General features: G+C 37.5%; 1 non-coding gene across 1 annotated transcript; it reads left to right on the top strand.

The window, feature by feature from the left end:
• Positions 1–43,657: 43,657 nt before the first annotated feature.
• Positions 43,658–43,764, top strand: LOC141636728 (small nucleolar RNA R71). The gene has a single exon (XR_012541318.1). It is a non-coding gene; the product is annotated as a small nucleolar RNA R71 (small nucleolar RNA).
• The last annotated feature ends 28,325 nt before the right edge of the window (positions 43,765–72,089 follow it).

Consider the following 72,089-nt stretch of genomic DNA (forward strand, 5'->3'; position numbering starts at 1 on the left):
TAAGTCTGCTGAGAAGAGAAAGGCAGATTCTGGTTCTGCATCTGGATCCAGCGCCAGAAAGAGGGCCTACTACTGATTCGGCCACGAAGTCTATTCCCATTGAGATTACTCCATTCGCAACCATGCCCCCAATCCCTCGGTCTGCTCCACCATCTGGCTCTATTTTTGCTTCTGGGACTGTTCCTGTTTCTGGGTCTAACCCTGTTCCTGGATCCCCCGCTGCTGGTGAATGATGGATCCAACGGGTGGATGCTAGGTCCAGCCTCCTCCTGACTCTACTGTTCTGTGTATGGTCGGCATAGGTGCTTCTGGTGCTGAGAACCTCTGTTAAAACTTGCTTACGCAGTTTATATGGAACTGGTACCTGAGAAATGTTAGTAATGCAACCTAGGTGCATGCGATGACCTTTTAATGCATGATATAGCGATCTAGCCTATGTAGACAGGTTATGAACTTATATTTCGTGAACACAATGTCTATCAATTTGTCGTGGGAATAATCATGTTTGAGCGTGTGTGTGTTGCAAGTGTTCTATCATTTGCTTTGTATCTTGCCGTTTCTGGCGTACTTTTGATTTGTGCATGCACATTTTACGCTGTATGTTTGGTCATCGTTGTTTGATTGTTGGCTATGGGATCTAGTTCGCACACTCGTTTAGAGAAGCCATGCTTGCGTGGGTGCTAATGCAGTGCGGGAGACTGGTTGTCCCGGTTGTACGTGCTTAGCCATGGACACACGCCTTCTGTAGTAAATACAAGTTCCACTTGTATAGTTTGCACTTTATTCAGTTAGCCATTTATTTAAAAGAGCATTTTAAATAAACATAATTTTAATACTAATTTTGTGAAAGAGAATTCATATACTTGAAGGATTAACCTGATGAATGTTTGCAAATAAAGTTTCTAAAATGAAAGAGCCTTTGCGTTCCATAATATATGTAGGCAAAAATTTTCAGAGCCACAGAATGTTGAAGTCAGAATATATGCAGGAAAAATTTTCAGAGCCAGAGAATGTTGAAATCAAAATATATGCAGGAAAATTTTCAGAACCAGAGAACATTGAAGGTAGAAATATGCAAGAAAACATATGTAAGTGAATTTTGGAGGTCAATCAAATTTTCAGAGCCAGAGAATATTTAAGGCAAAATCTAGAGCCTGGCGGAGTTGCATCTGGTAGGCTGAGTACCCGGTTGTTGACCGTGCTGGACACTTAGATGAAATACTTTTTCAAGCGGATGATGTTCCAAGATTTAGGAACCATTTGTCCCTCCATAGTCATGAGTCGGTAGGCTCTATTTCCCACTTTATAAAGGGCCAAGGCGAAATGACTGGATGTAGAGGTTCTGTTGGATGGTGGCTGACATGTGCGTGCCTCTGATAGGTGTCGCACCTTTTTGCGAATTCTACAGCATCTTTGCGCATTGTGGGCCAAAAGTTTCCCTACCTCAGTACTTTATTTTATTGGACAGGCTCCTGCCCCCTGCATGATTTCCATATTCTCCAATGTGGAGAGCATGCGAAACAGCTTGAGATTCCTCCCGATTTAGGCATCTCCCTTTTATCTGTTGGTAGGATATTATTCTGCAGCCAGTCATAGTATGGCTTCCTCTAGTCCGGAGTTTCTTCCTGACTGCTAGTGCTGCAGAACACTTTTGCTTCCTGTTCAGGTATCAGTGTTGCTGGTTCCAGCACGTGGACAATTGGTATTGTGGAGATGGTTCCTGCTTTGAATGTTGCCCCTAGTGTGGCTAGGGCGTCTGATTATGCATTCTGGTCTCTTGGAATTTGCTTGATGTTGAATGTAACAAATCTGAGGGTCAACTCTTTTGCTACGTCTAGATACGCCAATATCCTGGAGTTCCTGGCTTCATAGGAGACATTTACATGGTTAATCATAACTTTGGAATCACTGCTAACCTTGAGATGTTTTATTTTCAGATCCAGAGTCAGCCTCAGACGCAGGACCATTTAGCAATCTTTCCTAAAAATTATGTTTTCCTCATGATAGTCTTGAGAGGGTAATTAGTTATCACCGAAATGGTATGAGACTCAAAATAAGGACGTAATTTATAGGATGCCATAACGAGTGCAAGGACGAGTTTTTAAAGCAACGTATACCTGGTCTCTGCAGGAAGCATAGACTTATTGACGTAGTATACTGGATGCTGTGACCCCTCCTGCTCTCGTACTAGCACTGCACTTACTGCTACTTCTGTGACCGAAGGACAGATACTGGAATTGTGGCTCTCCTTGCTCTGGCTTCAAAGGAGTGGTGGAGTGCTGAGACAATGTGTCAATTCTTTAAATGCTTTCTCGTGCTCCTCCATCCACTCAAATCTTTGAGTCTTCCTTTGGGGGTAGGTCTGAGTCGTCTTTCCCTTCTATGGTTCCAGACACTTTATTCTCGCTTCTGCTGTAGGGTCCTGATCTTTCGCTCCTCTTTTATACCGGGGCTTTTCTAGATACTGAGTCTTAATCATAAGTGTATCTTCTGGGTCCAGAGTCCTCCTCCAGTCTCATAATAGCAATTGCCTTCATTTGTACTTCCTCAAAGGTAGTGCACGGATGTTTGGTGGAAGGCTTGTATAGCGGTTACTATATTGCACCTTGGAATTGCCACCTTCTCCTTATTAAACCTGTTCAAATAATCACGAGTGGATTCCTCAAATCCTTGCACTATCCGATAGAGGTCACTCGTCTACTTCTATGGCTTTCTGCTGCTGGCGAACTGTTGGTTGAATAAATTGACCAAGTCGGCAAAGCTAGTTATGCTTTTAATGGGCATGCTGACGAACCATTGCAGGGCTGCTCCATACAAGGTTGATCTGAATCCTTTGCACATACAAGCTTCTTTTAAGGGTCCGATCGCTGTTATCACCATCATTTTCTACTTGTAGTGGTTGATGTGATCAAGTGGATCCGTGGTTCCGTCATAAACCGTCATGGCTGGTGGTACACATCCTTTAGGAACACCGACGAGGGCTATGTCGTCCACGAATGGTAAGTCTGCATAGCTATCTCATGTCGCTTTCTCTGATAGACGGGCTACACCTGGTATCTTGTACATCAAGTCCCTCAGCTCCAGGTATTGCTGCTTCAGCGAATTACCTGCTCTTGCAATGGGGTTTGAAACAGGCGGGAAAGAACCAACATGAGTACCTCCTAACCAGGGTACTCCAAAAAAATGGCCAGACGTTGGATGACTTGTCATTGGTGTTGCACTGACTATAGATCCAGGCTGCCATCCTGGTGTCTGTTGCAGGCCTCCAACCCATGCTTTACTGGCGAATTGGTTATATGATGGAACTGCTGCACTAATGATAGCTCCAGATTGCCATCCTGATGTCTGGTGCATGGGGGTACCTGGAAAGGGTGGAAAGTCAGATCCTGACGGAATGTTAAACAAGGCATTACATGGTGTCTGCTGCAGGGTGGGTGGATTGTCAAATGACAAGGATCCCAATCCTCTGGGCTCAATGGGTTCACTGGGTGCTACTCCTGCAAGGTCTAGCCTGGTGACTAGTTCTGACGGAATTGATCGACTTGATCCTCCACCACTGATCAGGTTCATGGCCTCGGAAGTTGATGCTAGTTTGGGTTGGACTGCTGTTACGATCTGAGCGATCAGGTTCTGATTGTCCTTCCTCAGATCCTCAATGGCCTGGCGCAGAGTATCCAACCTCTGAATCATCACCTGCATCGGGTCAAGCACTAAAGGTCCTCTACTTCTGAGAACTTCTACACCTGATCCCTCCTGGATTGGGGCCCTGGACGCAGCTTCACCTCTGCTAAGTCTGCTTTCCCTGCTGGATCTGGGCTGGCTGGGCGCGCCTGCAACCTTGGGTATTTGCGGCGGTTTAAGAGGCAGAGGCAGAGGCATGGTTCTGGGTGACATGCTGACGGGGACCATCTGGCTGGATGCTGGAGGCGTACTTACTGATCCTGCAGATGCAGGAGAAGGTCCTGCTCCAGAGGACAGGGCTGACATACTCTGGCTGCTGGACGGATTCGGGCTGGTTCCGGCCATGATTGCGGTCTGGTTAGATCTTACGAGATTTGGCAATAGAAAATGATCAATATGCCCCACGGTGGGCGCCAACTTATTTTGGTAAAAATTTACCGACTAATTGATTTGAATTGTGGGTTAAAGCAATCGATCTAGGGCCAACGAACTAAATAAATGCAACGATATGAATGAATAAAAAAGCAACGAAATAAGAGATTGACACGTAAGGTTTTGGTGACGCGGAAAACCCAATGTGGGAACAACCGCGGGGGGAGTCGGAATTCCACCAATTTGGCACTATAATAGAATGAATGTTACGCAAGTAAGGAAATACAATGAATAATTGGCTGTTGAAGTAATGCTAATGAGAGGTGTGACGTTGAGTGAGAGAGTGCTTGAATAATCATAATCCCTTTCCTTTGCTTCACATTATATAGTTGTTGAGGCTAGGTCTAGAGTCCAAAAACTCCTTCCCTGTTTCTGCTCTTGTATTTTTGGTCAACCCCACAAGAATAGGAAATGGTTGTTGATTTCTTCACGTGGGCTTTGACAAAGTAACCCCACTTGCGTTTATTTGACATCTTGATCCTATGGCTCTCAATATGCCACATCACCGGTCCTCTTTAATTGCTCTCCTCCAATCGATGTCAGCCACGTCATAGGTAATAAAAAATGTAGTTTTTTAATCCCTAACAGATCATACAAACATGTTCTCAATTAGAAGCAAGCACTTATTGTTGTGATGGGATCGAGTTAGTGTATATCTTACAATCCCTAGGAAGATTTAGGTCCCGGAGCCGACTCGTCTAGACTGTACAATACCTACAACTCGACTTAGTCTCCTCCTATTCAACTCTATGCATGGTCTAATGAGGCTCGAGTTGGTTTATGTCTTACAAGTCTCATTTAAAAGATAAGAGATTGGTAAAAAATGCAAGGATTCATAGGCTCGCATTTCATCAAACATAAAATGTGCATAGGTTGAAATCACAACAAGCAAGCAATTTAATTATGAAAACATATTAGATTAAGCATATATCAATCCCCATGTTTGTTTCCCCTAATTCCCATTAATCCTAGCTAAAGGACTACTCACTCATGATCAAGTTTAACATGCTAATAAGGTTGTCAATCATACTAACAAAGCAAAACATTATGAATAAATGATGCGATTAACAATAATTAAACAAGGGTAAAAAGGGATTATACCTATGGAGATTATCCCAATAATAAATCAAAGAATAATAGAAGTACTTGATGATTGATGGAAGGTTGTCGATCCTCCAATAAACCAAAATAATCTTCTAATTACCCAAATAAAGCTAAGAACAAATGAGAGATTAATGAAACATTAAGATGTGATTAATATTGAAATGTGTATTATAACTAAATTAAGACTAAATTAGGAGAGGATTTAAGATGATATTAAGAGTTGATGATAATCTAGGTAGTACAATGGGGTATTTATACTAAAATTAAGTACAAGGACTAGTGTTACTAAGGGCTTAAATGACTATTAAGACCCTAGGAAAAACATAACAATCTTGCTAATCCCGAGGGACATGCGCGGATCGTTCTTGCAACTCCCACCAGGATCCACTCATCCTCACCTGATGCACGGCTGGTCCTGTAAGAAGATTCGCTCGGATCGTCTAGGAGACGCTCGAATCCTGCCTCTGGGACGCTCGTCCTGAGCTCAGGCCGCTTGGATCGTGGCATAAGGTTCTCCTCTTGTTTGGCTCCTTAATAATCCGTGGGGATCGTGTGGGGAATGCTATGATCTTTTCATTATTGCCCATTTCACTTCATTTATTTGCTTAGGCCTCTAGTGTCGGTCTCCTCTTTGATGCTTGGTCATTAGATGCGATCCATTTAGCTCCATTTCGCTCCATAAATGCAAGGTTAGCGATCCTCACCTACCAAGGACACAAAACCTCAAAGAATATGTAAAACATGAGACTAAAGATAAGAACTGACCCTAATAGGTGCTAGTTTAAAGCTGCATCATGGGAACCGTTCCGGATTTCGTAAAACGCGAAAGCAAGGAAACGTGAGTGTGAGAAAACACAAAAATTCCCGGATAGTCCTTAAGAGGCGCGAGCCTTATGGAGAGATAATCTAGGTGTCAGGAAGAAACACAACTTGATAGGGACAAATCAAGGTGCGGATCCTGACGACTAGCCGAAAGAGGCGCGAGGCCAAGGGCGATGGAAGTGAGCTTCCCTTTTTTTCGGAAAAAATGCGCTGATTGTTTTTTATAAATAGGGATGTTTGTGTTTCATTGTTTCATCCTCCAAAACACGAAAAACATCTCTACAAAAACCTTTCTTCTTCTTCCACCAAGTTATTCATGGATGCTTTCGAAAATAGGTCGCGACATTGGTGTTGGGATTTGTCACCTCCCGAGAAATATCAACTCGTTGTAATAGGAGTTGTTCAATTGTTGGTGCTTCGTCAAGTCAAGGTGCAATCCTTGTTTCTTGAAGCATGCTCTCGGTTTTTGGATTTGAAACATCATGTTTTCGTTTTTCCAAAAGGCGAAATTTGTCCTCTCACCGAAGAAGTGGGCGCCATTGATGGATGATTGGGTCGTACTCCGGTGCTTCCTCCGACTCGGTTGTGTTACAAAGAGAATTTTCGTTCAATGTTGCTCCCCGTGGTGTGGATATGTTGGCTCTTATCAACATTTTCTCAAACCGGTTGGATGTTAATGTCTCGGAGGTGGCTAGGAGAAGGGCTCTTGCCTTTTGCCTAGTGCATGCATACCTCCTAGTCGATGCCTTGAATAAGGAGAGGTCAAAGTGTTATAGTAGTATGACCCTTGTGCATATAGCTGAGCAAATGGAGCATGGTAGGGATCCATCATGGTTGGTGCTTGGCGAGGTCATCCAAGCATTGGATAAGAAGGGCTCTTGTGGAAAAGCTCCTTCGTTTGGATCTCCGAGGATCCTTCAAGTATGGCTATTGGAGAGGCTAAGGTATGTAGAGCCTCCGGCCGATTCTTCTTCTTACTCCTTGCGTCACCTTACTATGAGGAAGAAGTTGTACTCGGATAGTTTTGCATCCACAGAGGCCTATTGGACCTCGAGATTGGTGGAGGAGGGTGGTCCCCATATCTCTTGGGTGGTGCCATGGTGGCACTTTAGGTCCTTCATGGGGTTGCCCACTTCTGTGGTTAGTTCTTGTTCTTTGATGGTGGTGGGCTTGCAGGTTGCTTCTTTCATCTATCACGAAAGGATCATGTGGCAAATGGGGCGAAAACAAAAGGTGCCCGCTCAAGTACTCTCGTCCAAGAGAGTGTTTTCCGGAACTCCGAGCGCGTGGAGGTTTTTGAAAGATGGTGGGCCACTCAGCCGATTTGGGAGGTACCAAACCCTGTTGCCACGACATGGGTGACTCCCGCTTATGTCAAGTGGTCAAGAGCTCAAATCTTGGAGGAAAGGTCCAAATCTCGTAAGGACGAGGTCGTCGACTTGAAGTATAGAGAGGTTGGCAAGGTCAACCGTGCCTTCTTTGATGATTTTGTCGATGGAGCTAGCCCGGATATAATGAGGCCACCCAAGAGGAGAAGCTCGGGTCCCAAAGAGGTAGTGTGCCATGTATGGGCTCGACTTGGACCGAGTATAGGGTCATGCAAGAGACCAGAGGCCGTTTCCGTTGTAGATCCGTTGAGGATCCGTTCCGAAGAGGAAGTCCATGCTAGGCGAGCCAATAAGAAGAGAAAGGGGAAGATGTACCCCGAGGGACAAGGCAAGGGTAGAATTAAAGAATGAAGACCTCCATTACCCGTTTTATTATTATGTTGTATAATTGTTTTGAGTTTTTATTATGTTATACTAGTTACATATTGTGTATTTTCTGCTAGTTTTTACTATGTGAGATGTCTTAGTCGACATTCTAGCTTTGATAAGTTGTAGACTTGCTTAGCTTTATTTGTTGCCAAATTTGTAACCCTTCTTAGTATTAATTAAATAAGAGGATTGCTTGTGTTAAAAGAAATTGTGAACACTTGTTTCTTCCATCCCTTTTGTAAAGGCAATTCAGTTTGAATTATCCTAAACATTGCACCTGGGAAAGGGATTTCTATGGGAAGGGAGAAAGGATGTTTTTTTTTTTGTATTTTTGTGGGAAAGGGAATGTTTTTCCTTTTTTTTGTTTTTTTTTTGGAGTTGATATGAGTGATATTTTTTTATGGGGATGGTTTTATCCTTCTTGTGTGTAAGAAAGAACTGCCTACGTGTCCACCTGAAAAGGTGAAATCAAACCATGATCGTAGTTTGAAAGGTTTTGTTAATTTTAGTTGGGTTTTGTGGTTGTATCCTTCTTGTGTAAGAAAGGACTGCCTACGTATCCACCTGAAAAGGTGAAATCAAACCATGATCGTAGTTCAAAAGATTTTGTTAATTTTGATTGGGTTTTGTGGTTGTATCCTTCTTGTGTAAGAAAGGACTGCCTACGTATCCACCTGAAAAGGTGAAATCAAACCATGATCATAGTTCGAAATGTTTTGTTAATTTTGATTGGGTTTTGTGGTTGTATCCTTCTTGTGTAATAAAGGACTGCATACGTATCCACCTGAAAAGGTGAAATCAAACCATGCTCGTAGTTCAGGTGTTTTTGTATGAGTGCAAATGGATGTTGCCTTTGACAGATTAAAGGTCGTTTGAAACATGCCAAGGTGTCGTAACTTAGACTCGGTAAAACATGCAATTTAAAATGAGAACGCGTTGAGGAACTTGACTTGAAAGGGATATTGTGGTTGATTGTTGTAAAACTAGGGCAAGGTTTGTTGGTTGCTAGGTATCAAGGGTAGTATTTCTTGAGTTGGTCTAGGTTGGTCGGGTTTGTGAAATCCTCCCCGTCTAGGTCACTGAATCTCACTGCGCCCCCCGAAAGTATTTTCTTGACTAGGTATGATCCGACCCAATTGGGTTTGAATTTCCCCCTCGGATCGGCATGTAATACCCGTACTTTTAGGGACCCGTTGTCCGACTTAGACTGATCTTAGACACCTACTTTGACCTTGAGAAACCTTACGAGTGATGACTTGTGATGATGTGAGCCTTGGAGTGCGTGTTACTCGATCTAGCGGAGGCTACTCGATCGAGTAGCTTGGAAACTCGATCGAGTAGATGCCACTCGATCGTGTAAGTGCGTTACTCGATCGAGTAACGGGATTTCAGTGGGGAATTATAAATCGTACAATCGTGAAACCCAAATCATTTTCTCCTTTCCTCCAAAACCTAAATGTCGTCATTCCACTTCTCCTTCGCCATAATTCATCTCCTTGAGGCCTTTGCGAGTGTTTACATCATAGGGAGCATTGTAGTACTTTTTAGATTAGCTTGCATTTAGTTTACATCTCATTTGCATTTGTAAAGTATTTCATATTGCATTTACATTAGTCAATCATATAGTATAGCTTACATTGTAACACTACAAGAATTTCAGTCTCGGGCGACCAAAATAGGCGACTGATTTTAGTCGCTAAAAGGAAATTGGCGACCGAAAGCAGTCGTCCCGCGTTAGTCGCAAGGCCTAGTCGCCTAAATTACTCGGGCGACCGATTATGGTCGCCAAATTGGCGACTACCACATAAACATCGTCGCCAAATCAGCGACTACCATCCGTCGCCAATTTTGGCATTAAAAAAATAAAAAAAAAAAATTTGAGATCTGCATCTTGCATAGAAAGAAAGAGGCTTCCTAGCCACTTAACAAAACCAAAAAGCGATTCTTTATTTACAAGATTCCTACAATAAATCTACACCAATAAATTTACATCAAATATTTTCTCATTAATCAAAGTTATTTACATCAACAAATTTACAATACAAACTTGTTCATTAATCAAAGCCATTTACATCAATAACATTAAAAATTTACATTACATATCGGCCAAAAAAGCTATTACAAAACAGCCACTGAATTTGCACATTAATCAAAGCCCGATCCGTCTTCTGTGCTTCTCTTTTCCTTTTTGTCTTCAAATTTTTGTGGGTTTGGGTTTGGTAAAGTAAGTAATTATTTTATCAATTACACCACTATATGACTATAATAATAACTTATTTGAATTTGAAAAGAAAAATTAGAATCAATACCTTTAATTAATCAGACAAGGATAAAAATAAGATGAAATTCGAATCAATACCTTTAAAAATAAGATGAAATCCAAAAAAAGAAGTAATAAAATTGAAAATTTGGTGAAGGTTAATCTTGTTTTAGCGAGATGTATGTTTGGAGATCATTGATTTTTTGTGGTTTTATTAGTAAAACACAAGTGAAAGATGAACTGATGAAGTTTGGGGAAGCTAAGATCTATTTAAAAAATGAATTTTTGTAGTTTTTTGTATAGTGAGAACAAAATAAAAGACGGAGTCTGGGATGCGTTTCGGTAAAGTGACTAATGGTGGGTTTTGTTTATGTAAATGAGAAGGTGGATACTGGGGGAGGTGGATCTATGATTTATTTGTGTTCACACAATTGGCGACTGTTTTCGGTCGCCAAATTGGCGACGGGTATTGGTCGCTAAATTTGGCGACTGTTTCCGGTCGCCAAATTGGATAACTTTCGGTCACCCGTGGATTTCATACAGATTTTTGGATAAAAAGCTACAGTCGCCAAATTGGCGACTGTTTTCCGTCGCCCGAGTTTTTTTTTCTGTCGCCAAATTGGCGACTGTAGCTTCTCTGTCGCCTTTGTCTTGTTTTCTTGTAGTGTAATATATCTCATATGATTCATATAGTTAAGTGCATATAGACTTGAGTTCATGCATAGTCACTAATGACTCAACCTCATTTCTCCTACACTATAAATAGTGCTTAAATAGGTTTGGGGAGGTTTGATCATATGTGACCATATCTTAATAGGGAACATGCATCATCTAATGTAGTTTAGATTGCATTCATTTGTTATATATGTCATATAGAATTGCATTTAGTTAGAGCATGCATTCATTCATATCATATCATTGCATTTGTACTTCAATTTCCATAAAACTTTAAAAACCCAAAAACATGTATTTCTCTTTCATTCGTACTCCTACATGTACATTGAGGACAATGTCCAAAGTAAAGTGGGGGATGGGAATTTATATTCCAAAATACATAAAGATTGAAAAATTTCGAAAAAACTCAAAAATATGTTCTTTAATTTCATAAAAACAAAATCCTTAAAAATTTAAAAATTCCAAAAACATGTTCTTTCCTTTGTAGTGTAGAATTGTATATATTGTATTTATTTGTTTGTTTGTCACTCTTATCACATTGGGTCGACTACACCACGTTTGAGGCATGGAGGAAATAGAAGACCGCATGGTATGATCTTTCCAAATCTCCTTCCTTCTTTTTATATGTTAATGACAATGTGGCTACATTTTGATTGATGCGGTATGAACCTATATGTTATTAAGAGTTTGCATTTAGTTTACATGGCATTTTAGTTGATAGAAGCATATGCATTAGAATTGTATATATGTTACTTACATCATGGCATGTAGTTACATGGTTAGAAAATTTTGTGAAAATGCCTATTTGGGAAGCTTGACAAGTTTATATAAGGCCCTTGTAGATAATTTTTCTCCTTGAGACTTTGTTTGCTAGAATACCCTCAAGACACCCTAGGATGTGTCATACTAGTATCTTTTGACCCATGGACTAAGGCCTAGTCAAGAGTACCTTGTGGTGTGATAACTCCTTGGCTACCGTTTATTCAAAGGTGACCTTTGAAGCCATGCAACCGTTCTTTCACTTCTATCATCATATTTTGTCAACAAAAATGGAATGGGCACAAAACCATCAAATTGAGTTCAAGTACCAAATCAAAATCAAATGTTTGTAAATTGCATCAACGAAATGAGGAGCAAAAATAGACTCCTATGCTTTAATAGAAGTACCCTTGCTACAAATGGGGTTACTTTGAAAAATGTTCAAAAAATGCAAAATTGAAATGCCAAGTACCAAAATGCCAAACATCAAAAATGGCATGGAATATTCTTAATCGTCAAATGCTACAAAAATGGGGGGAAAAATAAACCCAAAAGCAAACAACTATCATGAAACTCATATACTTTGAATCCCTTTTATCCATTGATGATCCTACTTTTGTTGCATGGTGGAGAGGGGACGACCCTTCTTCTTGTCTAGGTAAGAGGGGAAATTCCTCGATCCTACAGTGTTTTCTAACACCATAGGGACTTGGTTGTTGATAAAAGCATTTAGCAATTGTGGACAAAGGTAACCTAGTATAACACAACTTGGAGGTGACTTGTTTGTATCCTCTTGGACTTAGTAACTAGGAGAACTAATATCTATGATGGAGTGTGTACCCTTAAATTGCTTCCCTTGTAGATTATTTCTGCCACCTAGATGAGGAAAGTGGCTATTCTTTTGTAGATGCATCCATTACTTGCTTTGTTTGCTTAATGCTTGGATGTATCGCCATTTTGGCAAGCCCCACCTTGCCTTGCAAGAAGGCATCTTACCTTATAGACGTCTTGTTGTGAGTTGAAGGGGCGGAGTGAGACCCGCTAATTGTCTCACATCGGCTACATTATTATTAGGATAGTTTAAATAAAGGTCTAGCTTTAGTCACCTCTTTACTCGGGATGAGCAAAGGTTCGGTTTGGGGATATTTGATGTGACTCCAATTTACGCACATTTAGTCCCCTAACTAGCCTAGTTCCTATGCTTTTTAGTATGTATTAGGGTCGTTTCTTGTCTTTAGCCTCCTTCTATGCATATTCTATGAGGTTTGGTGTCCTTTGTAGGAGAAGAGAACTAACTTGACTAGGTGGAGTGAAGCGGAGCTAAATTGATAACATATAACGACCAAGCACCAAAGAGGAGACTAACACTAAAGGCCTAAGCCTATAAATCAAGTAAAAGGGGCAATGATGAAGACCCCCACGACCCCTCAACGATCCCCACGGATCTTGAGGTAGTCAAAGAAGAGGAAACCATGCTGACCCACGATCCGAGCGTCCCAAGCTTAGACCAGGTGTCTCAATGATCAACTTGAGCGTCCCGAGCACAGGACAAGCGTTTCTCCCTGCAGATTAAGCATCCAAACAAAGGCAAGACGTGGGGTTCCTCCTGGGACTTGCAAGGCTCTAATCTTCTTTAAAAAGGGTCTAATCGTCATTTAAGCCCTTAGTTAACCTAATCCTTGTACTACTATATATACCCCTCTTGTATTTAGAGGAGAATAAGCCCTCTTAGTGGAGGCAATGCTTCTTTAGTTTAGATTAAGCTTTCATTAGGAGTATATTATGATAGATTAGCATTAATCTTTTCACAAATTACACATTAATATTTCCTTAATTATTGTTCAAGATTTATTATTGGGTAATTGAAGGTTATTGGGTTATTATTGGAGAACTGGCAACTTTTCATCAACCAATCAAGTTCTCTTCTATCATTCTTTGCTTTCCATTTGTTCATCTTAATATTGCTATAATCTCTTTACTCTTTACTCTTTATCGCTTATTTCTTCACTCTTTCATCATGTTTATGCTTGTTTAGATAATTGACACCATTGATAACATGTCTTCCATGATAATGAGTGAGTAGTCTCCTAACTAGGGAATAGTGTGGGATTAGGGGAGTTAATAATGGGAAATATTTATGCGTAATAGGATCATATGAATGCTTGCTTATTGTTTTCCAACTTATGCACGTGTCATATTTAATGAAATGCTTGATTAACAACCTAGCATGTTTATCTTATCCTTTCAATAGGACTTGTAAGACATAAACCAACTCAAGGCTTGTTAGACCATGCATATAGTTGATTAGCTAGGAAGAATTAAGTCGATTGTAGGTGTTGTACAGTCTTGACCGACTCGGCTTCGGGACCCAAACCTTCTTAGGACTCATTTATGTTATATCACCATTAATAGGGAAAGCCACGTCGACTTGTAGGTGTTGTACAGTCTTGGCCGACTCGGCTCCGGGACCTAAGTTTTCCCTATAAATCGTAAAATATACATTAAATCGATTCCAACAATAATAATTGCTTGCATCCACATGATTCATTTATTCCATCTCACCATGATTCCCCTATGATCCTATGATTCCCTAGTATTGTTTATCATTTGTTCACATCCTTGTTTTAATTGCTTTCGTTAGTTTAGAATTATCAAATCAAACCAATTGTGACAAACCTAGTGCAACTACAATTAGATTGAACAATTTGAGTACCCCCGTCCTTTGGGTTCGAACCCGACTTGCTTGCTATGCTAGTAGTTGGGTATAAATGTGTTTGAGAGCGGACAATGACTCGCTCATCACTCGAACCCATTTTGAAACCTTCTATAATTTGAGTTACGTTTCGACTAATGAGCACTTCATTTTCGCTATCTTCCAATGCTCCCGCATCATTCCCTCCTTCTTTTTGAGAATTTGACTTCAAATTTTTGTCGTCAAGATACGGAGATAGATCTCCCACATTGAAAGTTATACTCACTCCTCCACTTGGAAAATCCAGTTTGTAAGCATTCGAACCGTAACATTCTAGGACTTTGAACAGACCATCAGCTTTGGGCATTAGTTTATTTTAGCGCTTAGACAGAAATCGTTCCTTTCTTAAGTGCAGCCACACAAGATCTCCTACCTTGAACACGTGCTGTTTTCTATGCTTGTTTGCTTTCTACTTGTATTTTGCATTTACATTCTCTATTTGAGCTCTCACATGTTCACAAGTACGAAGAAAAGCAACTTGTATATCTTTGGCTTCGAAACTCATGAGATCTTTCTTCGGAATCGGGACCAAGTCAATAGGCAGAAATGGATTGACCCCGTACACAATTTCGAATGGAGCTCACCCAGTAGTAGCAGATGGAGTTCGATTGTAAGCAAACTCGGCATGTGCGAGTTTAACATCCCAATCCTTTGTGCTCTTGCTAACTAATCCTCTCAATAAACTTCCAAGAGTGCGATTAGTTACTTCCGTCTGACCATCTGTTTGTGGATGGTGAGAAGTACTAAACAGTAATTTAGTTCCCATCAAACGCCATAACGTTTTCCAGAAATAACTAAGAAACTTTACATCTCGATCCGATACAATGGTAAGTGAGATTCCATGTAAACGAACCACTTCCTTGTAATACAGATCAACAACATTGGTAGCATAATCGATTTTATGACAAAGAATGAAATGAGCCATCTTCGAAAACCGATCAACAAAAACCATTATTATTGAGTCTTTACCATACTGAGTTCTTGGCAGCCCGAGTATAAAATCCATACTAACTTCGCTCCAGGGCTTCTTTGGGACACGTAAGGGCGTATATAACCTCTTATTGAATGAACTCTTTGCCTTCAGACACACAAAGCACTTTGCTACTATGTCTTACACATCTTTGATCATCTTTGGCCAATAGAAGTGTTCACTTACAATGTCGTAAGTTTTATTAGAACTGAAGTGACCAGCTATCGCCCCTCCATGAGCCTCCCGAATAAGCAACTCCTGAATCGAACTCTGTGGACTGGAAAGTCGATTTCCCTTAAATAAAAATACATCTTGCAATGTATAAGCTCTAGTAGGGTCAATAAACTCTTTAGCAAAAGACGGATCAGCCTTGTACAACTCCTTAATATGCTGGAAACCCAACAATCTTGCATCGAGCTCAACCAACAAACAATGCCTCCTAGAAAGTGCATCAGCTACAACATTCAAACTTCTCGTCTTATACATTGATGAGAAAGTAAAAGATTGCAGAAACTCAACCCATTTAGCGTGCCTTGGATTCAACTTTTGCTGCCCATGTATATGCTTAAGAGCCTTATGATCAGAATGTAACATAAATGGCTTTGGTCGCAAATAGTGACTCCAATGGTCTAATGCTCTCACAATGGCATATAATTATTTATCGTAAGTTGAGTAGTTCAGCCTTACACCACCTAGCTTTTCAGTGAAATAATAAATAGGCTGCTTCTCTTGCACCAACACGGCACCAATTTCAACACCACTCGCATCACATTCGACCTCAAACAACTTGTCGAAATTAGGAAGTGCTAAAACAGGTCCGAAACACAACTTACCCTTCACTCCTTCAAGCGTCTTTTGGGCGCTAGTAGTCCACATGAAGACCCATTTCTTGGTCAGCTCTGTAATTAGAGCCATGATCGAACTAAATCCTTGGATGAATTGCCTATAGAATGATGTTAACCCATGAAAACTCCGCACCTCTGTAGTCGATTTAGGAACCGGCCAGGCGTGGATTGCTTTAACCTTAGATGGGTCCATACTCACGCCATCTTTGCCCACAATATAAGCAAGAAACACTACACTCGGCACCATAAACGTGCACTTCTCAAGCTTGCCAAATAGCTTCTATTTTCGCATAACTTAGAACATTGATCGTAAATGTTGTTTGTGCTCTTCTTTATTCTTGCTAAAAATCAAAATATCATTGAGATATACAACCATTAACTTGTTAAGGAAAGGCCTTAACACTTCATTAATAAGCCTCATTAACGAGCTAGGAGCGTTACATAGACCAAATGGCATCACGAGCCATTCATATAACCCCTATTTCGTTTTAAAAGTTGTCTTCCACTCACCCCCCTCTCGAATCCTCATCTGATGATAACCACTCCGTAAATCAAGTTTAGAGAAAACACACAAACCAGAAAGTTCGTCTAACATATCGTCAAGTTTTGGCATAGGAAAACGGTATTTGATTGTAATGTTGTTCACCGCTCTACTGTCAATACACATTCGCCAAGTTCCCTCCTTTTTCGGCACTACTAACGCTGGTACCGCGCACGGACTCAAGCTCTCTTATACATACCCTCGATCATTTAGTTCCTGTACTTGCCTTTGTAATTCTTTAGCTTCCTCAGGATTACACCGATAAGCTGGTTTATTAGACAATGCAGTTCCGGGAATTAAGTCAATGCGATGTTCAATTCCCCATAAGAGAGGTAACCCATATGGTAACTCCTCGGGAAACACATCCATGAACTCATCAGGTAACCCCTGCACTCCTTGGCGGTTACTCTCACCAACGGACTCCAAGTCTCGGACAACCAGCACATAAGCTCGTTTTCCTTAAGCGAGGACCTCCTCTACTTCACTTGCTTCTAAAAACACTCTCTCTTTTGCAACAAGCTTCTTATGTTTACTTGGTGACAATGGTTGAAGATGATATTTAGCTTTTCCTTTAGTCACGATATAAACGTTGCTCCTATCATAATGTTCTACCTTTCGATCATATTGCCACGGCCTACCCAGTTAAATATGACAAGTATTCATCGGGATTACGTCACATAGAACCTCATCTTCATACGGACGTAATTATAATGATACTAGGGCCTGTATCTTAACTAGAATCCCATTACTCCCGTCAAGCCAATGCAATTTGTATGGTTTAGGGTGGTTTTTAGTTGGCAACTTCAGATTATCAACTAAGTCTCTAGATAAGACATTGGTACAGGATCTGCTATTGACAATAAGAGTGCAAATATGATTGTTTACCTTACAACGAGAATGAAATAATCGTTCCCTTTGCTCTTCTTCAACATGAGCAGCCTTGGTTTGGAGGCTTCAAAGCACCAACACCTCCTTCTCCTCGTCATTATAGGGTTCAACAACATGTATCTCTTCATCGCCACTCTCTTCCTCTTTCAAATCAGATTTGGATTCAGGTTCTAGAAGCACAAAGTTCGGAACTAAGTCAACCAATTCTTAAATCGTCAGAGCTTTCTTTTGCGGACATTCATTGGCAATGTGCCCATATCCTTGGCACTTGAAATATCATCGCAATATCGTATCTTTGTTTCAACCATTGTACCCTTGCCCTTATCCTTTGGATCCTATTTTTGTATATACTTGCTACTGGTCATGGTAACTAGCGGTTTCGAGTAAGTGCTTAAATTCCTCGAATACTCACGAGCATAGGATTTCTTGCCCTTATCTTGCTTCTCGAATTTAAGAGCCATCCTGCAAACATCGTTAAATCCATCCTAATTCTGGATTTCCACCTGTTGTGCTAGGCTCGAATTGGGGCCACGAATAAAACGTGCGGTTCTCAATTCTCCCTTTTCTTTCAAATCGCAAGCAATACTCAACTTCTCTAATTATTGTTGTTGATATTGGTAAAAAATGTAAGTTAGAAATGGTTAGGTTTATAAGTTAGAAATTGTTGGAAATTGATTAAAAATATAAGTTAGAAATTAGTAGTATACTAGTAGAATATAAATTTTAAGTTAGAAATTGTTTTAAAATGTAAGTTAGAAATTGTTTTAAAATGTTGTAAATTGGTTAAAAATATAAGTTAGAAATTAGTAGAATATAAATTGTAAGTTAGAAATTTGTTTAAAATGTAAGTTATATATGATTATAAACTAATGTCAAATGTTGAAAATTGGTTTAAAATGTCATTTACAAATTGTTATGCTAGTTAAAAATTAGTAGTATATTAATAGTTTATAAATTGTGACGTTAGTTATAAAAGTTAATATATTAGTAAAATGTTAGAAATTGCTCAAAATTATTGTAAATTGGTTAAAAATATAAGTTAGAAATTAGTAGTATACTAGTAGAATATAAATTGTAAGTTAGAAATTGTTTTAAAATGTAAGTTAGAAATTGTTTTAAAATGTTCAAATTATTGTTTGTTTTGATGTTGACCTATTACCCGTTCAAGAATTTCTCATTAGGAGCAATTCTTGAATAGTCCCCGTTTTGGAACTGTCTTTGTACGTTTCAAGTCACTTAGGTAGTAAACACGTACTTGTGATTTATTAATGACGAAAGAGTTTGGTGACGATTCCTTTAATGTTCTCTAGATACATATGTGGAATAATTATTTATTCTACATTGTGTATTTGGAGAACTAAGGGGAATTGCTGCCGAATTTTTTCCTCATTAATAAATAACAGGTGTGTGTTTACTAGTGACTTGAAACGTACATTGACGGGTTTAGGTTGGAGTGATAAGGACCCAATTCGAAGATGGAGTACTTGTTGACAATAATTATATATTTGTGTGATAATATTTATTGTGTATTCTTGGTTGCTATTATTCTTATTTTACTATTGTTTGTTTATAACATAGATATATTGAAATGTAGATACATAACATTAAAAGATTAGAACGAACGTGGATGTATGAAAGATTAGATGAAAAAAAGAAACCTAAGGTTGAATTTGCAAAGGGTGTGAGGGACTTTATTGAATTCGCGGAACAAAGTACCGTGTATAAGGATGTAGGTGAAATGAAGTGTCCATGTAAGAAATGTAAGAATGTAGCTTATAGAGGGAAGAGGGATGTTCTAAGTCATCTTTACTCGTATGGTTTTGCCGATAATTAATATATATGGACGCACCACGGTGAGAAGTTGCCTATCCAAGAAAGTACGAGTAGCGTAGTTAGTGTAAATCCTTACCGGGAGATGGTAGAAAATTCATTACGCGATAATATTGAACAAATATTGGAAGATCAACTTAATCCCGACGACCTTAGCGATGAAGAAGTGCGTTATAAAACCCCAAACCCCCAAATTTCTTCCTTCTTTAAAATGCTAGAACAAGCCGAACAACCAGTGTATAAGGGAAGTAATATGAGTTTGTTGCAAGCGGCCGCTAGGTTGGCATCACTCAAATGTGAGAACAAAATATCTATTAGATGCGTTGATGGTTTTATGTCGTTCGTTGGTGACATTATTCCAAAGGATAATCAAATGGCGCGCAATTTTAATGAGATTAAGAAGGTGCTTAAGGGATTGCAACTACCCCATAAGAAGATTGATGCATGTCCTACTGGATGCATGCTTTTTTGGGAGGAAAATGCTAATCTTGAGGAATGCACAAAGTGCCATGCAGCTCGGTATAAGAGTGCAAATTTCTCAAGTGGGAGACGAATTCATTGTAAGCCACTAACTTATTTCCCGCTTGCACCAAGGTTACAATGACTATATGCAACCAAGCACATAGCAGGTGAGATGAGTTGGCACTATAAAAACTTTAGATTAAGAGAAAGTGGGACAATGGCACACCCAAGTGACGGAGAAGCATGGAAACATTTCGATAGAGAGCATCCAGAATTTGCAAGTGAGCCTCGTAATGTTCGCTGGGTTTGTGTCTGAGATGGATTTGACCCTTTTGGGCAATTTGGGAAGAATTACTCATGTTGGCCCGTGATTGTCACTCCGTACAACTTACCTCCTTGGTTATGCATGAAGAGGCAATTTATGATCTTATCTTTGCTCATTCCAGGTCCTAAGAACCCTAAGGCAAATTTGGATGTCTACCTCCAACCGTTAATCAAAGAGTTGAAAGAACTTTGGGAAACTGGCGTGTACACCTATGATGTCTCTAGCAAACAAAATTTTCAATTAAAGGCCGCATTAATGTGGACGATCAACGATTTCCCTGCATATGGTATGCTTTCCAGTTGGTCTACAACTGGGTACCATGCTTGTCCTTATTGTCAAGAAAAAGACCATAAGTCTTTTTGGCTAAAACATAGTGGCAAGGTTTCTTGGTTCGATTGTCACCGTGAGTTCTTAAAACATGATCATCCTTTCCGCAATAATTGTAAGCATTTTTTAAAGAAGAGGAAAACTGAAACACGCATAGCCGCAGCGAAACTATCCGGTGACAAGGTGTGGGATACGGTAAAAGATTTACCAAAAGTAGTTGATGCTTCTGATCAAGAATTAAAAAGATTGAAAGACAAGAAGGAAGGTTGGTGGAAACAAAGCATATTTTGGGAACTTCCTTATTGGAAAACGTTGTTGATTCGGCACAACTTAGATGTTATGCACATTGAGAAAAACTTTTTTGAACAGATTATCAACACAGTGATGAATGTACCAAAGAAAACTACATTTGGACCTAAAGGTAAAGCTGACTTTATTGAAAATTGTTATAAACGGCCTATAACATCTAGGTGTGTTTTAACAACTGTTGAAAAAAAGGCTTTGTGTGATTGGGTTTGTTCTTTGAAATTCCCGGATGGTTATACTTCGTATTTGAGTAGGTGTGTCGATCATGTGAAGTTGATCTTGCATTCGATGAAAAGTCATGATTGTCATGTCTTTATGGAGCGTTTATTATCTGTTGCTTTGAAACATTTACTCCCGACGGCTTCTTGGAATGCAATAACGGAGATAAGCCAGTTTTTTAGAGACTTGTGTGCATCTACAATTAAGGTTGAATCTATGGAACGTTTAGAGTCAAACATTGCGGAAATAATATGCAAGTTAGAGAAAATATTTCCCCCATATTTCTTCAATTCCGTGGAGCATTTGCCCATTCACTTACCTTATGAAGCGAAAGTTGGAGGACCTGTTCAATATCGATGGATGTATCCATTTGAGAGGTAATATATCACTTATTTACTCTTTTAATCATTAATTTCGGATTGAAAATAATAACTAACTATTAATTTACAAATTCAATATATTTTTAGGTTCCTTAATCATTTGAAAAATAAAGATTACCAACAAAGCCCGGGTGGAAGGTTCCATATGCAACGCTTTTTTGTTAGAGGAAATTTCCAATTTCTGTTCTTTATATTTTGAAGATCATATTGACACAAAAGCGAAAGACTTGGATTTTGGTTTGAATTTAGAATACCATCTAAATTCAAACCTACCCACGTTATTCAATGATGACATGGGAACTACAACCGGGAAATGTATTGAGAGATTCTTGGATGAGAAAGAGTTCGAAGAAGCTCACTTTTATGTGCTAAGGAATTGTGAAAAATTGTTAGAGCGTTATGAAGAGTAAGTTACGTCTTCTTTACTAAATTCATTCATAATTATTATGTTTGGCTTAAATTATAAATAATATATAACAAAAACATGTTATTGATATAGGGAGTTTGAGACACATATCAAACTAACATTTCCTGACGTTGTTTCGTCGGATGACGTTTGGAGCAAACATGACAAAATTTTTACGAAATGGTTCAGAAATGAAGTAAGTTATACATTTTATTTAAAATAGACAACTAACACATTACTTATTTAAGAATGATAAAATTATAACACGTTAAAACATTTCTTATTGAATAGGCTTATAGATTGAAGGATCCTTTAATTAAGACTCTAGCAATGGGTCCTAGTAACATGGTGAGGACTTGGAGAAGATATTCTATCAATGGTTATAAATTTCGTGCTTTTAAGAAGAAGGTTGATATTCCGAAAGCTACCTTAAGCAATGGGGTTTGTGTATGTTCCACAGAAGGGTTGGACTACTATGGAATTCTAAATGAAATCATTGAGCTTGCTTATTATACCGGTCCAAGGATTTATAGGGTCATATTGTTTAAATGTGATTGGTTTGATAATTCTCCACAAGGACTCAATATCCATAAGGTTTACGGACTTGTAGATGTAAACCAAGCAAAGAAACTTCGTGGACATAATCCTTTTGTGTTAGCCTATCAAGTCGATCAAGTTTGTTATTCTCCTTATCCAACCACTAAGGAAGATAATCAATGGTCTGCGGTTTTTAAAATCAAGGCTAGATCACATGTCGAAGCTCCAGTTAAAGAAATTGACTTTCAAGAAGATGTTGATGTTGTCAATGATCATTCCATTTCACCAATTTTAGTGGAAGACATCCGGAGTGAAGATGAATACGAAGTGGTTGTAGAAGCGGCGAAGAGGATGAAGATAATGATGAAGAAAAAGAAGAGGGAGAAGAGTGGGAAAATGAGGAAGAAGTGCAAGAAGTCGGAACGCTTTTTTGAGAAGATGAAGCTCTAACAATAATGTTAATCCATTTGTGTAAAACTATGATGTTTATTTTGAGTTTAGGTTAATTTTAAGACAATTTATTGTGTGATTTATTTTTGTTGACTTTCTTGTGTGATTTAGACATATATTGTGTTATGTATCACATATTTGACTAACAATTTGGAATGTTTATAGTTAGTAATTATGGTAGGTCGTGGAAACATAATTAGACGGATGTTTGGAGGTGGTAGTCGTGGACGACATGACAGGGAGGAGGAGCAGCAGGAGGTGCCACAGCCACAGCCACACCAGCAGCAGCCAGAGGACATGCGAGTTGTTCTATCACAGGATCCTGCCAGAGGATCCTGGTAAGTAATGATTTCCCTTTTTATTTTTTATTGACTTTCTTGTATATTATTTAAATAATGACGCATTTCAAAATGCTACCCATTATAGTCAATATTTTTCAAAATCCTATATATTATACTTTGAAAATATAAGTATAATATGTGATATTTTGAAAAATATCAACTATAATAGGTAATATTTTGCAATTTTTCCTTTAAATAATTTCATTTTAAATCACCTGATCTAATATATGTCATTTATTTCAAGGTGGGAGGACAAGGCGATCCGCGAATATTTGACCAAGTCATTCACAAACACGTACGTGGAGTACGTCACCAATTGGGGTGAGATGACTCGTGACCAGCGAGAGAAGATGTGGCAATATTTTGAGGTTAATTCTTTAATAATATTTTTATTCTAATAATAAGTTAATTCTTTAATATTATAATTAAATTTATTTATCTACTAATAACAATTCATTTTTTTTAATTTCAGGGTAGTGTTCGGGCCGACGAACCAGGATATCCCCTTAGGACTGAGTGGGAGAGCCGGATCAAGAGGCGTATTACCCAGTGTATCGCCAATTCCGTCACCGCAAAGAAAAAGCCGGAGTGGCTTACCGTCACAAATTGGGAGAGATTGAAGAAAAGGCCAATAGAGAATCCCGAATTTGCTAAAAATTCGGAAACAAATAAGGCAAATAGAAGGTCGGGATCGAAAGATGGGAAAGCATTAGCAACCCACACTCTTGGAAGGAAGAATGCAGTTTTGGCTTTTAAGGAATTGGTAAGTTCCCAAATTTATAAAATTTCTTATTTCATTTAAGAATTTATTTTTAGTGTATTTCATAACTTAGTTTTCTCATAATAAAGAATTAACGATTATCGATCTACAATACGGAGTAATATTTTTTCATATAATTTTTTCAGGGTATTGAAGCCACACCGTACAAGCTCATGGAGAAGTCCAAGAAAGATAAGCATGGCAACTGGATTAACCCTCGAGCAGAAGAGACCGATGTAAGTTTCTTTAATCGATTTAAAAAATGACAACCACGGGCACTTGTCAATAGAGGCTAAATTAGCCTTCTTATGTTATTTTATAAATTAGTAAGGTATTATTCAATTTAAATTTTAACTAACACTTTTTTCCTACTTATTACTTTTTCAGGTTGGTTACCGTCGACTAATGAACCAGCCAATGCCCGAGGGAGTGGAACCAGATCCGAACGAGTCCTACTATACTGCCAGTGGAGGCTATAATGAGAAGATGCGCGTGTGGGGTATGGGTTCAGCGGCACCAGAGTTGTACGATCCTCCAGCTAATAGGCTTGCCCGTCACTCGGTTTCTTCTTACTCACCTAGTTTTCTTTCTCAAGTCACAATGGAAAATTCACAATTGCGAGAGCAAATCGGTAGGATAGAGGGAGAGATGATTACCCAAATGTACAAAGGAGATAGCATGGAGGCGTTCTTGTTCGAGAAGTATGGATGGACTCCCCCTCCCCCCCCCCCCTACGTGCTCAGGTGGCCCGCGTCCATTTCGTAGAGACGATTTCACGGATGACGGTCATCCATTTGGTAGTCAGCACGTCACCCCGATTAGGTAAACTCTTAGTTTATTAAATAAAAATCAAATCTTGAACCTTGGTAGATTTGATAAAGTTTATGTAAACCACTAACTTATGTTAGATTTTATTTCTAAAAGACAACCTTTATCTCTATGATTCGGTGTTGGTGTTAGTTAAAATGTATTGTTGATTGGTTCCCGCTTTGCGGTTGACTTGACATAGATTCCTGCTTTGCGGTCGATGGGGTTATGTGGTATATTGCAGATTTTACTGAAACAATGCTACGTGCATTGTGGCAGCAAGCAAAGAAACGTCTTTGGTTTTTTTAAAAATGTCGTTTTCGATATGTGACGGATTAGCCGTCACAAATCCGTCACAAATTTCCTTATTTTGTGACGGATAGTCCGTCACAAAACAGATATTTGCAACGGATAGTCCGTCACAAAAACAAATTTGCAACGGCTAGTCCGTCACAAAACAAACATTTGCAACGGCTAGTCCGTCACAAAAAGAAATTTTCAACGGCTAGTCCGTCACAAACATGAATATTATGACAATATATGTGACGGATAATCCGTCACAAGTTCAGAAATTTGCAACGGATAATCCATCACAGATTCTTATTTTTGTGACGGGTGACACGTGTCACGTGAGATAAACTATGTGACGGGTAATCCGTCAGAAATCCGTCACAATTGGATTTGCAACGGATAATCCATCACAAACGCGCTTTTTGTGACCATATACAGTGACGCCAGTTTGTGACGGGTTATCCGTCACAAACCCGCTTTTTGTGACGGATAATGCTGTATAGTGACGGATTGCTCCGTCACTATTCCGTGTTATCCTTGTAGTGATAATATGCTTCTTTAATTTTTCCCAAGTTTCAATCTTAGGTTTTCTGTCTTTCTTGCGTTGCTTCTTCATATTTTCATGCCATAAAGACACGTACTTGGTTAATTTTAATGTAGGAACCTTAAATTGCTTATGCTCATCGTAGTCTTTGTATTCGAAAATCCTCTCTACTTGACGAATCCAATCCAGAAACTTTTCAGCATCTAGATCTCCATTAAACTCGGGTATGTCAAGTTTAAGGCCTCTGTCATTATCGTTCTTGTTTTTCTTTTTATCCTTTGGTCGTTCTTCTTCCTCAGATTCGGTTTGGCTTTCTGAATCAGCTTCGTTTTGCTTCTTCTTTTTCATATTCAAAGCGGTTGTTATGTTCTTCACAATATACGAGATATGGCCGATCTGTGCTCTTACCGCATCCATATCGTCCTTCCATGGTTTTAATGTATTGTCGCTGTTTTCGGCTTCATCTCCTATGGCCATGAATTCCCAAGACTTATTTATTAGAGAATAAATCGAAAACCTGGCTCTGATACCACTTGATGTAGAATTTGGTCGTCAGAATGTAACGTTAGTTTAATTGCAGCGGAATTGTTGTATAGATTTGAGTATGTCGTGTATAAGATAAGAAAACAAGGAAATATTGTTGGTAATTGCGTGAATTTGGAATAAATAAGAGGATAGATTAGCGAATCTTATTCTAACCTCGCAAGCTTAGAGCTCAATTTGCTATAACTTAGCCTCGTAAGGAAGAGTCCTAATCTAATCTCGGAAGATTGACACAAGTTTTACGAACTGTAGACTTTATTGTATTTCTGAAAATAATCTGAAAAATAAGGCCACAACCGGTCCTTATTTAGTCCTACACGATGTCACAATCTGACTCGAGTTCTAATTCCTCAACTTGTCTTCCAAGCTATCTAACTCTTTCCTAAACTAACTAGAAAACTTATTATATAATTAACTAATAAATATCAGATTTGTAGAAGCTAAATAAAACTAGGATTGGGAAATATAGAGTTTCTTAATTTTATTCGAAAACAGTAAAATAAACTAATAGCTAATCCAACACAATTTAGGAAATCGTGTCTCCTTACATGGATGGAATTCCGTACTCCTACACGGCCTAGGGAAGTGTGTTCCCAGCTCTGCCACCTTCATTGCTCTCCCATTTCAACATCGTCACATAACTCAAACCCATTTTGAAACCTTCTTTAATTTGAGTTACATTTCGACTAATGAGCACTTCATTTTCGCTATCTTCCCATGCTTCCGCATCAGGATGTGAATATAATTTTATGTATTTTTTTCATTTCTTTAATGTATACCATATGTTTCTTATGTCTCAAATATATAGGGTCCAAACTCAACTTATTCGAATGTTTTAGTTGTGTCTTACATAGTTACATGTGTTATGTGTCAAATATATTTTATAATAAATTTTCAAGTTTTAGTTTTTTTGACACAACTATATATATTGATGTTTAAATTATATTAATATATAAAATAGATTGAACTTTCTCAAATATAATTTTTTGAGGTTTAACATCAAAGCTTTATAAAATACAACATATAAAATATTTAATTAAAATGCACTCATTATCACTGTACATGCTCATTATCACCTTTTTTAAACCCTCATAAAATATTATAATAATTTAATTCGTTGCAATATAATTTGCTCATTCACACATTATAAGAAATTATTTCTTAGCAGTTATCTTTATTTTTTATTTTATAATAAATACAACGACTCTTACAAATATATTATGGTTGTCAGCTCGGTGGATCTAATGGTCTAAATTTTATAACTTTCTCAAAATGTTTTTTTTTTACTTGAACGTAAAACATTGTGAGATACTCACTTGAAAATATTTCAATTAACATAACGAAAATTATACTCAATTAAAAGTAATTTTCGCAATAAACGTAATGATTTACATTTTAAAATTTTTACCAAAATATTTTTTTTAATCATACTTATTTAATGCCATTTATAAATACTGTAACATTTATTAAACTATAATTAATTCTTTGATGAGATTTATGCAATATTTATTATGCTCATACTCAATTATTAGTTGAAATTAATGACTGTAATTAAGGTTATAACGCCACGTGGCGCATCCACATCGTTTCAACATATATACTTTGCTTAGATTTATGCAGTATTTATTATGCTCATACTCAATTATTAGTTGAAATTAATCACTGTAATTAAGGTTATAACGCCACGTGGCACATCCCCAACATTTCAACATATATATATATGAATGAGATCATGTGAGGATACACTATCTTTTTGAGGATTGAGGATTTCGTTACAATATCAGAGGTTCTTCAATACACTATCACAGGTTATTCGATAACACAAAAAAAAACACCTGTGCAAAAAAAAAAATTATAATTTTTTTTTTCGAAAAAAATTTTTTTTTTGCCAAAGGTCTGATTTTTTGTGATATTTTATTGAAGAACCTATAATCTTGTATTCACTAATCCTCAATCCTCAAAATATTTAGGAGTTCTCACCGGATCCCGACTCTCTCTATATATATATATATATATATATATATATATATATATATATATATATATATATATATATATATATATATATATATATATATATAGAGAGAGAGAGAGAGAGAGAGAGAGAGACAAGTTCATATAAGTCTCTCATATATTTTAAGTCCCTAAGTGGTCACTACATATCTTAGATCTTGCAATATTGATGGTTGAGATTGAAAGCAAGAAACACACTTAACAATAATTAGTTTCTTATACACTAATTAATTCTATTTTCTCTCTCTAGCTTTAATTATACATTTACTAATTGATTATTCTACCCAATTAACACTATCTTTTGCCTTCTTATATTTTCAAGTTTTTACAATTTTTGTTTTGGGAGAAAAATTTGACACGTCTGTCGTATACCTGTCAAAAATAAACTAACTCAACTAACTATATAGCTAGGGAAGTCAGGTCGATCTCCACATAGAGGCAAGATATTTGTAGAAGTCCGTCTATTTGGTCACAAATGGGGGGGGGTTGTTTGATTTGTTATCTAAACTACGAGATTTAAAGAAAAGAGAACTAAGGCCAGAGCAGTAAAGGCAGGAAATGAGTTTAAACTATCAGATAAAGAGGGACATGTCAGGATTTCGGTTCACTACGGTAGTCCAGTGACTCAGCTGTAAATGACTCAGACGAATTAATGTAATACAGATGTTGAAAGGTCCTCTCGATCCACTTTCTATCCTAGAATACCACTAACTTAACTTTCATTCTCGTCAAGGTAGTCTACTGTTCATAGCAGGCCTATTTAGTCCAATCTTTCGATCTAGGATTAATTTTAGCCAGATTAAAGGTTAACTTAGAAGTCTGCACCCAACTAAGTCGAATAAATACAATTAAATTGCTATGGTGACAGAGCCTTGTAATCAATTCGTCTAATTCATTTACTACATCGTCACTTTCCTACCGCAGATCCCCTAATCCCAACATGAAAGGGTTTTAGCGACTCATATCACTAATTAAACTAACAGCAAATAAAATTCCAGCAGTAAACATAATGAAATAAATAATAAATTGCATAAAGAGAAATTAGGGCAAGGGAAATAAATAGAGTAAACGAGAAATTAAGCAAACAATGATTGATTATTATAAAGATGAGAGGGAGGAATTACAATCGAGCGAATTCCGGCGTAAAGAAGAAAATCCGGGCAAGAATAATCCAAAAAGTAAGGTTACAGTGGAGAGAAATAAGCAACGTAAAAAGTTTACAGTAGAAAGTTTAGATGATCAAAAGATAGATAAAAGATGCTAATTAACCTAGTTAACGTAGGTTTAAATAGAAAAGTAGATGAGTTTTGCGAAATAAATCATCACACGAGCTGTTTAAAGCCCATAAAGAGCGAAACCACTCGATCGAGTGGATTAAAACCACTCGATCGAGCAAACACCTCGGCAAAACTACTCGATCGAGTAGAAAGTTACTCGATCGAGTAACTGGGCTTTCTGCAAGATAAGGATCGAGTGGAAAACCACTCGATCGACCACCAGAGGACGTAGAAACCACTCGATCGAGTGGTAAAACAGCTCGATCGAGTTCTTTAACTTCAAATCAGCTCAAGTCCGTCACCGAATGCCTCGTAATCCGTGCCATGACGCTTCCAAATGCAGTATCTCACTCTGGGACAACCCCGTCTCCTCTAAATGCATGCAAAAAGGACGAAAAAGAGTACGATTCCACTACTTTCGCGTTCATTTCTACAAAATGGACAAAACGAACCAAAGTAGCCAATTCAGGGCAGAATACCATAGAAACAGTATAAAAATGCATCGAAACACGTGCTAAAATAGGCTAAAAAGACTATATAAAAAGCACGTATCAAATCTCCCGAAACCGAACCTTTACTCATCCTCGAGTAAACTCAAAACTAAACTAATGGAACGGAAATGATAACTCAGGGCTAGCTTAACTTGTCTACTTGAACCAATTTAATGCAACAAAAACTAACAGTTAAAGCTAAGCAGACAATACGCAAACGAGTTATGAGCTGTTCAGAAATATAGCCAACCTATCGACCTTGCAAGACCAACAAAATCGGACTCTCTCGTGGTCACTCTTCTCTCATGAAGCAAAGGTGAATGATATATGTAAAAGAGGTACGAAAAGATAGTCACTCACTTAACTGCGACCTACATAGCATGCATGCAACAAAAATGAAAGACAATTCAAGTACTAATGCACACACTCCAACCAATAATGTCCGTCACAGCCGAGGGCTTACAAATAATTTGGGAATAGTGAGGTTCAGGTGAGAAAGGCAAGACATGTTATGGAAATGTGGAGGTAAAAGCGTCAAGCTAGTTCCTAACAAGACCATAAAGAAATCATTCGAATCTCAACTGACTGAAAAACTAAGTACAAGTGCCCCTTCATTTGGCACAAAGCTCACTAAACTCAAAACACAATCTCCTCAAAAAAATATGGGATAAAACGGAGGAGTTAGACGGTAACAAACTTCCCTTTTTTAATACCGTCTGAATGAACTAGCTGAAACAAATCGACTTTTTTCAAACTTTTCTTTTTTTTTCTTCTTCTTACGTGATTCAGCTTCCTCTTTTTTCAATTTTTTTTTCTTTTTTTTTTGTTTTCTTTCTCACGTTTTTTTTTCTTCTTTTTTTTTTTCTTTTCAATACTTTTTTTTTTCTTTTCCTCCTTCCTCTATACTTACACCAACTCCAAACAAGAAATACGGGCCAAAATGCAATGGAAGATCATACCACAAAAGAACATACTAACTAGCTTGACTAGGCAGGCTAAGTTTGGGATGTAGCTGATTGGTCAAAAAGGCAAATTTTGGCTTATGTGGAGCTAAATGGGTGAAAAGTATAAGGAAAAGGGAAATTTGCAAGCACCTCCCTGCATGTGACACCAACCACAAACCCGAATATGTGCATTTGACGCGAAATTGAATGTCATAAAAGTGCAAAAGAGACGAACATGCTATGCAAGGAGTACTACTCTCAATTCCTAATAAACTGGTCATGAATGTCACCAGTTATGGCTCTAATATCTCAGAATTTTTCAAGTAGTTTGCCAATTTATCAGGTCAAGTCTAAACAGTCAGCTATATTTGAACAGAAACTCGTAGACTATGCGTATGACAAAGCTAATAACTACCAATAAAGTGCAAGGCTCAAGCAAAAAGACAAGTTATAGTGCGTTGTCATCATGGAAATCTACCGTTCCGACTCAACCTATATGCAAAAATAAACGTGAATTGTTTTTGAATCTTTTTGAAATTTTCTAATTTTTTGGATTTTTTTTATTTTTAATGAAAACAAACAACAATGCAAGCTGAAAAATAAACGTGAATGCAAAACAAATGCAAATGCAGACTCAAAAGGATGCAATACCCTACCCAAACCAAAACGGACAATGCCCTCGTTGTCCTCCAGCATACACCAGCAGATATATACAGGGGAACGGGAATATACAACAAATAAATAAAAACAGTAAATATAAAGGAGACGAAATAAAAGAGTAGAGAATACATACAAAATATGAACTTCCCCAAACCAGCCAGAAAACTGGGGAAGTGAGTAGATGATACCGTCGTTTAGTATCAAAAATAATATTTATAACCTAAATACTACTAACATAAGCTAGTGGCAGTCAGGGTCGATCCGCAGGGAGGTAGGGAGATAATAGTTGTTATTAATTCTAGTCTAAGGGTAACAGTTGTGGGGGTTTGGATTGATTAATAACTAAACCAAATGCAAATAAAAATAAATAAGACAATAAAAATACGCAATAGACATAAAAGATGTGAACAAATAATGAAAAGGAGCTAAGATGGTCGGTTCACTATAGCTCCGATGGCACATAATCCTAAGTAAGTCCGAAATACAGTCGTGTAGGATGGGTAAAACAAGTCCTCTCAGTCCAACTTAACTAGTAGCTCCTTTCGGCCTATGCTACTAGCCCCTAAGTCTCACTAATGCTAGCTCTCGCACTGAAAAGTGATTCTTAAAGCCTAAATTACCTGTCTTTCGATCTTAGCAATTTAGTCGTTCTAATTCATTAATTATTCCCCTCCCCTATCTTTCGATCTTAATGGGTTGGTCAATACTGAGCATCTAACAGATCCCTTCTCGGTCTCACTGTCAAATATTGCACTTAATAAATTAAAAACGGTGCTAATCATACACGCGTGAGTCGATCGACCACTATAGGCAGTCGATCGACCAACTGGCACAGTCGGTCGACCAGAGAAGCCAGTCGATCGACCAATGCCCTAATTCTGGTCACCTAATTTTACGCCATCTACGCTATAGATCCCCTACATCCTAGCACAGGGTATTTAGCTATTCATACTAGAAATAATGACAGCAGTAAAATCAACAATTAAAGCATACGAATTCATGATTAAACTAATGAAATTAACAACTATCATAAAACAATAATTTTGGCTATGGGAATTCTAACTAGCAATTTCTAAGCTATGAACGGAAACGAAACTGAATAAATAGACAGAGGAATACAGAATGGAAGCAGGAAGGAAGGATCAAAACCGAAAGCGAAAGTAACTTTTATTGAAGGAAATTATTCTAAACTAAAGAACCCTAAAATTTTGATGATGAAAAACTGAATGATAAAACTGAAAACTAAAGCTACGTTATATAGGAATATCACGCAACTCTTATTCCTAAACCTAATATACAATGGGCTTCTAAATCTCGTCTTTAGATTCTCGTCAGACTCGTGGAGTGGTCGATCGACCACTTGGACCAGTCGATCGATCGACCAACAGTATTTGTCTGCATGAATTGCATTCTGACGATTCCTGCAGCGCGCACCGATCTTAAAACAGCTGTCATTTCTTCGTTACTTGGTCAAATCAGGCGTTCTACGCGGCGTTGGAAAGCTAAGAGGATAAGCTTTCACCTCCAATTGTAATCACTCGATTATCTGCTCTAGAACTCGAGATATAGCTATCTGAAGCAGCCTGCAATGTCGTGAAGCATTCTGACGGTCTATAGACCATGTAGGTCAGTCTATAGACTGCTGTAGCTGGCAACCCGCTTCTAAAACTCACGCAAATACACCTTTCAGGCCTTGAAATGAATTCTAAACTTCAAGTCCGAGTCAAATATTAATGTCCTTCCTAAGCTTAGCTTTCGGGGTCAAGATTTGGTTCATTTTCCACTCATTTCCGCAATAATCTGCAATATTACATAAAAATACGAGAGTAGACAAAAATAGGGGAAATAGTAGAATAAACTACATATAATAGACATAAAATGCGTGGAAATAAAGATGTAAAACATCACATTATAGACACGCATCAAACTTCCCCAAACCAAACCTTTGCTTGTCGCCAAGCAAACTAAATGCAAAACTAAATCTAGATAGGAAGGAGCAAAACATGGACCAACTGAAAATCGTCTACTTAAACCAATTTAATGCATATGAATCAACTACTAATAGCTTAAAGTCACGCAAACGAATTATGCATATTTCGAAAAGATGTTGAACGTTTGACCTTGCAAGACTTTCAAGATTGGGCTCTCCCGGGTCACTCTTCTCTCAACCAAGCAAATGGTAAGCAATTTATATGTAAGAGAGAAAGAGACAAAAGTCGCTCGCCTAGACTCAACCAACATGATCATGCATGCAATATAGTATGATAAGTAATTCTAGCTACTGTGCACATATATTCCAACCATTCAGGGTCCATCACATGCCGAATACTTGCAAAGATTTGGATAAGTGAGGCTATAGGTAAGAAGAGGCAAAACAATATGGGAATGAGAGGGGAATAGCCTAGCTAGCATCCTAACAAACTGAATAAAACATCCACTTCTAACTCAATGAAATAAGCTCAAATGCCTTAATGAATATGGCATACAAATCACTAATCCAAACTCAATACTCCTCATAATATATAAAGCAAACATAGGAGTAAACTTTTTTTTTCTTTGCCGTTTCTTTTTCTTTTGTTTTCTTTTTTTCTTTTTTTCGGCAGTCACTATTTTTTTTTTTTTACAATTTTTTTCATTTTTTCATTTTTTTTTTCTTTTCTCCTTTATTCATTACCAACTTCATAGAGTGCAAATCGAGCCAAAATTGATACAATACAACGAATACCACTAAAACTACTAAACTAGCTCAGCAAAGGGTAGGCTTAGTTTATGGATTGTAGCTAAAGGGTCAACTGGCAATTTTTGGCTAATGTGAAGCTAATGGGTAAAATGAATAAAAGGGATTTTCGCAAGCATTCTCCAAACATGCAATACCAACCACTAACCCAAATGTATGCAGGCAAAAAGAAATTAAATGTCATACTTGTGCAAATTAATGTTACACGATATGCAGGGAGTAACTACTCACAATCCTAAATGAAACTGGTCATGAATGACACCAGTGTATAAAGCTCTAATTCCTTAGAAAGTTTTGTAGTTTGCCGAAATTTCAAGTCAAGTCTAATTGTTCAACAAATTTCGAAACGAAATTCGAGATATTGCAAAAACTTTTGCTAAAAGATGTGTTAAAATGCAGTGTTTAAGCAAATGACAACTATCAGTAATGAATACTCCAATCTGACTCAACCTAATATGCAAAATTAAACGTGATATTGTTGAATTTTTTTAATTTTTTCTAATTTAATTTTTTGAAATTTTATATATATGGAAAATAAAAAACAATGCAAGACAAAAATGTAAACGTGAATGCAAAACAGAATGAAATGCAACACAAAACCCTTCCCCGAACCAAATCACACAATGCCCTCATTGTGCGAAATCATGTGTATAAATAAGCAAAGGAAATTGGGATTTTGAGATAAGAAACTAAATAAGACATGAAATTGGGACTCGGAAACTTACAAGATTTTAAGCGCAAAAGGAAACCTCCCCAAACCAGCGTGAGCGAGGAGGTTTCAGTAGCCAGCAGTGCTACCATAGGTACCTGGAAAGAAACAAAACATACCGCGCATATACCGAGAAAACAAAATTGGAACGGTAAATTACATGCAAAGAATTAAAAGAACGAGGTATAGCAGCTACAGTGGTCGATCGACCGCTCTAACCAGTCGATCGACCAAGTTACCTGGAACAGTAGCTTCTGTGCTACGCGAATCAGTCGATCGACCACTCTAATTAGTCGATCGACCAAGTTACCTGACGTGAACAGTTCATGCTCACGAATTAACTCAATGAATTGAGTTAACTCGGTCTAATAACCTGTAAATGCACATAAAACGCGCCCAAAATTGCGCAAAAACCCAAAGTAACTGTCTAAATCGAGCTAATTATTAAAGCACACAAAACAAATAAAGCTAAATGTTTCAAAACCAAATCAAACAAAATGATTAAACTCCGGGTTGCCTCCCGGTTGCGCTAGATTAGACGGTCCCAGCTCGACCCTCTTTTCCTTCAAACATCCACTCCAAATAAGCCCAGTCAAAACAGCTCAAAGTACGAAGCAACCGATCAAATAACTGCGCATGTGCTACACAAAACTGTAAGTAGCACCATAAAATAGTAGTAGCATAGGAAATTAAAATGTAATAACATCTAAGTCTAACAAATTTCCTATGACAGCTCCTAAAAACATCCACAAAATTATTCCTCTCTCCAGATAAGGGCGGAATGTAAAAGCTCAAATTAACAGCAGGTGGAGAATTAGCGAGCTCAGTAGCATTTGACTCAAAAACAACGCGAGTAGAATTAAAATGCTCATACAGGTATGAAATATGAGGTGCAGGAGTCTGGTCAGCTGAAGGTGGATAATCATCCCAAATGCATGGGGCTGTAAAGTCAAATGGGTCAATGGGGTCTCCTAGAATAGGCTCATCTACATCGTCATAATTATCCCATTTAACCTCAAGACTGTCAAAATTTTCCTCCTCACTCTCCTTATCGCTAGACTCATCAAGTTGGAGATTCTCAAAGAGATCCTCCAAATCGACCTCACTATCAGTGCAAGAATCATAAAGGGGTTCTAAACTATCCTCATAAAAAGGATTGTCAACTACGCAAATGATCTCCTCTATGTCTCCGTCAGCATTTTCTAGATTGGTTTCTAAGGTCTCACCCACCCCCTCATCCGAGTCAACGTGAAGAGAAAAGTTGGGTTTAAGAGATTCAGCAGCAAACCAATCAAAAAATTCTAATACCTCTTTTACGGGCATTCCTGTGAAATCCCCCTTATCAATAGAATTTAGGTATGCTCGCGTAGGGTCATTCATACCCCGGAGGAGAGTCAAGCATGTTTGGAATTCAGAGAATGTATCTCGTATGGGCTCAATAAACTCGCAAAGCCTGGCGAAATAAGCACCAAATATTTCATCCTCTTCCTGTGGAAAACTCAGAGAATGAATCATGAGAACGGTCTCAAGGAACCGAAGTTCCCTGAGACTAAAGAAAGAAAGACTAAAATTTAAAACAACTAAAACTAGCGCTGCCTCTCCGGCAACGGCGCCAAAATTTGATACCGTCGTTTAGTATCAAAAATAATATTTATAACCGAAATACTACTAACAGAAGCTAGTGGCAGTCAGAGTCGATCCGCAGGGAGGTAGGGAGATAATAGTTGTTATTAATTCTAGTCTAAGGGTAACAGTTGTGGGGGGTTGGATTGATTAATAACTAAAATAAATGCAAATAAAAATAAATAAGACAATAAAAATACGCAATAAACATAAAAGATGTGAACAAATAATGAAAAGGAGCTAAGATGGTCGGTTCACTATAGCTGCGATGGCACATAATCCTAAGTAAGTCCGAAATACAGTCGTGTAGGATGGGTAAAACAAGTCCTCTCAGTCCAAGTTAACTAGTAGCTCCTTTTGGCCTATGCTACTAGCCCCTAAGTCTCACTAATGCTAGCTCTCGCACTGAAAAGTGATTCTTAAAGCCTAAATTACCTGTCTTTCGATCTTAGCAATTTAGTCGTTCTAATTCATTCATTATTCCCCTCCCCTATCTTTCGATCTTAATGGGTTGGTCAATACTGAGCATCTAACAGATCCCTTCTCGGTCTCGCTGTCAAATATCGCACTTAATAAATTAAAAACGGTGCTAATCATACACGCGTCAGTCGATCGACCACTACAGGCAGTCGATCGACCAACTGGCACAGTCGGTCGACCAGAGAAGCCAGTCGATCGACCAATGCCCTAATTCAAAAATAAAGAACCCTAAAATTTTGATGATGAAAAACTGAATGATAAAACTGAAAACTAAAGCTACGTTATATAGGAATATCACGCAACTCTTATTCTTAAACCTAATATACAATGGGCTTCTAAATCTCGTGTTTAGATTCTCGTCAGACTCGTGGAGTGGTCGATCGACCACTTGGACCAGTCGATCGACCAACACATATTTGTCTGATTTAATTGTATTCGACGATTCTTCAAAGCGCACCAATCTTAAAACAGCTGCCATTTCTTCGTTACTTGGTCAAATCAGGCGTTCTACGCAGCGTTGGAAAGCTAAGAAGATAAGCTTTCACCTCCAATTGGAATCACTCGATTATCTGCTCTAGAACTCGAGATATAGCTATCTGAAGCATCCTACAATGTCGAGAAGCATTCTGACGGTCTATAGACCATGTAGGTCAGTCTATAGACTGCTGTAGCTGGCAACCCGCTTCTAAAACTCACGCAAATACACCTTTCAGGCCTTGAAATGAATTCTAAACTTCAAGTCCGAGTCAAATATTCATGTCCTTCCTAAGCTTAGCTTTCGGGGTCAAGATTAGGTTCATTTTCCACTCATTTCCGCAATAATCTGCAATATTACCTAAAAATACGAGAGTAGACAAAAATAGGGGAAATAGTAGAATAAACTACATATAATAGACATAAAATGCGTAAAAATAAAGATGTAAAACATCATATTATAGACACGCATCAGTAGACCAGTAGCTACTCGTCGTCGTCGTCCACCACCGTGTACTCCGGGTCTCTCTCCTCCTCTCTCCTCCTCTCTCCTCCTCTGCTCCTCAGCTCGAGCTCTCTCCACTGCCACCTCTGGGTCCTCCTCCTCGTCAGCAGACTCCGGGTATCCCTCAGGCGGGAACCGGAAGAAGGAAGGGTGTGGACAACCCTCTGGGATCGGTCTGTGTCGCCGCAAGTGGTACTCGTACAGAGGGTGCAAGGCAAGAGCCAAGTCCCTCTCCATACGAGCCTGACGCGCTGTAACCTCAAGCAACAAACCGTAAACTGCGCCCCCTTGGTCCAGGACCGAGGGCGCCACAAAAGGAGCAGGTGGTACGAAATTAGCCGGTAGGACCGGCTCAGTCTGTGTCTGGTCAGTGGGAGTAGGAGTAGGAGTGGTAGTAGTGGTGGGAGTAGGGGTCGGATCGGGAGTAGCCGTAGAAGGCTGGGTACTCCCTGAAGATGTGGACCCCTCTCCAGTCTCAAGACGCCGCTTCTTGGCGGCGGGTGCAGCAGGAGGTGGTCGACGTGGAAGGTGAAGGTCAGGCAGTGGTGGCAGGCGGGCGCCCCTAGAAATAGTAGGAAGGGGCTCTAGACGGGGGAGAGTCTCACAAGGTAAGTCTACAGACAGGAAGCCATCTATCTTCCATGTCTGGTAGTCTTGGGTAAGCCAATGCTGAGAAATCATGGCATCCAGACTCAGTAGCCTCTCTCCCTCGAGGTACTGCAGGTCACGAGGCCAAACGGGGAAAAGGCGACGGGCAAGAATGATGGCTATGCCACCGCAGGCAATGGTTCCCGTCTCCTTCTTCCCCTGGCTCACAAGGTATTGGGCGGTCAAGTAAGCTATGTTGAGGGTAAAAGGACCCTCACAGTCGATGTTCAAGTAACCGCCCAAGATGGAGAGCTCAGTGTTTGTGATGTTGTTCGGCTCCTTTCGGCCGAAAATAGTGCTCCCCATCAATCTAAGGAAACAACGGGCAGCGGGGAGGTGGACCTGTTGGAGCTTTTGCTCCTGAAAATTGGTGTGGGCCAGAGCTCTCCAAAGCTGACGGTAAACCGTCCTAGGGGCGCCAACCGCGCCCGTAGAGGTAAGTCCAAGTAACCTACCAAACTCCCCCAAGGTCATCGGAAAGGTCCGGTTAAACAACCGGAAGGATACTGAAGAACTAGAGGGGTCAGCGTTGTGTGCCCCTGAGGAGAAGGTAAAGGAGCTGAGAAACTCGAGGCTCAACTCTAGAAAATTACGGCCGCTCATAGTGATGAGCCCGGCAATCCCCGTGGCCCGCAGTAGGTCACAGACTGACTCGTAAATGCCGAGTCTCACAAGCGCCGTTTTCTCTAGAAAACGGGAAGGTACATGCACACAGCGTACTAGAGGAAAACATTTCTTGCGATGTAAAGCGTTAACGAAAAGTACCTGTGGGTAGTCTGGGTGAGGGTCGAGGGAAGTGTCCCCTCGGACCGTGACTGTGCCAGAAGTAGAAGCAGCAGCTGCTGTAGAAGTGCTAGGAGTGGAAGTAGAGGGTACTGGAGCTGGTGCAGCTCGAAACTGTCTACGACCCCAACCTCTGGAACTCAAAGCAGAAGCCCGTGAAGCGACGGTGTGAGGAACCAAGGCTGCTCTGAAGGCAGCTGCGACTGCTGGCGAGTCCACCAAAGGTGTAAAAGTAGAAGCTGGTGCAGAGCTAGTGGCTGCTGTGGTCACCACTAAAGAGAGACTAGCAACAGTGCTAGCAGTGGTGGTGACCGTAGAAGAAGTGACAGCCTGAACTGAGCTGGCAGCTGAGCTAGCTGGAGCAAAAACTGTCCCTGCAGCTGAAACTAGAAACACTGGGGCTGCAGTGGTAACTAAGGCGGAGGCAGTGCCAACAGCAGGGGCCCCTGTCTCACTCAAAGACGGACTAGAGGTGGAGCTGGTAGAAGGGAGAGAACTAGACTTCATCCTGTAACAAGGGTAGGGGGCATGATAAGAAAAATAGTGGCTAACAGAGGCTAAAACAGCAGGAAATCAGCATGTTAAACCAGAAAAACTCCCCTACCAGTCGAAAATTTTCGACCTACAGCACATAAATCCCAACAATTCCTCAAACGAGTTTGAAAAGCAGCATGTAAATGGCGATAAGGGGCATAACAGTCAACAACAACAGCATGTAAGTGTCAACTGGGGTTAAGTAAGACAAAGTAGCACGTGAACCCGTCTGACAGTCAAAAATTCGACTGAGGCATCCCTAATCGCGAAAATTTCGCATAGAATTCTAATTTGCAACATGTTAAGCATCGACAAGGGTGTGTGACAGTCTAAAACAGCAGCAATTAAGCAACAAGGAGGCTGATTAGATAGAGTACAACAGCAATAACCAAAATGACAGTCGAGAGTTTCGACTATCCTGAACCCACGTCGCAAAAATCATGTAAAATTCGAAAAAGCATGCAATAAACAGCGAGGAATTGGGGTTGATCATCAAGCAAGAGAAACAAGGGCAATAAACACAAATTAAGTCGAAAAAATCGACTAACCATGGATTTTCGAAACCCTAGATTCAATTTTTACCTCATAAAATTCCAAATAAACGAAATTGAAATGTAAAGAGGGTGTAAAAATCACTTACTTGATGATAGGAATCCTACAAACGCAATTAATCTTCAAATAAACAAGCAAGCTAAGGCGATTTTCGATCGAAAAAATCGCAAACCCTAAAACCCTTTTAAAACCGAGAAAACGAACACAATCAAAGGGGGAATTAAGGGGTTTTGAAAGATTAATTAGCAAACAACAACTTGTAGGAGGCGGATTTGGTTTTTGAGCAAGAAAAATGGGGATTTGGGGGAGTTTTGGGTCGCAATTAGGGGTAGGTTAGACGAAAATTGGGGATAAAATGAAATTAGGAACAAAAGAATAGAGTTTAAGGTAAAAACTCCCTGCGTCCTGTTCATTTCACTCGATCGAGTGGTTTTAAACCACTCGATCGAACACTTTCCTGCTCCATCTACTCGATCGAGTAGAAATCTACTCGATCGAGAAATCCCCTTTATTGCTTTACTCGATCGACTGGAAAAAGTGCTCGATCGACCAACTTTTCACTCGATCGAGTACATAAAGTACTCGATTGAGCTCTTTTCTCGCGTAAGCTCTTTAATTTCGTCAATTCTTCCTTGGAATGCGTAAAACTTCCCCAAACCTGCATAAAAACACGTGCAAAAATATCCCAAAATACCATACACGCATAAAAACAGTCTGTAGTCTTAAATCTACGCTTAAAGCAGTCAAAAAACTGTCCTAATTAAACGCAATAAAAGAAATTCAACGGAAATTCAAAAATTATCTATTACAAAGTGTTACACGGGGCATTTCCCCGTTTAATTCCCAAAGCAATTCAGTAGCCCCTTGAAGGGCTCCTGACTGGAGGACGTCACCTCAGCAACATTGACTGTCCTCTTCAACTTCCATGAGCATGAATTATCATTTGAAACGGTAGGAGGGGAGTAGTTCACATCCATATAAGCGCGAACTTTCCTCGTCCTTGCTCCTCTATCACCATCTTTAGCATCCTTACTTTCAATTTGATTGATAGCAGTTGCACAACATTCCTTGACAGCTCCTTCAGTGCTTTCATCCGCACTGCAAAGAAGGAAAAAGACGATTTAACCTTCCTCCTTTTTGCTCTCGGCCCGAGGCGGAGGGGTAACAATTGCAGCACAATACTCCAAATTTTCAACTGGAGTGTCAATAGTAGGATCAATAGAAGAGAGAGCATTTCAAGGCTGAACTTGCATGGGAGCCCTCCGGGATTTAGACTGATGAAAGATCAGCTCCTCGTCCCCTACCTGAAAGGTCAAAGTCTTTCCCCCGACGTATATAACTGCACGGGCAATAGACAAAAATGGTCTCCCTAAAATAATAGGGGTGTGTGAATCTTCGGGGATGTCTAAGACAACGAAATCAACGGGAATAAAGAACCTCCCGATCCTCACAGGTACGTCTTATACTATGCTAAGTGGCCGTGATATATTACGGTCGACCATCTGGACTGTCATGTTAGTGCAACTCAGCTTTGTCAAACCAAGTCTCTTAGCCAGAGACAGCGGTAAGACACTTACGCTAGCGCCTAAATCGCATAGCGCATTAACAGTTAAATAGTTACCGATATGACACGGAATTGAAAAACTACCCGGGTCCGACTGCTTAGGAGGTAACTTATTTTGAAATAGGGCTGACCCCACCTCAGTCAAAGCGACGGTCTCACTATCACTAATGGTCCTCTTACGGCTCAAAATTTCTTTCATAAACTTAAGATAAGAGGGTACCTTTGTCAGCAACTCGGTGAATGGCACAGTGACTTCCAAGCTTTTCAGAAGTTCGACAAATTTGCCAAATTGTTGATTGGCCTTTGTATTCTGCAGTCGTCTTGGGAAGGGAACTGTAATAGGTATCTCAAGTCCCTTGTTTCTCTCTTCCAATGTGTCTTCCGGAGCAAGTTTCGTATCCTTTGGACGCTTCTTACCTCTCGAACGAGGTCTTTCCGGTGATTTATCGCTTAAACGAGCATTAGCAGGCTCTCGAATAAGCTTCCCGTCATCCAACCTACTCGATCGACCAATATACCCATTCGATCGAGCAGTTTCCTCATCAATGTCAGTCGATCGAGTAAAATTTCCACTCGATCGATCAACTCCACTTTGCTCATCACTCGATCAAGTAGAAAAACTACTCGATCGACCATTGCCAATTCCTTGATCACTCGATCAAGTGGTATTTTCACTCGATCGACCAGTTTCATCCCTATATTTGCTCGATCGACCACCTGAAACCAGTCGATCGGGCACTTGCTTTGACGTGAGCTCATTTTCTTCGCCAGAATACTGTTCACCATCAGCTACAACTCTCCTCGGGTCTGATTTCTGCATTTCCGGTCCCTCATATGAACGACCGCTTCTCAGATTGATGAAATTTACCGTCTCATGTGTATTTTTCTCATTTTGAGTCGGTAATTGACCCTGCTTTCTTGTGGACTGATTAGTGGCTAATTGGACAACTTGAGTTTCAAGTGCCTTTATGGACGCATCTTTCTGTTGATCACTCAATTGCCACTGCTTCGTGAAGGCTTGCAACATAGACTTAAGCTCACCAATTTCACTCACCCTACCAGAAGATGATGCACCATGGTTAGGAGGAGTAAAAGAAGGGGGCTTTTGAAAGCCTTGTTGATTCTTGTGTGGAGGGACATAAGGTCTTCTTCAAAAGTGCGGAGGAGGAGTAGGATTGAGCACATTCGACTAGTCCACCTCAGATTGGGATGGATCGCCCCTTGATTATTGTAGTAGGAACCCCTCATTGCCTATATTCTTTGAAAGGCAAGGACTTGTTCCTTCTCTACAAGACAACCAACAAAGAGAGTGGCCATCATTATCTCCACATCTCTCACAAGAAACGGTCTCTCCCCTAGTAAGAACATGGACCGTCCGAGGCTCCCCAAGACTTGTAATTCCAACTTGTCGAACCTAGCATTCATGGTCTCGGTGAGCCAAAACACGCTTATCGATCGCATGAACTGTTCTAATCCCATCCCTCGGGTTACCATATTCAGAACTGTGATTAGCCATTTCTTCAATAAGAGACCACCCCTTATCATCATCGGTGTTCTCCTGGAATCTCCCACTAGATGCCGCATCAAGTATGGCTCTGTGGTTATCATACAACCCATTGTAGAATTGATTGGCTAGGAACCATGGGTCAAAACCGTGGCGAGGAATAGATCTCACGAACTTGTTAAATCGTGTCCATGCTTCATAGAAACTTTCATCGGGAGCCTGTATGAAACTAGTAATCTTGGCCCTCAGCAAATTGGTGCATTATGGAGGGAATTATCTCTTGTAAAATGCAGGAGCAAGAGACTCCCAATCAGAACCCCAGAAGATTTTGCAAGTCCAAGTCGATCACCACTCCCCGGTGAATCAGCTAAAGAGAAAGGAAATAGAACTTCCTTAATCTTGTCTTGAGTTACTCCCTAAGTGGCGGGGATAGTAGAACAGTAATCGGTAAAGGTCTCCATATGCTTCCTAGGATCTTCACCTGCCACACCTCTATAGATATTTAGCTCCACCAGATTAATATAAGAAGGGCGGATATAATATGTGTTCCCATCCTCAGTTTGAAGATTGAAACCCTTCGGAATAGAGGATGCTTTAGGCACTGAATGACTAGAAAGTTTAGGCATCTTTCTTGTAGAATTGACTGTCTTCCGTGAAAAGAAAATGATCAAAGCTCGGCTCAAAAGTACTCAAGTCTTCCTTTCGTGATTTCCTTATCAGACGGAGTCTATGCCTGAATAATCTCTCCGGCTCGAATCGGTGAAACTAATTCACACTGTCGACTGGGCATAAACAACACCGAAAGGAAATGAATAAGAACCGCCTCAAGGAATAAAAATTCCCTGAGACGGAAAAAAAAACGGAACGAAAAACAAATAGGGCAATTGCCTCCCAAGAACGGCGCCAAAATTTGACACGTCTGTCGTATACTGTCAAAAATAAACTAACTCAACTAACTATATAGCTAGGGAAGTCGAATTCGATCTCCACAGGGAGGCAAGATATTTGTAGAAGTCCGTCTATTTGGTCACAAATGGGGGGGGGGGGGGTTGTTTGATTTGTTATCTAAACTACGAGATTTAAAGAAAAGAGAAATAAGGCAAGAGCAGTAAAGGCAGGAAATGAGTTTAAACTATCAGATAAAGAGGGACATGTCAGGATTTCGGTTCACTACGGTAGTCCAGTGACTCAGCTGTAAATGACTCAGACGAATTAATGTAAGACGGATGTTGAAAGGTCCTCTCGGTCCACTTTCTATCCTAGAATACCTCTAACTTAACTTTCATTCTCGTCAGGGTAATCTACTATTCATAGCAGGCCTATTTAGTCCAATCTTTCGATCTAGGATTAATTTTAGCCAGATTAAAGGTTAACTTAGAAGTCTGCACTCAACTAAGTCGAATAAATACAATTAAATTGCTATGGTGACAGAGCCTTGTAATCAATTCGTCTAATTCATTTACTACATCGTCACTTTCCTACCGCAAATCCCCTAATCCCAACATGAAAGGGTTTTAGCTACTCATATCACTAATTAAACTAACAGCAGATAAAATTCCAGCAGTAAACATAATGAAATAAATAATAAATTGCATAAAGAGAAATTAGGGCAAGGGAAATAAATAGAGTAAACGAGAAATTAAGCAAAGATTGATTGATTATATAAAGATGAGAGGGAGGAATTACAATCGAGCGAATTACGGCGTAAAGAACAAAATCCGGGCAAGAATAATCCCAAAAGTAAGGTTACAGTGGAGAGAAATAAGCAACGTAACAAGTTTATAGTAGAAAGTTTAGATGATGAAAAGATAGATAAAAGATGCTAATTAACCTAGTTAACGTAGGTTTAAATAGAAAAGTAGATGAGTTTTGCGAAATAAATCATCACACGGGCTGTTTAAAGCCCATAAATAGCGAAACCACTTGATCGAGTGGATTAAAACCACTCGATCGAGCAAACACCTCAGCAAAACTACTCGATCGAGTAGAAAGTTACTCGATCGAGTAACTGGCCTTTCTGCAAGATAAGGATCGAGTGGAAAACCACTCGATCGACCACCAGAGGACGTAGAAACCACTCGATCGAGTGGTAAAACAGCTCGATCGAGTTCTTTAACTTCAAACCAGCTCATGTCTGTCACCGAATGCCTCGTAATCCATGCCATGACGCTTCCAAATGCAGTATCTCACTCTGGGACAACCCCGTCTCCTCTAAATGCATGGAAAAAGGATGAAAAAGAGTACGATTCCACTACTTTCGCGTTCATTTCTACAAAATGGACAAAACGAACCAAAGTAGCCAATTCGGGGCAGAATACCATAGAAACAGTATAAAAATGCATCGAAATACGTGCTAAAATAGGCTAAAAAGACTATATGCACGTATCAAGTTTATACAAATTTTATCACACTTTTACTTTTTTAAAAGTGTAACTCTAACAAAAAAAGTGTAATTTTAACAAAACGAAAGTGGTTTTAACGGATATTATTTTGAAATTTCAAATTTTGAAGCAAGTTTACGACAAATTTTGCGTTTTACGACAAATTTGAAATTTTGAAGCAAGTTTAGGTCAAATTTTCAGAAATATTTTTTTTTTCAAATTTTAACACAACTCATTGTAAATTGAGTAATTAATAAGTGTAACTTTAGTGTTTTAGAAGTGTAACTTTAGTCTTTTAGAAGTGTAACTTTAGTCTATTAAAGTGTAGTTTTAGTCCATTAAATTGTAATTTTAGTCCAGAAGTGTAACTTTAGTCCATTAAATTGTAGTTTTAGTCCAGAAGTGTAACTTTAGTCCATTAAAGTGTAATTTTAGTCCATTAAATTGTAATTTTAGTCCATTGAGAGTGTATCTCTAGTCCATATTCAAAGTGTAACTTTAATCCTTTGAGAGTGTAACTTTAGTCCATTGAGAGTATAACTTTAGTCCTTGAGAGGGTACCCTTAATAGAGATAAGTGTAACTTTAATGGAGATAAGTGTAATTTTAATAGATAAAAGTGTAATTTTAATAGAGAAAAATTTAACTTTAATAATAGAGAAAAATGTAACTTTAACAGACAAAATGTAACTGTAATAGAAAAAAGTGTAATTTTAATAGATAAAAGTGTAATTTTAATGGAGAAAAGTGTAACTTTAATAATATTGAAAATGTAACTTTAACAGAAAAAATGTAACTTGAATAGAAAAAAGTGTAACTTTAATTGAAAAAAGAGTAATTTTATAGAAAAAAATGTAACTTTAATGAGTGTAACTTTAATGGAGAAAATGTAATTTTAATAGAGAAAACTGTAATTTTAAGAAGTGTAACTTTAACAGAGAAAAATGTAACTTTAATAGAAAAAAATGTAATTTTAATGGAAAAAGTGTAACTTTAATAGAGAAAAATGTAATTTTAATAGAGAAAACTTTAATTTTAATAAGTTTAACTTTAATAGAGAAAAGTGTAACTTTAATAGTGAAAAATATAACTTTAATAAAGATAAAGATAAGTGTAATCTTAACTTTACTAAAAGATAAAAATCAACAAATAAAGAGAAAATATGGGAAAAAAAATATCTAGGTTTAACTTTTTAAAACTAGATCTAACTTTTTCATTTGTTTTTCTAAAAAAAAAAAATCAAATCTCCACCATCACAACAATACCAACATAACTTTTACTCGGAAAAAAAATGATATTATGTGAGATCTAAAATTTTAAAAAATCAAATTTCTTTTCAAAAACTTACATCTAAAATATACCAAAGAAATGAAATTAGGATCATATAAATCCTCCTCCTCCCTCATCTCATCTTAAAAAAAATGATATTAGGATCATATTTTACAACAATAACCACCACCATCATACAAAATAAAAAAAAACAAAAAAAAAACTAAGAAAACGGAACCACAGCCATAAACAGAAGGAGATCTAAAAAACGAGTCAACATGACCAAAATCGACATCCAACAACACCATCAACGCGCCATGACGCCACCATCACCAACAAAGGGAAAAAAAAAAAGAGAAGAGGAAAAGGCTGCAGCCTTGGTAGACGACACTCAACCACCGCAGCCACCACCACCACAAGCAACAACCAGCAATAACCACACGCGCCTCAGATCTGGTGTTGTTGCCGAGGATGTTGTTGTTGTTGGTTGTTGATGGCGGTGTTGGAGGACCCGTTTTAAATGTGGTTGGTGATGGTGTGGTCGGTATAAAGTGGCGGGTAGGCCGTGGATCTAAAAAAAAGGTGCTGGTTTTTCGCGGGTCAGATCTGAGAAAAAGAAAGGAGAATGTGGTGGTGGGTGGGCGGCTGGTGGTCGGTGTGGCAAGGGGGAATGAGAGGGAGGAGTGGGGTGGGCGGTTGGTGGTCGGTTGAGAGAGTTGTTGTGGTTGGTGGCAGCAGGCGGGGTGTGGGTGGTGGCGGCCGGTGGGGTTGGGGATGGGAGAGGGTCATTTTTTTTTATTTTTTGGGGTTTTTAATTTTAGGGATTTTGAGAGTGAGATTTTGAGAGAGGGTGTGAGAAGGAAATTGTGTGGATGAGAGATAATTAGGTGGAAGGAAAAAAGTATATTTGAATTAGTAGTTAATTAGGATTAATTAGTGTGGGTAGTGAGAGAGTAAGTTTAGTCAGCTTTAATCCCCTTTTTCTTGTGTAAATCTCAGCCTTTTATTTTCCTCATCTAAGGGCTCTAAGAAGGACTTATGGACTCAAGGGGAAGAGGTGAACTTAGTTGATCCTAATACTATATATATATATATATATATATATATATATATATATATATATATATATATATATATATATATATATATATATATATATATATATATATATATATATATATATAATATATATATATATATAGGATCATATAAGTCCAACATTTTAAGTTGAGTCCATGACTCCTTATCTAAGCCATTGAATCTCAAAAAATGAATGGTTGAGATTAAAAGATAAAAAAAAAACACAATTCACACTCCCTATGCATAATTAATTGTTTGTCTCTTATACACCAATTTTCCATACACTAATTAATTCTTTCTCTTATAATTTCATTCTACCTCTCATTTTTATTTCATTTGCAAACCAAATCAAAAATTTCATTTCCGCATAAAATGAAAGCCACTTCATAAAAAGCTCCGTAAATCTTCATTCGGACTCCGGTTAAGGCAAACTAAAAGCCTAAATTTATTATTTTTTCGAGCCCGTGACAATGGTGATATTTTTATATACCATTGAGTTTTCAAAATATTCAGTACTGATCGGTTGTGCTCGAAATATAATGGTTTGTGTTTGTTTCTTGTTAATTTTTGTTGGATTTTGTTGAAATCGTTGCTTAAATATTTAAAATAGTTTGATAATTTGAAATATTGTGATTTGTACGATTTTTTTTTTTTTGATGAATTATATCTATATTTTTAAATTATTAATTGTAGTGTTTTAATGAAGATGGAGATGATGATGATGATGATGATGATGATGATGATAAGTCGTTGGCGATATAGATTGATGATAAAGATGTTGATGAGTCTTTGGTGTTATAGATTGACGATGAAAATGTGAGATTTAGATTAATTTATTTGTATTGATGATTGTTGATGAAGGTTGTAACTTAGTGTGTAAATTTATTCTTGTAAGGGTGTAAGTTAAAGTATATAATGTGTAACTTCAGTTGTATATCGTGTAACTTCAGTTTTGTAAGGGTGTGACTTTAGTACTTTACGAGTGTAACTTTAATCTTGTAAGGTCATTTTGTATATACAAATTTGAATATTACTATATTGAATGTTTGTAATTTTAGCACAAGTTATGTAACTTTAGTGCTTCATGAGTGTAACTATAGTGCTTTATGAGTATAACTTTAATTTATCACGATTGTAACTTTATTGATTTACGAGTGTAACTTTAGTGCTTGATAACGCGATATTTAACCATATTATACCCCTTACCTATATAATTTTACGATCGTCTATCTTATTATTTAAGCTATATAATATACTTTTGTCATTTTACGAGTTTAATTGTCAAAATGTCGTACTAGTGTTAAATGATCAAATCTGTATGCAATTTTGATTAATAGGTGGATTACCCGTTAGCTGAGCAAGAAATAAATGGGCTGCTAAAATTGTGCCGGGAGGAATACGGATGGTAGACCATAATGGGCTCACAAGACAAGGGAAAATAAGACCACCTGACAAATTGAAGACCAAAGCACAAACAAAGGAGTCCAATTGAAAATAAAGAAGTTACTCGAAGAAAAGAAAAAGAAGGGCACTGCAATGGAAACTCAACTCGATTGCGGATCAAATTCCATCTCTTGTCATATCTTGTCTCACAAAATCTATCCAATTTCCGCAAAATTCAATCCCATATAATCCTAACTAAAGCTATAAATACCCATATCCTCCATGAGTCGAAGGAAGAAGCGGAAGCAATTTACCACATATTTCCCAGATATTTTCTAGATATTGAGCCATATAGAGTGAAGATTTGAGACCTATTAGATCGTGAGAACAATAGGAGACGTACTCAGGCGGAGTCTTAGCACGCGTTCGAGTAAGGGCGAGTTTGAGGCAGTTCCTGAAGTGTAACATCCGATGATCCGACTACAAGTTTCGGGCAGAAACTAAGTTCTCTCTACCTCTCTTGTATTCAATTTATGGTTCATTTTCGTTGATTAATTTTAGTATTGAAACCGTTGGATGTTTAATTGATAATCTTTCAGTAATTTGTATCCAAAGCTTTACTCATCTTAATTTAAAGTTGCAATTTCAGTTAAAATTTGTTATCTTATTATGGCCTGAGATTGTTAACTATGCTAATTGTGTGATTTTGGCTTAGTTCGAGTCGCATAATCCGAGTAGCAGCTAGTTTAGATTAATCTCTGCAATTGGGGTTAGTTTAAGTTAGGAGTAAAATTTGGTCAATTAATTTTTAGGTAGTAACGACACTAAAGGGATTAAATGGGTTAATGAAGTCTTCTTGGTTTGAAAATGCTTCTAATCCGGTCTTTAGTAGGGTGGGACAAACTTACATCGGTCGGTTAATTTAGAACTGATTTAGGCTTAGTTCAGGTCAGTTTTAATCTAAGAGAAGATAAGGAGTTCTTGTTATCTTGGATTCCGCAGTTAGCCTATAATTATACTTGAGATTTGATGTAAACAATAATCGGTTGACAAGCTAAAATTACCATAAGAATATGTGCTTAATGGGGTATTTGACTTCGGTTCGAAATATTAGACGTTAGCTTAAGTAGTTTAGTTTGTTCTAAATCACAATATCCCCTCCTAATCCGTAAATATGTGAATAACGGGTATATATGTAAGTCAGTGAATAAAAGTACTAAATAGTTAATTAGTTTTTTCAGTCTCTCCGTGGGATCGACCCTACTTATCCTTTACTACGTTGTTATTTTTGAGGTTAAGATAGGTTTATAAATTACTAATTTGTATACGCTTAACGACACGTATCAAATTTTGGCGTCGTTGCCAGAGAGATTGATGTTAGAATTAATTTTCTATATAATTTGTATGTTTAACACTAACTTCATTTATATATACTTTAGGTTATTTTTCTGGCCAGATTTTCTTGGATGGACACTTTAAGTGGATGACTTGTTAACTAACCATTTTTGCATGTTATATGCTTTCGTGTTCCTCCTATTTTTGAATCTTGGCAGATTAATAGTTTGTAATGAAAAATTTATCATGGATTCTATATAGGTGGAGATTTAGGTAGACGACATATTTCCTAACCATTTGTTTTCGTGTTGTTTGTTCTTATTTCTTCCTGATTTTAAAATATTGTGTAGTATTCTTGTAGCTTAACTCATGGTTAGAATGATAAGATGAACTATTCATGAATGCCTAGTCTACAATAAGCAAAGTTGCACATTTAATTTCCTGAATTGTCAGTGCAGCCATATAAGTTGATTTGTATATCAGTTAAAGAATACAAGTAGGTGTAAGAGTATCCTGATGGCTATTCATAGACATTCTGATTGCAAAAATTTGGAGATATGGAATGGAGCTTTGGGACTGTAAGTTTAATTGGTTTAAGTGATTCATTACGAGCATGAACATAATTAAGTCAGTGAAGTATTAAACTAGCACTGAGTTAGTCTATGAGTTTAATACCTAGCTATGTGTTTCTTGACTGTTTAGAGTGTTTTTAGGCCTGATTTTTGCGCTCTAGATTAAATATGGTAACCAGGCTAGGATTATTTCAAGACTTAAGCTATGATAAAGTACTTGTCAAATGAGGTTGAAATGAAGGAGCAAACAGTAGGTTGGAAATATGCAATAGTGACATTCTGGACTGAAAACTATGGTACTAATTGATTGCTATGAGTCGAGGGATACTTTGAATGACAGGAAGGGAAATTTGAGGTGGAAGACGTATAATTTGCTGGTGTGTTGTGGACTTACGTTTGAAAAAAAATGTTCAAGTTGGTGTGAGGAGATATTATTGGAAACCTGTTGCAAAATGTGAATGGAAAACAAGTTTGAGCTGATTTTTGAGAGGAATGGGTTTAAGTTATAAGGCCGTTGCTAATAACATTTGCAGTTGGCTGTAGAGGAGCTAACTGATTCTTGAGGATATTCGAAATATGTCGAGCCACGACATAAACCAAGGCGCTTCTTGGGAGGCAACCCAAGCTTATATTTTTATTGCTTTCATGTGTGTTTAATTTTTATATGCTTTCTTTGTTATCTTGTTGAGTCGGCTTAAGTACCACCCTGAGTTTCGCAACATTTGTAGGGGGATGTTAATAGTGTCGTTTGGACAAAAAAATTAGTTTAGGTTAAGAATAAAAATTGCGGCAGCTATTTTGGGTATTCTGCCACTTCCATATTTCACAGGTCTTGGTTGAGGGTTCTATTGTACAGGTGCTGATCTACATAGCTGTCGGGGTTGCTTATGAGTTAATGATGGAATAAAAAGGGTGCTGTTGTGAGTTTCAGTAGGAGATCGATAGAGCTTATCCCGAGGCTGAAACAACTACCAACAACAATCTAACCTACTTGAGTCTGCTTATACTTGGCTGCCCGTGACGAAAAGTTGACAAAAAAAAAAGAAAACGAGATAAAGAGATGAAGCATCTTGACATGGCTGCTTTTAATCGAATCCGCTACGTACCTTTATCCCTATTATTTTTATTATATGTTTAATCACATCGAGGACGATGTTGAGTTTAAGTGTGGGGGAGAGGCAAGGCCTAAAAACTGGGTTTACTTAAAAAATTGCTGGAGTTTGCGGTTTTGTGTGCTGAAATGGAGTCTGGCGGGTTGCCATGTATATTTTGTTGCACTTTTAGGTTGCTTAATTTTTGGATATGTCCGTTTTTAGCAGAGGTGCTGTCAAAATTTGGTCAGAAATTGGTATTTGACAAGTAAAAAAGACCTTGTTTTTATTGGACTAGCTAGACTAGCGAGTCGACGACAAGTTCTAATCTAACAACTTTTCAAAAAAAAATACTAACTTTTAAAGTAATTTCACTAATATTAGTAGTACTATAAAAATGTTTTGAAGTCGTGTATACATGAGTTTTTCCTCCATTTTGAACATGGATTGATTAATTAAGTGACATACATATTTTAAGTCTCTTTTAAATTAGAATCATAAAGCACTTACGTTGGCTATCTTTATTACACTTTTCGTTGACTCTAGAGTATGGGAGCATAAGCCGGTCTTATTAACCAATTTAATTTCATAGGTGACTCCCGCTTTAAGTTCTTGACCTCAATTCTATCCGGCGCCCGAGTGATTAGACCCTTAGGGGAACCCAATCAATGTATTGGGAGAACACAAATTCTTGTTTGTGACGGCACCTATCCGTCGCAAACAAGAGACGGATACCATTTTACCTCACAAAGTACCCACTTTTTCTCTCTCTGCAACACTATTCATGGGTCCCTTTTCTCCACTAACCCATTTTGTTACCATTTTATCTCACAAAATATCCGTCACAAATGGTAACCCGTCACAAGGAAGACCAATTGTTAGGAGAATGCCTAATGACTTGTCCGGATGGACGGGATCCATTGGTCGAAAGCTCGCTACAAGGGACACTAGATATATCCACAGGTATGGAATGCGGAAGGTGGAGATGGTGAAAGAAAGAAAAAAAATGAAAAAAAAATGAAAAAAAAAAGAAAAAAAACAAAAAAACTGAAGAAAAAAAATGAAGAAAATTAGAAGAAAAAGAAGGAAAAAAAACGTGGATTGTGATGGTGGTTGAGGATTGGTGGTAAGTTAATTGAGGTATGACGGATACACTTGAATGCTCGGGAGAACGATCCTCGTACAATGTACAGAAAGTAAATCCCCTTTCCCTAGGACCTTAAATTGCCGAACCTCTCCTCTACGAGTCAATACACTTGCACATGCGCACGAAGATAGTTGGACCGAGTGTATTGCTAATGCATTTATTTATAATTGTAACTTAGAAGCGGTTTAAAATATTTATGTTGGCTAATTAGTTGGTTGTATAGTTTGGAGTGGAGGGAAAATTTGGTATATGTTGCTTTTTAATCTAACTACAAATGTTTTCCGTTGACACACTAACTTAAAGAAAAATAAATTCCCAAAATATGTTAAGTTTGTCATCGATAAACTGTCATAGTTACGTCTAAAATCTTTGAGGTTAATAATTTGTTTATAGCTCATGTTTTGTCATTGTCGAGGGCGACAATAAACTAAGTGTGGGGAAATTTGATAACGCGATATTTAACCATATTTATACCCCTTACCTATATAATTTTACGATCGTCTATCTTATTATTTAAGCTATATAATATACTTTTGTCATTTTACGAGTTTAATTGTCAAAATGTCGTACTAGTGTTAAATGAGCTAATCTGTATGCAATTTTGATTAATAGGTGGATAACCCGTTAGCTGAGCAAGAAATAAATGGGCTGCTAAAATTGTGCCAGGAGGAATACGGATGGTAAACCATAATGGGCTCACAAGACAAGGGAAAATAAGACCACCTGAGAAATTGAAGACCAAAGCACAAACAAAGGAGTCCATTTGAAAATAAAGAAGTTACTCGAACAAAAGAAAAAGAAGGGCACTGCAATGAAAACTCAACTCGATTGCGGATCAAATTCCATCTCCTGTCACATCTTGTCTCACAAAATTTATCCAATTTCCGCAAAATTCAATCCCATATAATCCTAACTAAAGCTATAAATACCCATATCCTCCATGAGACGAAGGAAGAAGCGAAAGCAATTTACCACATATTTCCGAGATATTTTCTAGATATTGAGCAATATAGAGTGAAGATTTGAGACCTATTAGATCGTGAGAGCAATAGGAGACGTACTCGGGCGGAGTCTTAGCACGCGTTCGAGTAAGGGCGAGTTTGAGGCGGTTCCTGAAGTGTGACATCCGATGATCCGACTACAAGTTCCGGGCAGAAACTAAGTTCTCTCTACCTCTCTTGTATTCAATTTATGGTTCATTTTCGTTGATTAATTTTAGTATTGAAACCGTTGGATGTTTAATTGATAATCTTTCAGTAATTTGTATTCAAAGCTTTACTCATCTTAATTTAAAGTTGCAATTTCAGTTATAATTTGTTATCTTATTATGGCCTGAGATTGTTAACTATGCTAATTGTGTGATTCTGGCTTAGTTCGAGTCGCATAATCCGAGTAGCAGCTAGTCTAGATTAATCTCTGCAATTGGGGTTAGTTTAAGTTAGGAGTAAAATTTGGTCAATTAATTTTTAGGTAGTAACGACACTGAAGGGATTAAATGGGTTAATGAAGTCTTCTTGGTTCGAAAATGCTTCTAATCCGGTCTTTAGTAGGGTGCGACAAACTTACATCGGTCGGTTAGTTTAGAACTGATTTAGGCTTAGTTCAGGTCAGTTTTAATCTAAGAGAAGATAGGGAGTTCTTGTTATCTTGGATTCCGCAGTTAGCCTATAAATATACCTGAGATTTGATGTAAACAATAATCGGTTGACAAGCTAAAATTACCATAAGAATATGTGCTTAATGGGGTATTTGACTTCGGTTCAAAATATTAGACGTTAGCTTTAGTAGTTTAGTTTGTTCTAAATCACAATAACCCTCGCTAATCCGTAAATATGTGAATAATGGGTATATATGTAAGTCAGTGAATAAAAGTACTAAAAATAGTTAATTAGTTTTTCCAGTCTCTCCGTTGGATCGACCCTACTTATCCTTTATTACGTTGTTATTTTTAGGTTAAGATAGGTTTATAAATTACTAATTTGTATACGCTTAACGACACGTATCAGTGCTTTGCGAGTGTAACGTTTATACTTGATGGGTGTAACTTTAGTCTTTTAAGGTCATTTTGTATATATAAAATTTGAATTAGTGTAACTTTATCACATGTCTATCTAATTCGAATAGTTGAAGGTGTAACTTTAATAGGTGGCGTGTATAACTTTAACACATCAAGTGTGTAACTTTAGTCCACCCACCACCCTCACCTCTTCATTCGGAATCCAGTTAATTATATGAGTAAATTTTAATTAGGTTCAAGTAGAAATATTGTAACTTCAATTGGGCATGGTGTAACTCCAAGCAAATGAGATAATTTCAAGCAAATAGGGTGTAACTTCCGAGTAATTAGCAGTACTCAAAATTTCGAAAACTCAATGGTATTCGAAAATATTATCATTGCGTCGGGATCGAAAAAGTAATAAATTTAGGATTGTGTTTCGCGTTAATCGGAGTCCGGATGAAGATTTACGGAGTCTTTTACGAACCCGCTTTTATTTTACGCGGGTATGAAATTTCATTTTTTAAATCTAATATTATGATAATTGAAATTTAAATGATAGTATATTAATTTAATAAATTAGTTGATAGGAAAGAGAAAGTGATAGGCTATTGTACACCTATACAAAGATAATTACCCTAAACATAAATTAATGCAGTAATAGAGGTCGATCACAAGGAGACGGGAATTGGGTTTATGAAATGCTATGGAAAGATTCTTATCAAGGTCGATTTCGTTTGATTTTGTTTGTTGTTTGGTTTGATGACTAAAAATTATAAAGATGTAAATTATATGTTAAAAGGGAGTCTAGGGGAGTCGGGTCATACATGCAAAGGTAAATATATGTTTATGTTAAACTCGGTAATAATAACATTGTCAATTGTTTAGGCTTAGAGACACCCACCCTACGATATTAGTGTCAACCGTAGACCGGGTCCTAGAGAAACTCTCGTTTATGACTAGGTCGTCCTACTACACTTGCTTAGTCTAATCCGATTCCATGCCTCTCGACTTTTAGAACGAATTAACAAACTTAATCAATGAATAAGGCCTTTTCTCAAAGATTAAACGTTGAGGTGCAAACATATGATAGAAACAATTAGACAATATTATATCAATCTAATTTATCATTTTACATATTTGATTTTTCATGACTTCCTTAGCCACTAGACTAAGGAATTTAGCTACTCATATTAAAGTGTAATCTATAAACTATGTTGGATAAAATGCTAAACATGATTGTAGAAATGATATAAACTAAATGATGAAACATAAAATATGAGATTAAACTATGTGGTAAAATTGAAATGCTAGCGATGGAATTATGAAAACGTAAATAGAAATGTAAACTAAATAAACAAGAATAAGAATTACCGAAATAAAGAACTAGAACTTGAATTGCAAAGAGAACCAAATGCTTGAATTAACTTAGAACCAAATGTTTAACATCAAACAAAAGCTTAACAATATTGAAACTAAATATGAAAACTAATGAGAGAGTTTTGTTTAAGGCTATTATAGTGTATGAAGACGTTAGAAAAAGATATCCCTAATGAGGGATTAAGGCCCCTATTTATATGAAAATAGGGGCATAACGTAAAATTCCAAGAAGGGGTCAACCCCGATCGGGGGCGTGGTTATCCGGCCATTTCCTCTTAATTCCTTGCTTAAATGTTGAGGAAATCCAATGTTTGCAATAAATGACCCTTAATGCACCTGGGTAAATGCTTAATCTATCAACTTAAGAGCTTCCAAAGAGTATCCTAAGCTTGATCTTTTCCACATGATTTTGGACTTCTCATTGGGCTCTTTGTAGGATCATTTTGCATTGTCTCATACACTCTTGCTTGGGCTTGGAAACACACCTTCCATTGTCATGCTTGGTCCATCTTATTTCCACTAAGCTTAGTGAACTTGGTGCATACTAATGTAATAGGAAAAAGCCTCTAAATGCTTAGATTCCTACAAAATGTAACAAATACATACAATACACCTAGAACACAAGATTAGCTCATAAATATACTAATTAAAGTATGATATACAATAAAAACCGAGCTAAAATGAGGGGTAAAAGTATATATAAAATGAACACATCAAACTCCCCCAAGCTAAACCCTTGCTTGTCCCCAACCAAGAAACCATATCCCATCAATTGCAATACCCTAAAGCATAATGATTTAAAAACCCGAAACAACATGGGCAAAGGAATAAAGCAAGAACATGGATGAGATTTACATGACGGCGTAGCATGGAAAACTTAAAATGAACCTTTAAGCTCTTGCATGATCTTTTGACTTATGGACTCTCACGGTGCACTCAAACTCTTTTATATGTGAAAGGACAATTTTGTGAATAAACATTCAACTATCCTCGACTTATAATAATGTGCCCGCAATCTAATATGGTAATCAATCAAAACTAGTAAGCCAAAATAATCAAATGCAAGCATGATAAAGTACCCAAATGGGTAGGAAGAAGACAATATGTAATGGGTAAGAAAGGGGAACAAATGAATTATGGATTTTGGAGCTAATATCAAGCTAGCAACAACCAAATGTAAGGATGCTCAATCCCAATTCTAATCCCAAATTACAATACAAATCATAAGTAAACTCTCCAAAATATGTGAACAATGCATGAGAGTTTCTCACATCAACCTCTTCTTCTCTTTTCTTTTCAATTCATACTTCTTTTTTTCATTTTCTTTCATGCTTTTCCATTTCTTTTTTTTTTTCTCATTCTTTCTTTCTCAATTTTTTCAATTTAATACTTCATTTTTTTAATCAATTTTTCTTTTTTTTTTCTCTCTTTTTTTTTAGCATTAAGACCAAATGTAGATACCTCATTTCTGCACCTCCCGCAAGCCACCCAGTGATGATTGGGCCGCATGTTTGGTACACGGAACGATTTATGACAATTCATAAGTTTATCGTCAAGTGATATCTCAAATCTCTGGGATTCGACTTTTGTATATTTTCGTCAGTTTATCACGTCTTACATTCGTTTCGTCTTAATAATTTGACCTAAATTAGTTATAATTAATCTCTTATTAACCTTTAATTCACTCATAATTAGTCTATAATATGTTCTAATTCATTTAAGTTTGCTCTTTATCGCTTTTTATGACCAATTTACATGTAAATAACCTGTTAAATCACTTCTACTTGAGTCGAATACTAATAATCGATCATTAAATTCACCAATGAAAATTAACGATATGCAGTTCCGGCTTCACAGCTAGAACTCACTTCAGGAAAAGACGCAGTGACCACTGCGCCTCTTCCAAGGGTCTGCTGCGACTGTTCCGGGGTGATTTCTATCCCTGAACTTCCGTTTCTGCTTTGACCTAGTTTATTAGTTTTACGTATTAATCAACTATTATTCGTAATATCATCATTTGTCTGTCCGTTTTCTAACCTAATTTATTTTTCTTCTACTTTTCTCAAATTATCCGTTTTAAATATATTTTCGACTTAAATCAATTAAATCATTGTAATTATTGTAATTTTAATTATTGTATTTCATTTATTATACTCTTTATCATCGTATCGTTTGCTTGCTTTCACATGTAATCGACCTTAATATCTACTTCGACCCAATTGTTTGCTAAATTACATGTTCACCGACTTAGTTTAATTCTCACATGCTAGGATTAATGTTGGAGTTAATGTCCTCCACTATAGTGCGTTAACATAATAAATCTCATTAATGGAATATCATCAGATATTTAATTATTTTATCCTCGTCAGCTGATAACGGTTGGCTGATAAGAGTTTGACGTTATTGTCGTGAGACGGCGGTGATCAACTGACCCCTTTCGGTCACACCTATAGGAACGAACCCCAATAGACAACTAATTAACTGTATGAGATATAATTTATTTAGTCCCTTGATTTGTAGACTAAAAGGTTAGTCAATTAGTTTAAGAGAGAATTCGAGTTGCGAACTCGAGGAACGGCAGTTATTATTTAATTATGTGATAATTGAATAATAAATTTTGGGAGACGGGTTTTAGTTAGTTAATTGTTAATTCACTAAAATTGTACTAATTGATTAATGTTATTAATATTAGTACGTAAATAATATGTGTAGTGGTACACATATATTTACGGAGTGATTTGGACGATTTAATTATGAAAGTATTTAAACATGAAACGATGTTTAAAATAAAAATACACGTATTTGTGCGACAAATATAAGAACCAACATGGACCCGTAAATGGGCTAGTGGACTGTGTAAAATCACTACTACAGAATTCATCAAGGACATCAGTGGATGGACATCGGATTTTTGAAAAAACAGATGTAATAAGTTTGCACATCGGATTTTTATAAAAGTCTGATGTAATTATATTATATGGACATCGGTTGTTATTTTCAACCCATGTCCATTATAATGGACATCGGATTAAATTACAACCCATGTCCATATAATCCTCAATTTGGGCGCAAAATGAAAACAATTCCCCCGCCCCAAATTATTTTCACTAGCATACCCAAACCCTAACCCCCAAATTATAATCCGTCAGAATTTTTCTTAACATATCTCGCGTGTCTCTCTCTTCATATCATATATACTCAGTACTTTCCCAAATCAATCAAGATACCCAAACCCTAACCCCCAAAATCGGCACCTACCATATCCCCCACCATCACTGGCACCCCACCTCCGGCCACCCTCCGACTCCCTTCTCTTCCCCTGACCACCATCCGGCCTTGCTGGGCTTCACCTTTTGCTTTTAAGTGTTTCGTTTTGATTTTCAAAGCAGTGCTCAATTTTTTTTTCGTCAATTTTTGTTATTTTAATCGAGTATTGCTACTGTTTTAAATTGTTTTCTTATGATGTAGGTGATTCAAATGCTTATATACTAATTTTTTGATTGATTAATTTGTGTTGTGTAATTTAGTTTGGTTTAATGAACTGTGCATAATTTTGATAATTTGATAGAGCCATTGAGGCAATAAGGTGATTTGGTTACTGTTGTATTATCTAGGATTTTGAGCTATGGGTTATTTAACTTATGTTGATTATTACTCCCTACGTCTCAATCGTTTGTTTATCTACCCCTCACAAAAAGAATTAAAAGGTAAACAAATGACTACGAGGGATGAAGTAATTTGAGTATTTGATTTTTCAAGGGTGGAAAGTATGGATGCATTTTATGAAATGCAGAGTTAAACCTTCCTTGGGCTGGTCGGGATATGGGTTGGTGGTTATAACTTAGTTAATGTCATCGAGAAGAGAATGGAAAGCATGATAGCAATAAGTTGTTGTGATGTTTTTATTATGAACGAGATTGTGCTAGATAAAATATCAAAGTATATGTACATCATGGAGCTATTATAAACTAGATAAAGAAAAGAACTTCGGACAACTTGCAAGCGCACTAGACAAACAGAAGAACCTAGGACAAACAAGTGTAGTGTCATTATTACATTGGCATTGACATTCCACGTCAATTAGCTCCTGGGATATTAAGCACATTGCTTTTCTCTAATAAGCTAATTGTATTATGTCACTAGATTAGATAATACTATCTATTTGTTGACACAACATTTCTGGCATGTGCTTTATCTTATTTTGGTTTTGTGCGGGGAGCCGTTCAAGCAACTAAAGGAAAAGGCGTAGAAGCTGAAAGGTGTGAAGGAAGATCTGAAAGTTAGGTATGCGTTTCTGTCTCCTGCTTTTATTTCTTTTTTCATATAAAAGTAGTCTTGTTTAAGATCGATGTATGAATATAAGTCATGTTCACAATTATGAAATAAGTCGTATCACATGAAATTGGACCGTTGGAAGCATACTAGGGCCTCAATTGAGTTTTTCCGTGCATATATATATATATAGCCAGAGTGAATGTCTTTAATGTGAACTCTGATATGCAAATGTTTTAATATTTCACTGCAAGTAAAGCAGACGATGGCTGAGCAGCTGTACAAACATGTAGATGGTGTGTGGAAAGGAGCTAAAGATACATAATGTAAGTTGTTGCTTATTATGACAACAAATTCAATGTCTGATCATCAATCACTTTTAATTGACAAAGTCATGTTATTGGTTTAATTCTTGTCGAGTTGTTGTTTTAGTGTGCTCGTCAACAAGGTGTTGTAGAATGCGGGTACTACGTCATGAGGTACATGCTGGAAATCGTCACGCGTTCTAATCCAACAAAAGCTATCAATGAGGTCAGTTTCGACATTATAGCAAAACTCGGTATTTTTTCAAGTAATTATCCTACTTTGACCTGCTGCCTATACGCATTGTGGGCGAACTGCGCCAATTCAATGAGCTATTCTTTGCACCCTCTTCCCTTAATTATTAGCTTATATGAAGCTGCCCTTGTGAGGCCATGTCGATTGCCCCATTGTCATTAATATGCATTACAGGTTTTCAAGACACCACGCCATATTCACAAGAAGAATTAGATGAGGTTCGGGACTTGTGGGCGAACTATTTTCTCAATATCTAGCCGTAGATAGCTAGCTAGCGTAGTAATGTATTAGGTAGTTGCATTTTGAAAAACTGATTACATGATCTGCAAGACCATATGTTATGTTGGCTGGGATTTATTATGCCCTTTGTTGTTGTTCGTTAGTTGTTGAATTCGGATGACGGAGACGGTTGCGTTGTATGTTGATTTGGGATCGGTTTTTATTAATTGAAATCGATCATTTTGGTTGAATGGCAGTTGGCATGTTTTGTATTAATGTTTTGGCATTCAAATTGGTGTAATGCAATATGAATTGGCCTGCTCTTTTCAAATTTAAAAAAAAAAAAAACAATATAAAGGGATGGATTTATAAAAGTTCGATGTAATTCTAGCTTCAAAGGACATGGGCTTTCTATAAAAATCTGATGTACATTACACATATGGACATCGGATTAATGTTAAAATCTGATGTTCATTACTCATATGGACATCGGATATATTTAAAAATCCGATGTGCATATATTAATGGACATCGGTTTAAAGTCCCATGTCCATTACACCCCATATGGACGGGACTGAACTCTACATCGGCCTATAATCCGATGTCCATGTGTCTAGAAGTCCGATGTCCTTCATGATTTCTGTAGTAGTGAATAGAGTAGTGGATGATTAGTAACATAATCATTTCACCTTACCTTATATACTACCATAAGTTATCTTATATAGATTTTTGCATGTGATGTAAGATTAAATAATATAAGACAATTTGTCCACTACCACACTCCATCGCACCCGCCACTTTTCCCTTCTTTATACTCAATCCTTTGTTCATTTCTACACTACATCATTTTTTATGTTTTGCATGTGAACAAACATCATTCATCTCTCTAAAAATAATTATTCATCTTTACTAAGATTGTTAGTAAATAAATTTTATTACTAAGACTTGTTAGTAATATTACAAATAATATCAAGGGTATAATATTAACAAGTTCTAGTTAAATACTTGTTATTATTTTTGAGTAAGTTCTTGGGTGCATCTTGAAGGAGATCTTCTCTTTCAAGATTAGTAAGGAGGATCATCTATTGGGTATAAGCTCAAGAACAAGCTAGTAAGGTGAACTAGTTTGTGCCCTTTTTACCACAAAATCAATGTAAGGAAATTGTTTTTCCTTATACTTCCATTTTTATGCTTTCATATTAGCATGCATGTTACATAGATCACCTAAATGATAAATTATGAGATAATTTAATTTTTATTAGAGAGTCTAATATGTATCTATGTTCTTTCAAGTGGTATAAGAGCTTAGGCTTATAATTTGCATGTTGATTTTAAGCATTTTAATGAATTAGGAGATAATTTATAAAAACTCAAAAATTGTGTTAGAAGAAGTTTTAGCACGAAATTTTTGGGGCATGCATACCTACTGATCTTAAAAGGTTTGTGGTTAAGTTTGGTGATTTTTGAAGTTATTTTGCTATTTTTAATGATTTTTGGTAGAAAACCGAGTCAAAATGCCGTATTTTAGTTAAAAATTGACTAAAAATAGTTAAAAGTTGATTCGGTGCATGGATTTTTAGGCATTTCATGCATGTTTTCTACTGATTGTATGCAAAAAGTTGAAGTTTGGTTCGAATTTTTTGCATGTTTATTGATTTTATGAGATAAAAGTCGATAAAAGTAAAATTAATTAATCATAATTTCGAAACATTTGATTCTGCCCATGATAAATTTATGTACATTTAAAAATATTGCATATATTTTAAAAGTAAGTTTTAATTTGTGTTTTCACCTTGTTTTGATGTTTATTGGTTTTAGTTGTTAAAAACCGATAAATATCGATCTTTTTCTTCATAAAATATATCCGGAATTTTCGGGCAATTTTTCTGACTTTTTGGTATTCTTGGTAGTGTTCCAGAATACTAAAAATTTTTGTTTCAATTGTTTGGGTAATTTTTCAATTATTTTGGATTTTTACTTAAATATTATGATTTTACCGATTAAATTAGCAAAATATCACCAAATAAAACTAATTATTTATCATAAAATTAGCGAGGACTAATTTTGAGGTTTAAACAGTTTGGACAATTAGTTAGGACTTAAATGAGATTTAAGAGTTGATTATTGATTTTTACATGTTAAAAATCGATTAAATCCACAAAAACCGAGATGGATACCAACGAATGATAAATAGGGCGATTTTTGCATCATTTTACAGCATTTTAAGCATATTTATTTAAGTTGAATGAATTATTGTCATTTATTTAAAGTATTTATCTTGTTGTACCTAGTATGGCCTAGTTAATTTTAATCGTTATTACCCGAAATGAATGGGAATATCGATTTGTTTGTAATTAAATACGATCTCGTATCGTCGGTTTGTAATTAATAAATAGTTTTATTTATTTTGTTTATTAATTAATGTATAATAGGAATAGCTATGTAATTCATTTGTAATAGTTATTTTTACCGGCGTTTCCAAAAGACGGATTACATCGAGACGGAGTCTATTTTTGGAAGGTGTTCCAAATCCCAGAAGGAAGAGCCACTTTTGGAATGAAGAGGCAAGGGACCAATGAGTTGGTTTCTGAAATGTAATAGACTAGTTTTTATTAACTAGGAGGCCATACTAGGATTTATTCATATGCTTACATGTTTGCTTGTTTTATTTTCGCGCATGCCAAAATCGCCATTCACATGCATTTTATTTTTCGCGGTTGTCAATTCACGTCATTTAAATTCACCGAATTAATTCACTTATAAGGAATTTATGACTAAATTTACAAGATCTCTCACATAACTAAAATTGAGATTAGCCTTACCAATTAGTAACACCTATGAATCTCTTGTTCATTAGAGCCACGCTCGCCCAAGCGAGGTGTTCTCTTTTTACCTTGGGTAAGTAGGGTGGTAAACGGTTATCACACGCTAAAATTGGTTGGACTCAACGGGATATAAGACGGTCTTGTGTTCCAGGGCTAGTAGATGGATTTAAGGAAATTCGTCGACCAAGAGTTCTAGAGGTAGAATTAGTCAACGTGACTTACCGAATTTACACAATTATGGGATGTTTCGCCCAAGCGATGCTCATTTTTGTTTAATATTTGGGTCTTGGAATCATTTATATAATTTAGTGCGAGATAATTATATAAATGCTAAAACTTGCTAAACATGTTTTTACAAGTAATTTTTAAAACAATGAATGTTAATTTTCCCTTTTTGTTGTAGCATTTTAATTCGCAATGACATCTTCATCAACTCCATCGACTACTTCACTAGGCAAAGATTCATGGCTAATGTCCGTAATGGACAAATGTATCTTAAAAGATGACGGTAGTAACTTTCTTGAATGGGAATCCAACATCAAAAGTGTCGCGTTGTCCAACAATGTGCTCACTTACTTGACAGATGCTCCTCCTATCGAGCCCGATGCAAGGACTTCATCGGCGGTGCGGGCCGCCTATGATGACCATGTGAGGATGTCGAATGATATCAAGAATGTGTTGATATGGTCGATGTCGCCAAAGCTCACGCTATCATGCATTTCTTTAAATGCGTACGAGATATTCACTCGTATGATCACTATGTTTTCACAAACACCTAAAGTCCGTCAATACGATGCGGCGGCACGCTTCTTTGAAGCTAAGCTTGAGAGGGGCCAAAAGGTTGGTCCCCATGTACTCAAAATGGTCGAATATGTTGACATCCTAGAGCGTCTAGGGTGTAAGATTCCTAAGACTCTTGTGGTGGATCGTATCCTCCACTCACTCCCCACCAAGTTTGCCCACTTTAGGGTAAACTACAACATGAATGACATGGATGAGAGTTACCATGAAATTCATGCACTCCTCACCCAAGCGGAGAGGGATATGGAAGCTAGTGGGAGTGAAAAAGGAGATGTTTTAACCATGAAGTTAAAGAACATGTCCCTTGGAGTCAAGAAAGGAAAAGGGAAGGAAAAGTCCCAATTCAAGAAATCATCAAAGAAAAATGACAAGGGAAAGGATAAAGCCGTTGAGAATCGCAATCCCAAGGCAAAAAGTGTCAAGATCTCCGAGGCCGAATGTTTCCATTGTAATGGGAAGGGGCATTATAGGAGGAGTTGTCCCAAATACTTGAAGGATCTCAAGAAAGGGCGTGTGACGCCTATTGGTATGATTTCCTCTCTCTATGTGATAGACGTTAATTATGCTTGTACTTCCACTTGGGTACTTGATACCGGATGTGGCTCTCACCTTTGTAATCATTTGCAGGGTTTAAGGGATGTGTAAGCACTAGCAAAAGGTGATGTGGATCTCCGCATGAGCAATGGAGCTAGAGTAGCCGCCATTTCCGTGGGGACCTATGTGCTCACTTTAGCTAGTGGTTTAGAGTTGTATTTAAATAAGTGTTATTTTGTACCAACTTTAACTAAGAACATCATCTCCATTTCCGCGTTAGACGCGGAAGGCTTTTGTTTTATGATTAAGGACAAGTGTTGTACTTTTTCTTTTAATGATGTGGTTTATGGCAAGGCCATTTCAATTGGAGGTATTTATGTTTTAAATGATGTTAATGACGTTTATCTTGTGGAAACTAAAAAGCTCAAAACGGGTGATCCAAACGAATCCTACCTTTGGCATTGTCGTTTAGGCTACATAAACGAAAGACGCATTAAGAGACTTGCTTCATCAAAAGTGCTCAAACCATTTGGTTTCGAATCTTATGGTACATGTGAGTCTTGCCTTCTACGCAAGATGACTCGTACACCTTTTGCGGTAAAAGGGACACGAGCTAGTGAAGTTTTGGCTCTCATACATACGGATGTGTGTGGACCATTAACCATTACCGCTAGAGGAGGTTTTCACTACTTCATTACTTTTACTGATGACTTAAGTAGATATGGGTATGTCTACTTAATGAAGAACAAGAGTGAAGCCTTTGACAAGTTCAAAGAGGTCCAAAATGAAGTAGAGAACCAATTGGATAAAAAGATAAAGACCCTACGGACCGACCGTGGTAGTCAGTATCTAAATATTGAATTTGATTCACACCTAAAAGATTGTGGTATAGTATCACAATGGACTCCTCCTGGCACACCGCAATTAAATCGTGTGGCCGAAAGGAGAAACCGAACTTTACTTGATATGGTTCGGTCTATGATGAGTCAAACTGAGCTTCCTAGTTCATTTTGGGGGTTTTCCCTCTTGTCTGCAGTATTTTCACTAAATCGAAGCCCGACTAAAGCGGCCGATAAGACTCCATATGAGATATGGACAGGGAAAGTCCCTCATTTGTCATTCATGCGTATTTGGGGTTGTGAAGCGTACGTTAAGATCAAGTCTGACAATAAGCTTACACCCAGTTCTGACAAATATCTTTTTGTAGGATATCCAAGGGAAACACGTGGCTATTACTTCTACAATAAACACGAGAACAAAGTGTTTGTGGCTCGTGATGCTGTCTTCCTAGAAAAGGAGTTTATTTCTAGGAGACAGAGTGGGAGAAAATTTGAACTTGAAGAAGTTCGAGTGCCACAAACCGAGAATGAGGTAGAGGAGAACGTGGAGGATAGCATTCCCTCTTCCTCTGAAACGGTAATTGTTCCTAGAAAGTCAAGTAGGATTTCTAATCCACCTGATTGCTACCTTGGTAACATCGAAGAGCATGGTGTTTTGTTACTTTTTGAAAGTGATGAACCCACTACCTACAAATCGGCCATGTCTAGTCCCGACTACATGCTTTGGCTAGAAGCCATGCGGTCCGAAATGGATTCCATGTACGAGAACCAAGTATGGGACTTGGTGGATTTACCTGAGGGAGTGCGACCCCTTCAGTGTAAATGGATATATAAAATTAAACTCGGCGTGGATAAACATGTGGATGTTTATAAAGCTAGATTGGTGGCAAAAGGTTTCACCCAAGTTCATGGTTTACACTATGATGAAACCTTCGCTCCAGTCGCTATGCTTAGGTCCATTAGGATAATCTTAGGGGTTGCCGCATTTCATGATTATGAGATTTGGCAAATGGATGTCAAAACCGCCTTCTTGAATGGGATTCTAGAAGAAGAGGTGTACATGATACAACCTGAAGGTTTTGTGGATACATCTAACCCTAAGAAGGTGTGTAAGCTCAAGAAGTCCATTTATGGTCTTAAGCAAGCATCTAGGAGTTGGAATCATCGCTTTGATCTTGTTATTAAACAATACGGTTTCACTAGAAGTGTGGAAGAACCGTGTTTATACATGAAGTTTAGTGGGAGTAAGGTTGCATTCCTTGTCCTATATGTGGATGACATATTTCTCATTGGGAATGATGTTCCATCACTCACTTTCGTTAAGGAGTGGCTAGGGAAACACTTCCAAATGAAGGACTTGGGAGAGGCACAACGAATCTTGGGTATCCGGATCTATAGGGATAGGTCCAAGAGGATACTAGCATTGAGTTAAGAAACTTATATTGACAAAGTTCTTGACCGGTTCAATATGAAAGACTCCAAGAGAGGATTTCTACCTATGGGCCAAGGGATTACTTTGAGCAAGTCACAGTCTCCCTCCACCCCTAAGGAAATTGAACACATGAAGACCGTCCCTTATGCTTCCGCTGTTGGGTCTATCATGTATGCTATGATTTGCACGCGTCCCGACGTTGCATATGCCTTGATCATGACAAGTCGTTATCAAGCCAAGCATGGTGAGAGTCACTGGATAGCCGTAAAGAACATCCTTAAGTACTTGAGAAGGACTAAGGATTCGTTCTTAGTGTTTGGAGGAGAAACTGAGTTGCGTGTAAGAGGTTACACGGACGCAAGTTTCCAAACCGATCGGGATGACATGAAATCCCAATCCAGCTATGTGTTTATGCTAAATGGAGGAGTTGTTTGCTGGAAGAGCTTCAAGCAAAGCGTTACTGCAGATTATACAACAGAGGCTGAGTACCTTGCAGCGTCTGAGGCTGCGAAGGAAGCTGTTTGGATTAGGCAATTCATGGAGGGGCTAGGAGTAGTCCATTCCGCCAAAGATCCTATCACTCTATATTGTGATAATAATGGAGCTATTTTTCAAGCCAAAGAGCCTAAGTCTAGTAACAAATCTAGACACATACAAAGGAAATACCATGTAATTATAGATTATGTGGAAAGGAAGGAAATTGACATTTGTAAGATTGGGACAGATGATAATATTGCTGATCCTTTAACCAAGCCTTTATCAAAGGCTAAACATGATGGTCATGTCGTCGCTATAGGATTGAGACGAGTACCAAATTTTCTTTAGATTATGGATATGTAATAATTGGATAGTGTATCTTTTATTATATATATGATAATCACATTCATTATTTTCGCATTCATTCTTTTATGAAACTTTTGTTTAGTGTGACTAAATTTTAAATACCTTGTTTATCTGAATAAGTTTTGGAGACAATGTTGAACACTATTCAAGTGAATAAGATGAACATTGTATTTTGTCCCTAGTCACTTAATGAGGTGACGTCTCAGAGTGACTAGATTGTAAGTCGATTGATGGTTATTCAACACCATAAGGTCATACGTGATGACTGATCGATTACATAGGCAGAGTGTGTGACACATTGCCGGACAGTGACTATTTAGAGAGTCCCTAAGTTCTATTATAGACGCCTGGTCGTGGCGGGGATCTCTAAGATGTTCTAATGAGTCGATTCTTTTGACTGGAGACTATTATCTGAGCAAGTGCAGTTTCCGAGTGACTTTGGTTTTTGTCCTAAGTCGTGCCGTGAAAGGAGGCCAAAAGGGCATTTACTAGGTCATGGTGAGCTGTATTGTGCAATAGGATAGATAGGGCATACAGGAATTGTCCACCCACGTTGGGTAACTATATCTCAAGGCCACTCGAGGAGTTAATGATTACAAATGCGTGGCCACGCTCGGAAATAATCTGTGAGAGATTTTTCCGGTCAGGTAGTCACACTCCCGATCGAGAAAACCACTCGCGATATGTTCGTGTGCAAGTGCGACCTGAAAGACACCTTGCATTGAGTGGGAGATTAAAACGGACAAGAGAATTGGTAGCGCACACCTTGTGTCGGACAAGTGGGAGATTGTTGGAGTTAGTGTCCTCCACAATAGTGCGTTAACATAATAAATCTCATTAATGGAATATCATCAGATATTTAATTATTTGATCTTCGTCAGTTGATTAACGTAAATCGATAACGGTTGGTTGACTAGAGTTTGACGTTATTGTCGTGAGACGGCGGTGATCAACTGATCCCATTCGGTCACACCTATAGGAACGAACCCCAATAGACAACTAATTAATTGTATGAGATACAATTTATTTAGTCCCTTTATTTGTAGACTAAAAGGTTAGTCAATTATTTTAAGAGAGAATTCGAGTTGCGAACTCGAGGAACGGCAGTTATTATTTAATTATGTGATAATTGAATAATATATTTTGGGAGACGGGTTTTAGTTAGTTAATTGTTAATTCACTAAAATTATACTAATTGATTAATGTGATTAATATTAGTACGTAAATAATATGTGTAGTGGTACACGTATATTTACGGAGTGATTTGGACGATTTAATTATGGAAGTATTTAAACATGAAACGATGTTGAAAATAAAAATACACGTATTTGTGCGACAAATATAAGAACCAACATGGACCCGTAAATGGGCAAGTGGACCGTGTAAAATAGAGTAGTGGATGATTAGTAACATAATCATTTCACCTTACCTTATATACTACCATAAGTGATCTTATATAGATTTTTGCATGTGATGTAAGATTAAATAATATAAGACAATTTGTCCACTACCACACTCCATCGCACCCGCCACTTTTCCCTTCCTTATACTCCATCCTTTGTTCATTTCTACCCTACATCATTTTGTATGTTTTGCATGTGAACAAACATCACTCATCTCTCTAAAAATAATTATTCATCTTTACTAAGATTGTTAGTAAATAAATTTTATTACTAAGACTTGTTAGTAATATTACAAATAATGTCAAGGGTATAATATTAACAAGTTCTAGTTAAATACTTGTTATTATTTTTGGGTAAGTTCTTGGGTGCATCTTGAAGGAGATCTTCTCTTTGAAGATTAGTAAGGAGGATCATATATTTGGTATAAGCTCAAGAACAAGCTAGTAAGGTGAACTAGTTTGTGCCCTTTTTACCACAAAATCAATGTAAGGAAATTGTTTTTACTTATACTTACATTTTTATGCTTTCATATTAGCATGCATGTTACATAGATCACCTAAATGATAAATTATGAGATAATTTATTTTTTATTAGTGAGTCTAATATGTATCTATGTTCTTTCAAGTGGTATCAGAGCTTAGGCTTGTAATTTGCATGTTGATTTAAGCATTTTATTGAATTATGAGATAATTTATAAAAACTCAAAAAATGTGTTAGAAGAGGTTTTAGCACGAAATTTTTGGGGCATCCATACCTACTTATCTTAAAAGGTTTGTGGTTAAGTTTGGAGATTTTTGAAGTTATTTTGCTATTTTTAATGATTTTGGTAGAAAACCGAGTCAAAATGCCGTATTTTAGTTAAAAATTGACTAGAAATAGTTAAAAGTTGATTTGGTGCATGGATATTTTATGGTATTTCATGCATGTTTTCTACTGATTGTATGCAAAAAGTTGAAGGTTGGTTCAAATTTTTTGCATATTTATTGATTTTATGAGATAAAAGTCGATAACAGTGAAATTAATTAATCATAATTTCGAAACATTTGATTCTGCCCATGATAAATTTATGTACATTTGAAAATACTATTTAAAAAAGTAAGTTTTAATTTATGTTTTCACCTTGTTTTGATGTTTATTGGTTTTAGTGGTTAAAAACCGATAAATATCGATCTTTTTCTTCATAAAATTTAACCGAAATTTTTGGGCAATTTTTCTGAC

Source organism: Silene latifolia, chromosome Y (assembly GCF_048544455.1).
Source record: "Silene latifolia isolate original U9 population chromosome Y, ASM4854445v1, whole genome shotgun sequence".
Lineage (NCBI taxonomy): Eukaryota > Viridiplantae > Streptophyta > Magnoliopsida > Caryophyllales > Caryophyllaceae > Silene > Silene latifolia.